This window comes from Sinohyriopsis cumingii, unplaced genomic scaffold (genome assembly GCF_028554795.1).
Source record: "Sinohyriopsis cumingii isolate HCF-2022 unplaced genomic scaffold, ASM2855479v2 utg000127l, whole genome shotgun sequence".
In the NCBI taxonomy this organism is placed as follows: domain Eukaryota; kingdom Metazoa; phylum Mollusca; class Bivalvia; order Unionida; family Unionidae; genus Sinohyriopsis; species Sinohyriopsis cumingii.
The window spans coordinates 3,346,742-3,418,830 of record NW_028315871.1 but is presented as its reverse complement, the minus strand read 5'-3'; the positions used below and the strand labels follow the sequence as shown (position 1 = coordinate 3,418,830).

At 39.6% G+C, this 72,089-nt stretch overlaps 1 protein-coding gene and 1 long non-coding RNA gene across 2 annotated transcripts; both read right to left on the bottom strand.

Moving 5' to 3' along the window:
* Positions 1-13,828: 13,828 nt before the first annotated feature.
* LOC149774852 (uncharacterized) lies at positions 13,829-60,769 on the bottom strand. Its single transcript, XR_016416701.1, has 3 exons — positions 60,610-60,769; positions 55,619-55,698; positions 13,829-21,006 (listed from the first exon to the last, which is right to left on the bottom strand). It is a non-coding gene; the product is annotated as an uncharacterized LOC149774852 (long non-coding RNA).
* Positions 60,770-62,847: 2,078 nt separating this feature from the next.
* LOC149774851 (uncharacterized) lies at positions 62,848-64,532 on the bottom strand. Its single transcript, XM_089944662.1, has 2 exons — positions 64,088-64,532; positions 62,848-62,903 (listed from the first exon to the last, which is right to left on the bottom strand). Exons 1-2 carry the CDS (start codon positions 64,530-64,532, stop codon positions 62,848-62,850), a joined length of 501 nt encoding a protein of 166 aa, XP_089800788.1.
* Between the last annotated feature and the right edge of the window lie 7,557 nt (positions 64,533-72,089).

The following is a 72,089-nucleotide window of genomic DNA, read 5'->3' as shown; positions in this document are numbered from 1 at the left end:
TTAAACATTTTCCTAAAAGGACCTAGTCAACCATCAAATTTTCTTAAAACCTCTGACGCCATCTGAGTTTGTTCCTGCGCTGAAAATCCTCCTTTACTTTTTTTGAAGTTTATCCATATTAATTAGATATTTTATAAATTCAGGATCATTATCTCAAGCCTGGCTATTACTTTTTAAGCTCGATATACCCATTTTTCCCACTTTTTTTTATCAATATTTTCATACCCAAGTTTTAAGTATTTTTTCTGTAATTATAAGAATTTAATCAAAATTTAGCTAAATCAATGTCGTTAAGCTTTTTATTTTATCAATGTTTCCTGGATTTAATTTTTTAATTTTTTAAAATCGTTTTTTGGTTTAGGTTCTGGTTCTTCACCAACAGCACCTTCAAGTGTTTCTTCATCTTTAAGTTCTGGTTGTGGTTGAGGGATAGGTTGTGGTTGAGCAGCACTATTTCAGCTGGAAGAGCTCCTAAAATCTTTTTTGTTTGTTTAGTTCTTTTTGCTATCTTTGCAGTTTGCTCAGCAGTTTGTTTCACTGCTGGAAGAATGCCTTCAGAATCTTCTGCAACTCTTTCAGTGACCTTTGTAATAGGTTTAAATACATTTTCTGTACTTTCTGTATTTTCAGCTTGTAATTCATGACGTTCTGGAAGTTTTTGTCTAAGAGAATCACGAACAGGCAAACACTTTTTGATTGCTTCTGATCTTTCTCTAGCTAAACTAGCTGTATAAGATTCCGTACCTGGTGTCATTATTGATATATAGCAATGATTTAATTATAGCAGTAGAGATTGTGCGACCTCAATGAAACGTCCGGTGAGTAAACGAAAACGCGCATGCAAATTTAGAAAAACAACAACGGCAAAAATAAAGTAACGAAAAAAATAAATAACCCAATTAGAGAAACTCTCGGTAAAGTTAGAGGCTTCAGTTTAGCGTTATTACGCTTATATATTTCATTTTCGTGGAAAGCTTTTATTTTTCAAAAATGACGTTCTAGCAAAAGGTCTGTTCACCCTCTCTGCTGCTAAATGTAATTAAAATTATTGTTTAATGAATGCCGTCATGAAACTGATAAACCCAGTGCATGCGATGTAATGCATTCCTGAATGGGAATACTGACATACAAACATGACAAATATTTGGAATTCACTGTATTTGTACATACTGCAAACATCTAGCTTTTCCAATATCACACCATGATTTATAACAGGAAACCAGTTCTGCATTAATCTAATTTACAACACAAAACGTTGCCCTATAAACGACTATATGCCGTACTATAGGTAGCACTCGTCTTATGAAATCAAATTTTTTTACGGTACACTGAATTTTATATTACATGTTTTCCTTTTATTTCCAGACACCCTAACATCTGTGCTTAGCACATTTTACATGTATCCCATTCCCTTAGCGTATGTATGCGTCACATTACAGACACGTTTTAAAACGTTGAATGTTTTTCTTTGGTATCACTTTCTTCAGCATATATGCCACATGCTAATAGATAAGATGCATTCCTATAGAGGTCTTAGACAATGCATGGATTTTTGTCAGTATTGTTGAGTGTTTCATAAGCATCGTGTGAAGGAAGTAAATAATGTTTCCATGTATAATACAATGTCTTTTCGTGAAAATCCTACAACGATATGACACTATATTGTATGCTAGACCGGTGCGATGATGCATGTCCGATTAAGAATTTCGAAATGTCTATTAGCATGGCCGTTGTATGTGAACGTTTGCAAAGATTATTCGCACTGATGCCATGTAATGACATTAGAAGAAAGATTATCCGCACGGCGACTTGTCAAGGCATTAGGGACAAGTGAGAAAAAAAATCCCCATAAAACACCCAAACAAACAAAGAATTTTTTCCACTAAAACTGGTTTTGGCGACTGATTTATCGACATACAAGCACCATAAGAAAGGAAATTGTTCCATAGCATATTTTTCTTATCGCAGCCATATACTAAATTTTGTACGTCTGCCGTTCGCTAAAAATATTCGCTCAACGACCTCTGTCAGTTTGGATCAAACTAATTTTATGGTGTGAAAACAATTACAGGCCGTCAGGCGAATCTCGCTTTTTCCAAAGAAAGATACTTTGGACAATTAAACCTTACATCAATAGTCCTACATTTTATTATCAATAGACAGACATAGCAAAAATAAAGAAATGTTATCACCCAATGAAGTAATGGCTGTGGTCAAGTGGAGATATGTCGAATTATCATGTAAAAAAATCTAAGGTCGAACCCCGTCGCTGCATTATTTTTATTTTTATTGTATGCTTTGTTATCTTGAATTATGAAAGAATTACGATACTCACATTGACAGTGTGAACGTAAATTTTAAATGTAATGTTATTTTATCTTTACTTCAGAGAGAAAAAGGTTATTCATATTAAATTTGCGAATGTACATTAAACAGAACAATAATAAAGGGTAACCTGCTGACATCCAAGAAATACGCTGATTTCAATCTCTTAATACACTTTAGTTAACCAACTGGTCTGGGCTAAAAATAAAAATAAAATGTGTGTGTTTATATGTAAATAAAGTAACAAGTTCATCGATCGGCTAACGATACTGAAATTTTCACCCACGAGAATCACTGAATAGTTATTTGAAGATTTATATTTCCACCGCAGCTGAAGGAGTATATCGCTGTACACGTTTTAATTACAGTGACTTGCAAATATTCATACAGTTGCAAGATCGGGTACTTGGCAGCCATTTTAAAGCTTTACGTAAATTACACCCACTGCAAACTGTGGTTATTATGTTTCAAGACGAAAGACATAGCGGCCGTGCAAATAGCCTTTAGCAGGCAAGGTGCACTGCGACCGTGCGAATAGCCTAGGCCTATGGATTTATAAGCAATGGATATTGTTTGTACACAACAAGCTGTAAATTGATTATTGTTACAAGTAGACGAGTTTAAAGCCAAATACAGCATTGTTTTGTAACTTTTATTAGTAATTAATGTATCAGGTGTGGTCCACAGCTGCTTTTTAAATTTGATTAAAACTTGACAGACCTTTGGCGGAGGTGGGATGAAAAGGAGAAACTAGACAAAATGATTGCAGCTGAGCCATTCGAATAAGCATCTTGATTTTTTACAGGAATGTTGAAGAGCAGCCCTAATCTGTTTTTCGTCATGCCATGTCCAAATACCGAAATGTGTACTATGTCACACTACTACGAAATACCGAATAAGAACTATTACAAGTTCTGCAGTGCTTGGAAATTTGAGTTTAAGTGTGTGCAGATGAGTATCAAAGGCCGCCCTGAGACTGTGTTGTGTGCTTTATGCAAACTAGATCTTGACAGTTTGTGCAGAAATAAATGACATATGTAGCAATATGCAGAGAGTCTCATTTGGGAGCAATTCTTTCTCCGAAAAACACACAAGTTGTGAAAGTCATGGTTCAAACTAGAAAAGTGGATAAAGTGGTGCATACATAGACCCTTTTTAAAAGTTTTATGGCAGAGCATAATTTATTTATTCCTCATTGCAGAAAATTTCACTAATGTTAATGATTTCAGACCCTGAGATGACGTATGGGTAAGGGTTCAAACAAACTATATATAATCCAAGAAACATTCTATTCATTACTATATATATATATATATATATATATATATATATATATATATATATATATATATATATATATATATATATATATATCCTAACCATAACACCATACAAACATTGTTACTGCACTGAGTGAGGGTAGAGGGGATGGTACTCTATTATGAGACAAGTGTTGAGAGAGAGAGAGAATGGCAACAGACAGAAACGTAACACATTTTTGGTTCTGTTATTTTTGGCGTTATTATAGGACAAGGAAAAAGGAACATGAGCTTACCTTGAGTTTCTGAAAACAGCACATTCTATGCGTAATGATGCAAATTTCTGTTAATCTATGAAAAGCACATTACTTTGGGCAAGAGAAGAATTAATTAGATTAATGGGGACAGGTGCTTGTTAAATCGCGATACTGCAAGGATTTCTAATGTCCGTGTCGGGAGAAGAAGTAATTATTAAGTTTATTTAACCGTCGGACAGACTGTTAGGAAAAGGTTAGCTTCGATTTTATATCGGAACTGTCAGATGTTGAGTTTTTTCAAGATCATTTGTTTGGAAATGTAGAAGTCAGGCTGACCACACTTTTGGCTACTAGTTATAAAAGACGGTAAATATATTTAATCCTGATTGGTTACACTAAATAAGGGAGTTTCCTACACGAAATTTCCTAGTTTTAATATTGCCCTCATCGAAAAATTTAATCAGTCTGCATGTTTGCTGCAAGAGTGAAAATATAAGGGACTCCGAGGACGAATTTAGAACTCCCTCACTAACCTATATCTGGTCCTCGCCACTCCCATGTGGCTTGCAAGTAGACACTCGTGTGCCAGCATAAGCACTTCTACTCGCTTCGCTATGGGCATGATAACTTGTTTAAACGTATCGGTCCCTTTCCTGGCGTACCGGTACAAAATACTGCATTTCGTCGCGTACTTCACCTCGCCGTCTGGTAATTTCCGTATGGACCCATCTTTTGCGTACCTGAGTACCTTGTCGAGAGACAAATCTTCCTCTTGAAGTTGCCTCAACTCGCTAGGTACCAAACTGTCTATGGGCATAGTCGTGGGTCTTAGCGGTTTTGACTCTGACCTTCGCTTCCTTGCCCTCGTCTCAACGGACCCCACGTGTACAGGTGTACACGTCATATGGTTAGGCTGTGGCAACACATGCCTACACCCTAATATTACACCATAAGACATCCCCGACAAAGACGCTGCTTGAAATCGTCCCTTTGCGTACGGCGAATCAAGATCAATGTAACAACGGGGAGCGAATCTTTCGTCCGGTTTGCTAACTGGACTTCAACCGTCTCGCATGTGTAATCTCCAGGCTTGACATATCTACTATCTACCGAGGCCGGATAACTACAGTCGGTATCATACAGACGGCTGCCATCTCACCATCAACCGTAGTTACCGCTGTGTTAGTCAACTGCGCTGTTTTCTGTTCCTTAACAGTATTCGGAGTTACCGAATTAATCGTTGTCGGACGATACTACCTACAATCCTTAACGACATGGCCTCGTCTGTTGCACCCGTAACACACCAGCTCACCTTTCCTCCCCGTGGTATCCTTCTCTGCCCCTGAGTCTTCCCCGACCCACGAACAATTTGTCGGCTGCGATTTCTGGCCCCTGACCTCCCACCATTCTGACCATTCCGTCTTTGGGTTGCCAACTCAGTGGTCATTCAATGATCGTCGATGCCAGGTCGGTCCCTGCCACCCCAGGTGGTTGGACGCGAGTGCACGCTCTCATAGCGCTCGGCCATCACGCTTATATCATCCAAGGCTGAGAATTCACCCTCCGCTAAGAACACGCTTAAGTCCTTTCTGTATGCACTTACGACGTGCTCTTTCAAACTTTCCTCGCGTATGCCTTCATAAGTTAGCGCAGTAGCAGTCAGTTTCATCCATTTATTGAAAATTACGCGTATGCGGCTATGGAATTGCGCGTGAGTTTCGATAGCTCTCTTCGACGATTCTCTGAAGAGTTTCCGAAACGTTTCCGTCGACAGTTCATAGTGCCGTAGCAGCGCTTCTTCAGAACGTCGCAGTCGTCTACCTCGTTTGGTGTCATATTATGGTAGACGTCTTTCGCGGCCCCTGTAAGAATTTTGAGACATTGATAGCCCACTGGTCTTTGGGTAGCTGATGAACCAGTGCCAACCTTTCGAACTGCGTCGAAAAGTTGTCAGTGATTTCGTACTTGTTGTTGAACATGGACATATTGATATGTATTGGTCGTCTGTCTTCAGATCGCCTACTTGTGGGTCCTGAACGTTCATTCAGGTCTTCACCCCTTCTGGACTCTGCTTCGATCCTCAGCCTCTTCATGGCTAACATATGTTCACGTTCTCTAGATTTTTCTTCGGCCTGCAATCTGGCTAGTTCGAGGTCTCTTTCGAGCTTAGCTGCTTGTCTGTCTTTCTCTCGTTTAGCGGCTAGTTGCTCCTTGTATTCTCTAACACTCCGCTCAACAAATCCAGCTAACTGAAATGACCTAGACGAACAATCACAGTGAAGTTAGAGTGAACCGGAATAAACAGGTTATGATGTTGTACAAGGCAATGACTTCGATTGTTCACTCGATTCTATGATAGACCAATTCTATCATTTAAAACAGATCGGCTATTTATATAAATATATTTGTGTTTGAAATTTGGCGAAAGATTTATTAAAAAAGTACCGTATCTTCCAAATGTAATGTGTTATCACAGTTGTTTATGTAATTGATTAAATTGGTTTGGTTTTTTCATGTACATGAGCTCGTGTCATTCTTTTCTATATATCTGCTCAGATCTCTATTTATTCCACCTATAAGTTACACACTTTAAATTAATATTTACTCTATCCGGGCAATAACACCGAGGGCGATCATCTCCTAGATAACGAGAACCGAATAAAGCGGACACCTTGTAAGAAGGTACAATCCGCCAATCAACCCACCCCCACAAGGTGGTCTACACTCTGTGAAAAATGTTCAGATGCAACTGTTTTCATTCTATTGTAACATTTTCTGGATAACTAAACTTTTTAGAGATGTCATGTGTTTGCAGTACACGCCTTGAGGTTACAATGTTTGCAAAGTTTCCATAAAACCAAGGATGGGGAAAACAGTGCTAAAACATATCTTGATCTATCGACATTATAAACTAATAGAAAATAGATCAAACTTTGTTACATGTGTTTCTTCTGACTGCATGTTTCGTTGTAGAATTAGAGTTTATAATATGCCGGGTCATACAGTAAAGTGACACGCGTCATTGTTGAAAAGTTGAAGACGTAGTCGACTAAAATCCTTCTATTTTTTTTTTATAAAAATGACATAATTCCTTTTATATTTCTTAAGAACGTCGATGTCAACTTCTCAAAAAGTAGTAAGTCCAAACATTCGGTGATATATTTTGCAATAAGACTGGCACTATTGTCATGGTCACCAATGGTACGGATGTTGTTGATTTAGTTTTATGTTCTTGTAAAGTGCCTCATGTTGAGGCACAGAAAAAAACACGACCGTTCTTGTCATTATGTAAAGAGCTATTGAAGTCAATTCGAAGCGAGCGCGGGAAGACAATGGGTCTAGTAATGCAATCATTTATACCGAGCAACGCATTATTTTTGTTCTTAGGTGGTGTGGCGAAATAGTGTTCATGCGCTAGCCTTAGCCCGACAGACTATCTAGAGTGTCAATCTGCAATCCCCGTGTTGTGTACTACAATGTTTTTCTTATCACACTAAATACTGAACGGTCACAGTATTTGTTTGCATTTTGAAACGAATTTTTTCTCACTTAGACATTTTAACATACACACTCACATAGGGAGAGAGAGAGAGAGAGAGAGAGAGAGAGAGAGAAAGAGAGAGAGACAGAGAGACAAAGGCTTCAACAGCTTGTTCCAAGCTAGTGAATTTGAGCGTTTATATGAAGTAAAGATTTGTGGTCAAGTTGCAAGTGGATAGGAAAATGCAAATGGTCGGAACGGATCCTGTGACAAATGTCAAGTGGAGAGTCTGTGCAAGTTTAAAAACTAAAGACACATAGCTTTCTATTGTCGCGTAGAGATTTCGACTTTGGAGAATGTTAAGTACAAAAGTCATGGTAAAGTGTTTTTAAGTTTGAGTTGGAAATGTGACATACACATACACGAAACCTACAAATCTCACGTTTTGAAAAGGAAACGGTTTTTTCGAAGACAAACACATACACACACCAAATCTACAAAACACATACAAACACATTCGTTTAAATGGAAAGGAAATTTTTGTTGGGGAAATGACATAAACGAACAAAGACATGCAGGCACATAATATCGCACAAGAAACGTTAGTTAGGGTTTATATACACAGTACAAAACCCTCTCATACCAACACACACGCACACACATACACCCACATAAACGCACACATACTTACACACACACACACACACATTCACACACACACACACACACACACACACACACACTCCAAACCCACACTTACTATCAAACGAAACGGATAGATTTTAAAAGAAGATGAAATCTCACAAACATACCATACACCACACAAACTATGCCATCAAACACACCATATCCCTACACCATATACGAATCCAAAAGATGATAAAAAAAGGTTTTTAAGAAGTTGAAAACATAAACATGCACATACACAGACACAAACACACAACACAAAGACAACAATTTTGGCAATTGTGAAAGAGTGTCTTTGTGAGGCACACGATTGGCCCTGACAAAGGCCGTGCCGGTTTAATTTATTTCTTGCCTGCTTTTTATTTCTTCCACCATCTCCTCAATTTTTCTAGCAAATTCATTATCTTCGTTTCTCTCTCAGGGATCCAGTCACAATGGCCCATGGCTCTAAACTTTTCCTGGACCTTGATCCATTTGGTATTCAATCTTTTGAAGGCTTCCTGTTTCTTCTTATTTGCCGTTTATTTTCTTTCCTACGCCAAGGTAGCCATTATCTTCACTACTCTTTCCTTCATGACTTTCCTCACACGGTTCTGAGTTATGTTAAAGGCAGTTGATCCCATCTCACACTGCTTATGAATGGGTAACACCAGACGATACAGATCTCTATCTATTGTAACAAAATACATCACCTCTGCCATACAATCCACTGCCTCTTTCAATGTACACACTTTGCAGTGTCCAAATACCAAGAAGCCTTTCATTTCCATCTTTTCGTTCTCCGTTACTTCTTTTGTGAGATCTCTGATTTGTTTGGTCTACCACTTGCCTTTTCACAAAGTGTAAGGTGGCTGGATAGCTCTAATAGACCAGTATCTTTTCTAGAAGGTGGTCTACTTCCACCATCGAATCCAAAGCGTCTTTCAGATCAGTCAGTGAGGTCATTATAGTATGTGTTGACGAGTTAACAAGGATAAACCGAATGATGAATGCATCATTTTATATGCTTGAAGCACGAACGTGAAGCAATACATCCCATCACACAAAATACATATCACATACAAAACATTAAGATGCAAAAGAGATGGTATAGCTCAGACTAAAACGAAACTGCCTCAATTATTTTCTCCATACAAACAGACTATTACATACAAATTCACAATTACAGAAAAGCTATAATCAAATAACACATATTTGGAGAAGAATAACTTTTTTAAACAAAAAAAGGCAAACGCATCCATACATCAAAACATAGAAGCACACACTAGCACTCAATCATGATAGCAAGTCTTATGGACATGCCACTAAACCCTCACATACAAAATAATATGAGTAGAGATATGGATTTTTGGTGTTGCGAGACAACGGCATACACAAACAACCACATACAAAAATAAACTCTTTTGGCAAATACATCAGTATCTAATTTCGAGAGATATGATGGATTTGAAAAGGGCCTTTTTATTTCTTATGGGGAACCTAGCGTCCGCAACTCGCAGGATGAGAACCTCACTCACAGCAACGACTCCAATAATTATCTCAGGAAATGGTGAAGATGGGGACTGCATAGGGCAGTTTGGTGACTTCAGTCTGTTTCAGGATCTCTGCAGTTCGCTGTGGCCTTCGCGTGCTGTAATTGGGGATGTTGCTGCGCTGGTTGTGGCTACTGCCTCATCTACAGTTCTCATGCCCTGATCTACAATATAGTGAAGGGCTTTTGTTTTGTGTCCTCACCACAGTCTTTGAGAGACAAACGAGATGCATCAGAAAGATTAAGTCCTTCTTCTTTTCCTCCTCCTCTTCCTCCTCCTCCGCTCCGTCCTCCTCCTCTTCTAAGGCAGCTTTTCTGCCAACGCTTTCTTAGCCATTTTTTCCTGGAGGTGATGAATACGCTGTAGAAACACCTCAGTTTCTAACATCATCTGTGCTTTGTTCATTTTCGGGTTGTTGATCCGTCAACGATGAATAGCCAGACTGGCGAACACGCCACTTTAATACTGGAAGTATGGATGTGATGGAAAACATCCCTTTCACAAATACACATCACGTACAAGACCAAAACATCCAAAAGAAATAGTATCAGGCGGACATAAAAGAAAGGCGCTGTCCCCTGTTGTACATACAATCAACCGTTTACAATCAAAACACACCACACTCCATACCAACACACTATTACAAAATATCACACTATATCTATACAAACACACGTTCCAGGAGGGAAATCTTTCAATGAACAACAACAAACACACACATACATACACCCAACATACATATCATAGACACACCTCTAAATCCTTATATATAACTCGGTCTAGCAATTTACAAGGGATGACGAAGATATCGTTTAGAGGAGGAGGTAGAGGAAAGTGTAGCCATAGAATGGTGTTCAGAATTCTGATATTACTATTAACCACACAAGTGGTTTTATGCTTTTTATGCTTTCAGGGCATGTTTATTTGGTGCTCAAAGTTTGATAATCCTCCAAGTTCAGAATAGAGTTATTGACTTCCTTCAACAAAATAGTGTTGCAACGACACTGATAAATGTCTTGACATGGTAAACTTTTTTGTCGATCTCATTATCCTTCTTGGTGACTGTCGTCTTGGGACATTTTTATACTGGAGCTCAGCGTATCTGTGTGGTAGAGTGTTGTGGTCTGGAAGCCGCATCCGTTTATAGTGTACTACTTTTGGTACTACGAATGTTGTCCATCAATAATACTTTCCATTGCACGCTACCTTTTGGGAAGAGAAACGTGGGTCCTGTGAAGTGTAGGATTCCCTTCGGTCATGATAAGCTCATCATTGAATTGCTGAATATGTTGAGTTTTGTCCACGACATTGAAGGGTGTCAATTCTGCCGGGGTGCTGTACTCGATCCAGACGGGTGGCTTCAAACTGTCGTGATGAATACGTTGTGGCATTATCTTTGTGATTTAGAAAAGAGAATGAACCAAAAGAACCGTATAAGTGTCTCATTGTCTTGATTTTTATAATATTGATAAACTCACACACGCACTCACACGTGCCTAACATTGCATCATAGTAAAAGTGTTTAAGTGTAACTTGATTTGGCAATCCATGAGTAGTATATATCTTTTCTAGATAACTGGGTGGCCCTGGAAATGACCGTTTGGTGTTCTTTGTTGTATGTGATTGTTTAGTGGTATGTCTATAATCTCTAACCAACCTTGATTTTGCGTTAGTGTGTGTATGTCTTTGGTTGTTTGTTTGTTGCTTTGTTCGTTTGTTTATGTCATTTCCCCAACAAAAAAATATTTACCTCAGAAAAATGTGTTCGTATGCGTTTTTTAGATGTGGTATATTATGTTTCTGTCTTTACTAAAACTATTGTTTTCCTTCTGAAAAGTGTGCTTGTTTGTGTATATCTATGCTTTTAACTCAAACTTAAGACACTTTACCATCACTTGTACTTAACGTTTTCGACAGTCGAAATGTCTACATAACAATAGAAAGCTATGTGACTTTAGGTTTTAATTTTACATAGACTCTCCACTTTTCATGTGTTACAAGAAAAATGTCTATCAGATATTTGCAATTTTACAATACACCCATAAACTTGACCAGAGATGCTCACATCATACAAATCCCCACATTGAAACAAACTAGTATAGCCCATGTCTCTCTCCCTCTACCCATGTGAGTGTATGTATGTTCAAATGTCTAAGTGAGTATTTTTTTGTCCGTTTCAAAACGCGAACCAATTCTATGACGTCCAGTATTTAGTGTGGCAAGAAAAATAGTACAGTACACAACAGAGGGAATGCAGATTGACACTCCAGATAATATGTCTAGTCTACAAAAAACAGACCATTTTGAACTATGTTTGCTACACTTCCTTAGAACAAAACTGTGCGTCACTCGTTATAAGCTATTTCATTGGTTTGATCAATTTTCTACCGCGTTCACTTCGAATTGACTTTAGTATCTCGTCTGTGTCTCACCATTATGCGCTTTACATCGAAATAAAAACTACGCACAAACTATCTTACCATTGGTAAACATGAACGCTGTACCAGTGTTATTGCAAAATACATCATGGAATGTTTGGATTTACTATTTATTGAGAATTTTACATGAACGTTTCATAAAAAAAATATTTTAGTAGACTGTGTCTCAAGTTCTCACTTGTGATATTCATTATGGATGTAATTTTCTAAGTGGAATGTTCTTCTTTGAAAATTTCTTATGGAAAATATGCAATAAAAGACGTAAGTGTCGTGATATTTTTAAATGTGGGAATAACATATTCTCTCTCACTCTCTCTGCGTCGTAATGACAATTACATGTTTAACACACACACACACACACACACACACACACACACACACACACAGAGTTTCTTATGTATTGCTTTCGATTGAAATCCTGATGGTCTTTATTCCATCTAAAAAAAAAAACATGGTAGAACGATCTTTCGTTTCATAGGTAAACATAAATCTTGAGTTGAATCGTGTTTGTACATGTCAGCTTTGTCTTGTATTGGCATTGGAATGTGTCACAGAAAAAGATTCTGAACGTTGATAAACTGTTTTCAAAAAGAAAAAAAAATAAACAAATAAAAAAGAACACACAGCTTTTCAACAATGACATGAGTGTCTCTGCTATGTATGACCGGCCTATTGTAAACTCTAATTCTAAAACCAAAAGCATGCATTCAGAAACATAAAACAATCTTTGAGCTGTTTTCTCTCAGCTTAGGCTGTGGATAGACCAAGACGTGCCTTGGTACAGTTTTAGTTTCCTCTGTTCTTGTTTTGTTGCAATTTGGTAAACATTGTAACCTGGAGGCTTCTACTACAACAACACGATATCTCTTAAATTTGGTATAGTTGGTGTGGTTGATCGTATGTTTGTGAGATTTCATTTCCTTCTTTTAAACACTACCGTCACTCAGCGCAGCAACATTTGTATATGTGTGGTTTTGGATGGTATAGAAGAGTACCGCATATAATGTTCTGTTGGAGTATGTATCGTTTGTTTGAATCCTACCCCGTTTAATAGGATAGTTTGTGTCTGGATTCTTAAAAAGGTGTTTTGTCTCTGTGTTTTTGTGTGCATGTGCATGTCTACGTTTTCTACTCCAACTTAACACTCTTTACACATTCCCCTTCGCACGTATGTGTGCCTATGTTTTCATCTCAACTTAAAAACCTTATACATTCCTCTTTAATCCAATCAACCCTTTTAAACTTCATCCACCCTTCAGCCTCAGGAACCCAATCCTATGTTAAATTCTTCTTCATGCTCATGCGCCTTTCCCCTATCAAATTTCCCTTGACGCTATAATAACTATCGCATGTTAATGTTTCCCTTGACGCTCAAGTGTCATTCAAATGTGGAATTCCCCTTGTCCCCCAAGAGCCATTCGTATGTTAAATTTCCCTTGTCACTCAAATGTCTGTCCCATGTTATACTTAAATTCTCCCACAAGTTTCCCCCTTGTCCCACGAGCGTCATTTTTACATTCAAGTGCCTGCTCAGCCATCAGCCTTCTTTCACGCGCATGAGCTGCATGTTACACCTGCCAATCAACTGATACTATTTTGAGACCCACCAATCTGATGATTTGGTTCAGTTACATATGAGAAAGTATCAATAAATTTGGCACAGAAACACAGACATTATACAATGAAGTGTGATCGTTTGGAAGTCAGATAATTAAAATTTAATATGTAGCAAGAATGAAATACGCTTAAATGTCGATAATTATTAGAAAGAATTACAAAACTATTATGTAATTTCACGCAGTAGACAGATCTTTGTTTTGCTCATTCTTTATTTTGAGGGTGTACATTATTAACTTTGCATTATCACTTCTTGATCCGACTTCAATATAAGTAATGAAAAGTTAAAAATATGTGTTTTCAATTAAAACTTCAGAACCACTTGAAAAGGAAATTATTAATAATTCAATATTTTTTCTTCGTCTTCTTGTTTTTCTTGTTTTTGTTCTCTTCAGTCATGCATCTCTTCGTCGCGTTTTTCATTCAATAATGTGTACACCTTATCTCTAAATACACTTCTATGTTTAGAATAATTTGTGTTAATTTGATAACGTTTGATTTGCATGAAAGAAAATAAAGAATTAGCAGTACCTTCAATTCCTCTTTATGATACTTCTTGGTTGCACAGGTTGCATGAAATGATTCATATTAGATTGCCTTTCTTCTTGTATAAATTGGAAAAAAAGAAAGGATTTATCTTCTGTGTGTGATCAAAACTTATTATGAGATGTACATGCGCAACATCAAAAGCCCCAGCCCACCTTCACCAATTTCTTTTCATTCAAAACGATTGTTCATCAATACACACCAACATTTAATGGCAAGTTGGAATGATATTGTACATAGCATCAAAATTAGCCTAGGTAAAGGGAGGTAATGCAGTTAATAAGCTTAGACTCTCTAGCTTTTCATTGAAAATAACAGTCACTTTGTGGGAAAATATGGGAGTAAATCTTACTGGGAAAGTGGACTGTTGTTTGCAAAAATTGTTCTTACAATAAATAGAACAATTACCTTTTTAAGTTGTTCTCCAATAATGACGTTAAAACAGAAACTAATGCGGATTACCATCAAATTTAAAGTGATGAGCACAATCTGCACAATATTTCATTCCACACATTTAGATAGTTGATTGTACACAAGACTTTGGATTTCTTACCGTCTAAAGAATGATATTAAACTAATATAAAAGTCATTGGATTCCCTAAAATGAAACGCATATACTACAAAATGAGCCATCTAAATATATAATTAGAGACATAGCTAATTCTATTTCACATTTTGCAAAATCAAATAAAGATGGTGAAAATTAAATGCGCTATTTATAATTGGAGTGTCAATAAAATCAAAAAAAAATAATAATAAGCAAAATGTAAAAACAAAATATTGGATATATACAATTTACATAATAATGATAGGAAATTTTAAACAAATCTACATAATTGGACCTATGCAAATAATATCAGACATCTATATTCACAGTTGATCATAAAATATATACAGTCTTACTATTTACCAGTCTCAATTTATTATTCTACAATTTGATCATTAGCTTCGTGTGCCTTTAAACATATTTTTTTTTCAACATCCTTTTGCTAACTTCGAAGGAATTTCAGATGTACTTCCAGTTCAAAGTTCATGAGGTTCTCGCAAAATAAATTTGCCTATCTTTCTCACATATTTCAGATATGCCATTGTTATGCGTATCATTATTGCGGGTTTTCATTAATTATTGGAGACTGATGTTAAGTTAATGGTCATTTTTGTAAGCAAATTTTTATAGAGCTAAATATCTCAATGGTTGTGCATTGTATTTCAAGAGAATGTCAGTTTGGAAACATGTTGGCATGGTCGTTTGACCTGGAAAGTTATCTTGTTGCGTCTTAGGTTTTATATAAGATTGTTCTCAACAAAATTATTGTGATACATCAAAAGACTGTTAGCGCGTAGCCACAATCCAGGCCATTGTTTCATTAGTACATTCGAGACTACATGCATATCAACTCATGCAATATCGCAGTTTAGTTGGAATATCACTGGAATTCAACTGGAGCTTCATATATTTGTATTTGTGATAGAGTGTTTAGGTCTATACGGGATTTCATTCACAATATTGTAGGTTCGTTTTAAATTTTCACGTTGTATTATACGGAAATAAATTAATTGTTGAAGTTACAAACCTTGCTGGTTTGTGCTCTTTTTTGTTACTTAGTTTATGACCATAGAGTCGTACACTAGTGTATATTTGTGTATGTATATGCAGATATGCCTCTAGGTGTGTAACTCTAATATGAATGTATCTAATCCTAAATGACCTGTATTCTATTGTCTGTGACTAGGCATTTATAAACATTTAATACGAAGATGTCGACAGGAAGATAACACAGTGTCTAACATATGAGTGATTTTTGATGACACACTATTTCTACAGCAGAGAGAGGAACAACATGAGTATATCTGGGTGTAAAACCCAGGAATTTAGTAATGTTAAAAGTCGTGTTCAGTTCAGTGCAGACATTGACGTAAATAATAAGTCGATAAGTGATTAAATATATGATCTAAGCACTGTTGACATCATCCCTGCTGCTGTTATTCCCACATGAATGATCTCTTTCCCTTACTAGGTAATGGTAATCTGACAGATAAAAGAAGCACACTCATACATGCCAAAAGATATGAAGCAGAGAGAGAGAGAGAGAGAGAGAGAGAGAGAGAGAAAGCAAAGGTACTTTTAGGGGGATAATGTTGAAATTAAAGTGGTCGATTTTGATTGAAATTTTAACGAACATATACATAAAACTATGACATCTGACTATATGTCATTAGTGCATTCATGTTTGATTGTTTGGTGTATGTGGTTTGGCAATCTGCGGCACATTACTACATGAAGACAATTTATTGATAAGATAACTGGAGTAAACTGCTTTGCCAAAAGACACATTAAAGTGACTGGCTGAGACTAATCAGATTGTAAGATTCAAGCCTGCATCTCTTCGGTCGTAAGTTCAACGTACTAACCACAGAGCATATCGTGGCACCGTTTTTGTATAATGTTTTATACATAATTAGATTTTCAAATGAAAATAAAAGGCAGATACGTTATATAACTTAGTGCATCAGCTGTCTTTGCATTTTTAACATTCAGGTAAGGCTTATTAGGTTGCATGTAGGATTCAAAAATATAGACGAATCACTGATATTAAGGCTGGAGTGGTGAAAATTGTTGGTAGTAAATTTTAATTGATTTATTTTCTTACAGTGGACACTTAGGCAAAATGTTATATGAATTTCAAAGAATCCAAGACCCTTTCTTCTGTTGGCTCCTGAATATTGTAATCATCAATTATATTCTTGAGAAACTTCAATATACTAAACTTGGTGTCAGAACTATGTTTGGCTTAACATGTTCAGAATATACTGTACGTACAGTACAACATTCTTTGACCTTGAACCTGATATGAAGGACAGAAGATCAATGTCAATGTATTTGTCAAGACCTTAACTTCAAAGCCAGAGTTTTGATGATCAGCGTCTTCAATGAAACGCAACTAAATGCAAAGCCTGGTTAAAATTCAATTTTATGCGTACAACATGTTCATCAGCATAGTGAAGCTCAAAAATGCAAGCCATGACCTCTGACTTGGTCATAAAGTAAATCCGATATGGTAGTCCAAATTCGTTTACAATAGAACCACTATTCTGGCGATCCAATATGTATACACTTTTTCATTGAAAACGAATAAGATATAACTATATGCATTGTAATGAAAACCTAATGTCAATTCCACCATTCTTACAAAAGGAATGATAACTCTATGAGATGGTTATGGTGCTGTGTTGTTGGTCAGATGAGCAATATCTACATTACAATTTGCTAAACATTGATATGATAGTATGTTATTGTAATCCACATTGCAAGACTTTCTCGATAGCCACAATGTAAGTTGTGTCCCGATCATTATAATCTAGGAAAACTACATAATGCAAGAAAGTGTTTACTCCTCCACTCCCAACTATAAACGAGCAAATGTCAGTAAGGCCATTTGGTATATAGAAGCAGCTTTTATACGTTTAAAGAGTTTTGGAAGTGGAGAAACCATCTTATTTATTTAGGAGCACGTGTGCATATAATGAAAAGTGTCTAACTGAAAACCACAAATTGACTATTTATTCAATATATTTATAAGATTGTTATGATTACCACCCACCATCATACCATATGAAGTAATTTAGTGAAAACTTCATGTTTATATAACTATCCATTCAGAACTAGTGGCGATAACAAGATTTTCAGGATGTTCTGAAGAACATGAAAACAAATATGGCTTCGAGAAAGGAAATACGCTCAGCGAATCGGATGGAATATCACCTCATTTATATGACGGAACCTGCTTACCTTCGAATTAGTCTAAGATCTTCATGATATAAGCCTGTACTCCAGATTTAAGCCAATGGATTCCAAATTATGGCATCTAAAAGGGTAACAATTTATATAAAATATAAGTAAGATCACCCCATGAATCTAAAAGAATCTTGCCCATTATCAAAATTGTATGATCATATAAACAAATATTCCAAGTTTAATGAAAATTTGATCATACTTATGACCTCCACTGGCCTTATGCCAATCAGATGCAAGATTATCTTACTAATGTGCATCGATTTTTCTCATTATCAAACCCATATAACATCACTGGGATATTAGCCAACAACATAATGAAACTCAGAGAAACTCAAGGAAACTATGAAGCTTCGAGAGGGTATCAAACACAGACAGAGACAATAAGGTGCAAGATCATCTGCACTTCTGATACAAGTACGCATGACACCTTGATCAAAATCAGACCAAGAACGGTAAGAAGGATAACTATTCAGATTCATGATCACGTCATGTATATATGCATCGTGTTTGCTCAACGAACGTGCTTTGCATATTGGTCACAATAAAAACCGCTTGAAATCGCATTAGATATATGGACTCCAGAGTGGTACCAAACGTCTTGAGAGTAACCTATATTGGGTGTATGTCTTACTGGGCTCATGTCTATCTTGAAAAGAAACTGCCTTGTGTCATTAGCTTTGCACAATCAAATGATTCTGTCAAAACCAAGTAGCACAACGTAAAGTTAAATATATGTGTGGTGCATTTTCTAGTGTTAGAATTTCATCTTTAAATTCTGGAAATACATTCCATGTGTCTAGAGCTGTATCTTTGCGTTTCCTTTTCAAAGAACGAAGTCGCATGAGAACCTTTGAATGAGCCTGAAAGTTACTGCAATTTAATCTGCTGCAATATCACCGTCGTTTTTGCCCAAAGGATATCCACATAATAGTCATTGTAGTTTTGTGCAAGCTGGATACAGTTATGAAAACCACATTTTTCTGATGTCGTAATCATAATCGTTTGATGTCCATTTTATGTTGTGTCTGAAAATACAACATCATACGTGTGTCAGATTCCTTGGGTGTGTATGGTTCAATAAAAGTTTTGTCCTCCATGCCATGTGGATATAGTATTCGCTCCACAATGGTCCTTATACCCCTCTTGTTGCGGTCTATCTCACTTGAAGTACCTTCTTCCTTCAACCGATGGAAAAACCCAGTTTTGTATTGATTGACATGGAAGACTCTTAGCTACTTACTGGCCTCACGTAATGTCGGAGCAACCCTACTTCATCAAACTGTTACTTCTTTTACCTCTGCTTCGTGATTAAGGATATCTGGAATGTAGGTATCCCGCATTATGTCCAGACTGTGCACATGTTCTAGGTGTTGCAGAGATACCCACAGGAACACCGTGCTGATATAGTGTTGGATTGTTTGAAAAGTTGCGGGCGAAATCATTTGTACAATTGTGGCACCATCTAGTACCTTAGCAATTATTTGTAAGTTTGCATCTGGATGTTGTGCTTGTGACTCGGGATATAAAATAAGCTATCGCTTGTTTGTTACCATATCTCACATGTCCTTTATTGGAAAAGAAATGGGACCATGGTTGATGCTGATGCTTTAAAAACTCTTCGAGACTGTATTCTCGGGCAAGCTCTGTACAATCTGGATCATAAAGCGCAGTCATCCTTCAATATTGCAACATAGGTCTTCACTTTTGAATGAGCTTTATTTCTGGATAACAATGACAACTTGCTCTTCTGTGGATATTTTTCCTGACCCAATATGCCCCCACCGTCAACGTTCTTCCCTACATCAGAGACTAATATGTTTTTTGGTATCAAAAGTTACGACATCACCACTGTCTTTTTTTAAAAGAAGATGTGTCAGTCTGCTTTGAGGAGCTTGTATCAACAAGCCTGTATTGTGAAATGTCTACAAATAATGTTTGCCTCAAAACCTACACATAAACAATATCGTCATTACAATGCACTTTCCATGACATTTGGTAACCTTGTAACCGACAAACGAAATCAAGAACATGATGGATCACATATACGTTTATCAAGCTTGTTTCGAGTAGAATAAGAACCAGCCTTTAAGACACGGGTATACATTTGTTACTGTCTTGACCACCAGAGTTACTGAGTTTCATTAAAAAATGTTTATAATGGGTCAGTTGAAAGTGTGCCAAGTTTCATGTTTTTAACGTAATTCGCACGATTTTGGGCTTAATCCTCCCAATCAAAGAAGATTGATTGGCTAAGTCTTTTACACGTAATATTCCACAATTGGCTTAAATTTAATATTTATTATATTGTCTATGATCAAGGTTATGAAAACACGAGTCATCTAGAGATGCATATTTCTTACCCACCCATGCCAATGGCCATCTTTGCTGGTATCAAATGGTGCAGAACTTTCAATTTATACATTACTTGTGATACATTTTGTTTCCTTGATAACATTACAATACAGATACAGAAAATTCTAAATATCCAAATACACCTCTCTGTAAGTTGTTTGAAATGTGTAACAAGTTTCATTGAACATTGAAATACCCTGAATAAATGAAGACTATCCTTCTAAAATAAAATTGTTTAAGACAGAAAATTAGCATAGATAGACAGACATAGAGATAGCCATATTCTCTCCCCCACGCACACCATATATATGATGGATGGGATAAAAGTAGAAGGAACCAAACAATGATCCTGACACTCCTAAATGTCATGTGGTTAGCCTACGGCAAATCTAACTACTAACGAGACTGTCTAACTGTACTTGTAAATATGAATATATCGATGGAATTATCGTGGTGACACTTCCATCCAAAATTATCACTGACGGCATCAAATGCTGCAATTTGGGCAGCAATTGTTGAGGCAGTTGCACTGAATTTGTATCTTCCAGAATTTATAATTGAACAGCTATCTGCAGGTAGACAAGAACATAAGATACCAGTGCTGGAATTGTTGATCCAAGATGCAGGTAAACTAAAGTTTGCAATACTGCAAGTGAGCATGACGTTCTCTCCATTTTCTGGGTATACCTTATCAGCAGTAACCGATACCTGGGCATCTAAAATATAAAATATCAAAGAATTGCATCGTTTTTAATGCCAGCCATGTTAAATCACAAAAACGTGGCAATTATGAACATTAACTTGAACTGAACCTATGAAGCGTAGCTAAATGATGTATTGGGCAGCCATTGACCGAGCCTCTAATACCTATTGTACTGGAAGTATAAGAGTCTCCAATCTTAAACTGCTCAAGGATTATGAAACAAAAGATGCGGAAACATGACAAGAGACAATGACTTTAGATCACAAAGGATATCCAGTAGTTGTGATATAAAATTACCTCATATGTAGTATCATTACACGATAACCTAGAACACAAGAAACAATGCATTAACCGCATGGAAACCGAGTGTTTCAACACATATAAAGTACATGTACCATATGTGTACTCAAAACATTTTTTTACATTTCTGGCCTATAAAGGATGCATATAATAATGCTGTATTATGTGTCAATATATTAGAATCGAACACAACCAGCATAGTAAATATCATGGTGATCCAGTCACTCATTTTATAGAAGACCTATCACTGCCATTTAGTTATCATATAATCAAATACATTAATCACGATATATTGAAACGAACGTAAACAATCTCCTTTATGTGTAATGCCCTGCGTCATTTTGATTTTTGTTTTGTAAAACACGTAGGCTCTCACAGCGGGCATGATATGTAAGTAATAAAAGTTCAGTACAGTAGAAAGATATAAAACGTTGCTATAGTGGCAGGAACTTCAGTCAGGTAATCTATTTTTACATTAATAAATACATTCATAACACATTTAATTTGTCTGCTTCAAGTAGTTATAGCTTAATTAAGTTAACAAGTTTATAGTCAAAAGAGTCCTAAATTTTCGAAAATGTGTAAAAAAAAATTAAAAACTCCCATAATGATATGGGGCTCTAAATGGTTGATAGCAGATATACAAAACTGCTCCTCAAATATAAATTGCCTACTAGAAGTGTTCTTTCTTAATTTGTGTAGAAGGCTGCCGTCAGAAACGTATAAAGCCCAAACTACAACTTGCACAATATTGAAAATCGCTCAATGGCGCGACAATATAATATGGACAATTCCAAAATATTAAAACTATGCATAATTTGATTTGTTTAATTATAATATGTTTTAAAATTCTTTCTAATTATATTTGCCTTTTGTTTTTAAGAAACGTACCTTACAATAATAATATATTCTCGCTTACAATCGATAAAAGCATTAATCACCGGAAACCTATAAGTAGTAAAGGGGGCCACTATAGCCTCAATGGAAATTAGCATTACAAGACCCCCCTGGGCCACTATAGCCTCAATGGAAATTTAACATGGAGAAAAACCCTGGGCCACTATAGCCTCAAGGGAAATTTAACATGGAGAAAAGTCTTGGGCCACTCTAGCCTCAAGGGGATTGAACATGGGGAAAAAAGCATGGGCAACTCTAGCGACAAGGGAAATTGAACATGGGGAATTGTAACAGGGTCCAGACCTGATGGGTCTATGGAAAGGGAACAGGGGGAGAGGGACATAACACACACACACACACACACACACACACACACACACACACACACACACACACATAAAATAATAATTCGGGGGTAGGCAATTGAAAGTCATTCTCTTTTCGAGAAATAGGAGTGGCCCTGAAAAGGGCCTTTGTGTTTCTTCTTCTTCTTCTATTTCCTCCACTTCTTCCACCAAGATCTCACTTTTTCCATTATTCCTTTCTTCGTCTTCTTCTTCTTCTTCTTCTTCTCCTCCTCTGTTATCCAGTCAGGATGACCCATGGCTCTGAACTTTCCCTGGACTGTGATCCAATTGTTGTTTAGCCGCTCAAACTCTGCCTCTTTCTTTTTGTTTTCCTGATCTTTTCTTTCTTTATTCCATCTCTCTTTAATCTTCTTGACCTCTACCTCCATCACTTTTCTCATCAACTCCTCTCCTTTCTTCAGTCTGTCCAGACCTCTCTCCACAAAAGAGCACTCTGTCCCATGTGACATATTTTCAAGAAAGCACCTGACTTTGCTTGCATTGTCAAGTGCTTCCTTTAGGCTTCCCACTCTGACATAGGTGGGATTTATCATACCTCTCAATCTCTTTTCCTCCTCTTCTATCATTCCTGCTATCACTTCTTTTGCTACGTTTAGGCATTTAGCGTAGTACAGGTACTCTGCTATCTTCCATTCTTTTTCTAGTCTCTTTACTACATAGATACCATCCATTATCCAATAGTATATATGTACCAAGTTGTTAAACAACTGACTTGCAACCACCATCTTCGTTTGTATTATTCCGTAGAATGGTTCGAACATCAAACTCTGTGGGTTCTTATACTGAAAGCGCGGACGTGATGGAAAACATCCCCTAAGACTTAAAATTGATATTACCTAGATCATCACTTAAAACGCGCGGCCGTGAAGGAAAACATCCCCCTACTTTTCACATTTCATATAATATACTATCCACATAAGTTAAATCAGCAATAAACTAACCCCAAATCTACTATCCACACACACACACACACACACACACACACACACACACACACGCAAAGCAATAAAATTAAACCCAAATTTACTATCCCCACAAACGTACTTGAGCGCTTACAAACAAACACACACACACACACACACACAAAGCGTCAGTGTTTATATACACACTACTCTACCTACACACATTGGCAAATCGATGGTTATTTCTTTTCTAGAGTATTGTGTAGCCCTGAAAAGGGCTGTTTGTTTTAGCACTTCAGATGCACCTATCTAATGCTGGCACCTTCCTGGTCTGGCACCACACACACATCTTCGACTCCAGTCTCCTTTTACTTTTTGTCTTGAGAGTGCAGAGGCGGGATGATTCGCTTCAGCACCGAAATGCTCTGTCTCTGGTATCTTGTAAGTCATCCTCTCTCCTATTTTCTTTTCCTGCTCTTCCTCTCTCTTCTCTCCTCCTCTTCCTTCTTTATTCTTGCTTCTTCTACGATAGCCTCCGCGGACAGTTCATTTACTATGCGCCTGGCATATTCCAGGTGCATCTGGAGTTCCAGCAGTTTCACAATCCTTGTATTCATTGTCTTGCTGTTAACAGGTCGACGATGGGTAGCCCGACTGACGATTAGTTTTTAAGTTATACTAAAAGCGCGGACGTGAAGGAAAACATCACCTAAGACACAAAATTGATATTGCCTAGATCATAACCCAACAACACGCGGACCTAAAAGAAACACTCACTTTTTTATACTACCCACCACTATTCTAAAAATGTTCATTAATCACTTCAATATACTATCCACATACTCAAAGCAATCTAACCCTAAATCTACTCTCCCCACACGTCAAGCAGCAAAAAAAAAAAAACAACAAAAAAAAAACAAAACTTGATCTTAATATACTATTCACACCAACGTACTTGAGCACTTACAAGCACACAATCATATACACAAACACAAACACTCACACTATAAAAGAGTCAGTGTTTATATACACACTATTCTACCTACACATATTGGCAATTGGATTGTTATTTCTTTTCTAGAGTATTGGGTAGCCCTGAAAAGGGCTGTTTTTTTTTTGTTTGCTATGGCAATCTTTCAGTTTCTAAGAATGCTACGTCCTCTCAGGATGGACTTTCTGGCGATAGGTCTGCTTCTTCGGAAAGAGAAGAAGAACTCTTTGGTGTCGATATGACAATCGACAAAGCCTTTGTCAGGTTCAGGTTGCTGCTGCTGCTGTTGCTGCTGTCTCTGAAGTCTGTACTTCTCTGTCCATTCTTCTTTCTCCCTGTTCACTTCTTCTCTGAAGAGCTCTTCGATCAGGTCTTCAGTGACTTTTAGCATTCTCAAGTTCTCTATTTCTTCTGGCTTCTGACTGACCCTATGCAAATTCACGTAGGCTTCGTTTAGCTTAGCTAGTTTGGAGCACATCTTCGTAGGAGGATGAGTCAACAATGGATGGTTAGACTGGAGGCTACCCCGGTTCTTAAAGTCAAAGCGCGGACGTGAAGGAAAACATCCCTCCACGGTTTTCGATCCGCAACGTTTAATGAGTGTCATGAGAAAGATAGAGAGAAGTCAAAGTGCATGAATCAACATTCTTATAGTCAAACAAAAGACAAAGGCATTTTTTTCAAAACACAACATTTTTTTATTCAAAATCACTTAACACTAACCAACAACTCTAACATTTTTTAACAATAATCCAACAATATAACATCCAACATTATTTCAAATACCAAACATGTTTTCAATTTACACTCTACTTTAAACAGGGTTGGCAACGTTGTGAATGAAATTGTGATTTCCACTGTTGCAAGTCACTGAGTCATGGATGGACACTACGTTTCCTAGCTGAAGACAACAAAATAAGCATGCTAGTCACAAAATCAACGATTTACTTTCTCATCGTTTCTAGAAAAACCATGATCAAAATAAGTCACTAAATGTTCTTTTGCTGATAATAAGTGATCAATTTCGATCTCGACTTTCTCTTTGAATTTGTCAAAGAGGGCTTTGATGTAATGGATTCCTTGAGTCGTTAATGGAGGACAGAAATGTTCACGCAAGTCTTTATACCACCAACGTAACACGTCTTTTTTAAACAGACTCCAAGCTTCGTCCAGATATTCTTTGAATTTTTTCTTCTTGACTGATGTTTTGATATTCATAGTAATCATGCTTCATCCATATCGTAACTGTGTCTGCCATATATGTTTACACAGTAGGAGACCAATTGCTGTTCTTGTTCTGGACATCTCGACTTGATCATGATGTCCTTTTCGTCTTTGTCTTGGGATTCTCCTTCCACGGTCTCCTCAGATTTCATGTCTAAAGTTTCTCCACTAGGCAAAGAGGGATAACAGTCTTCCATGGCTTCTAATAGTCTAGAATGACTTCTCTCAAACTGTTGATTTCTATGGTATTGTCGAATTCTGCATACAGGAGGACGTTCACTGTGTGATCTGGAGGTGGATTTGCAAACTGAAGTTCCACACGAATCTGGCCCGATTTTATAGGGTGGAAATGTCCCTCGTCGCTGCCTTGGTCTGGAGTGAAATCAAAACCCCACAAAGCATAGCCTCCTGCATAATCGTCGTACGAAATACCGTGACTGGTGTTGGTTCCTAACTGTCCCGTGGCTTCGTACAGGGACAAGTACGATCTCAAATAATTCTTTGCGACACCAAAGTTGGGCTCAAAGGGTCGGGTACACAAGGTCTTGCCGTCGCGACTGACTTCGATCTTGGACACATTGTAATGTTGAAACTCAAAAGGATTTTGATCGTGGGTTCCGTTGAAGGCTGAATTCCTGACGATACCAACAATCAAACGCTTGGGTAACTGTCCTTGGAACAGACGATCTTCGATCATAGATCGCTGTCCAGCGGGAATGGTGAACGTTTTCACTTCTACGCGTCGTATCGGATACTTGGCGGTCGTTCTGCTCAACGTCTGACTGACGTCGTTTCCCACATTAGGTAACACTTCCACACGACGCACGTAAAGTCGGGCTTCTTGAATGATAGTTTTGTATTCGTTGGCATGGGCCATCAAATGGAAAGCGGCACTGCTACGATTCAGTCTCAGACGGATATCCACCCCGTTCAGCAAATACTTTTCTTGTAACCACATGTCCAAATGCAAACGATCCATCAGTTCTAAACTTCGCCCTTGCAGAATTTTCTTACGACGGTCGTTAAACCCCACATTGTGAGGATTGTCATCTTCTGTCAGGACTGTCGCTAAACGTGCCTACACCTGCCGTGTCAGGTTTCCATACCACGCAAGCATCCAGATGAGTATTCTTGGCTTCTTTTCCGTACGTCAAGAGATTTTCCAAGTAGGCACGATATGGGTAAGTATCCATGCTGCTGCTGACCAGTTTGTTATTCAAGTACAAGTCCACTTCGCTGAACAAGGAATGCATGAAATTGTTGACAGGAGCTACTCTAGCATCGCCTCCTGGATTGGTGTTGTCCGTTTTGATCACTTTCACTTTCAAATACAGGTAACTGCTATTCAGATCGATGTAATCTTCGGGTTGTCCTTTGATTTCAAACTCGATGGGAGCGGAATCCGTCAAAGAGGAGACGGGATGAAATTCCACCCATTGGGATTCTTGCATCGTCATCATGGTAGGGGGCATGGCAAAGAAATCCAGTTCCGACTTGGAACAAGCGCAAGACTCTCGGTGCATCATTTTTTTTTGTGTCTGTTTCTCAATAATCGAAAACGTCTAAGTCTCGAACGGTTCTTCTTTTCTTGGCCTTTCTAGCTTGAAGTCTGGTGAAAGGGTGTTTTCTTCTTCGTCTCTTTCTGCCTTGTCCTTGCTGAATGCCTGACTCGGTAGCGTGCAGGGCATTTATAGGTGTGTCTCGTCGGTCCAAAAGGTCTTTGCCCGTTTGCAGCAAGACATTTTTGCCTGCCCTCAAGAAAGCTTCTTTAGGGGTTTGTTTGTCGATGATGACATTTTGGAGAAATTCTTTGCCTTGTGTCAGTGCCGCATCTTTCAAGGCGTGCAATCCGCGTGTCACCATCGGTTTCAACACCGGGGCCACCGAACGAAAGGCTGATTTCAACATATCTCCTAAACCGTGTCCTCGCTGTCGAGCAACCCCTCGGTACACTGGATACATGACTTACGAGTCGTGAGAGAACCGTTTTCGAAAATGGAGTTTCACCGTGACTTTTCCTTTGGTGAATGGAATATTTTGTCCCAAATCTCTTTTTATAGCAATGTTGATAGTGTCCAAATAAGACTTGCTGACAGGCAAATAGTGAGGATGTACAAATTCGCGGTGGACGTGGTAAGTATTTCCACCTTCTTCGTCAGTGGCCGTGGCAGAATCCACTTTGAAAGGAATGACACGTAGTAACGGTGCGGAGGCGTGTCCCACCACGTTGTACTCCACCACATCGGAGTACACAAACATCAAATTCAGTCCTTGGTTCAGTTCTACCAGGGCACGAAATAACTTGCTAAAAGACTCGTTGTCGTAAACGATTGGTAATTCGTTTTTCTTGAGCATGGCCATTCTCATGTCCACGTCTCCGCCCAACATGTCAAACAATTCAGGACAAAATAAAATGGACAGGATTTTACTCCCGTCCAATTTCATCAAGAAGCGACGAGCTGCTTTGTGGTATTCCATGGTGACACTTTTTTTGACACTCTCCAAAGCTTTCAGAAACACGACATTAAATCTGGAGGTTATGGTGCTCACCAAATGTTGACCACTAAAATAATAGCCTGGAGGAATGAACAAGTGATAGGTGGTGTACTTTTGATTTTTTGTGCCAGAGGTTTTCTTGTCATATTTGCCATAGGTATCCAAGTACTGTTGCAATTGTTCGTCATGAACTTCTACATCAAAAAAAAATTGATTGGGAAGGACATTGAGGACTTGGGTCGGGTGAATGATTTCTACTAAAGCCACTTCCCAATGGGCTTCGTGATCTAAGGGGATGGTCTGAGGTAATTTGGCCGTGTAACAGCACAATGTGTTCTTGGGAAACACCTACGTGGAACTGTCACTGGGTAAGGTTAAGTAAAATTGGTTTTGGTGATTCATAATTCCAGAGTTCTTTGGCTGTCCGAGGGATTGCTGGACGTCAGAGGCGTGTCTACGCTCAAAATGGGGTTGTTGTTGGAGTAGTGGCTGGCACTGGCACTAGACGCAAGGTTTCCGTGGTTCCCGTTCGAGGTGAATTTCAGGGAGGGATTAGGAAGCAGGTAACCGATGCAACTGCTCAATAAAATGGTCCACAATTGTTTGTCTCCTTGTTGCAAACTCAAATTGGCAATGGCTGCCCCGATGACACAATACACCACGAAGATTTGGCAGAAAAAGACGATTTGCGTTTTAGGCACTCGTTCTCCGCACCACACCCACAAGGGTTGTTTTTGTAAATCTTGCAGAGAAGAACTGGGTGAAGGAGTGGTCGACGTAGCTGCGTCTGTGTGAAAGGGCATGATGGTCACTTCTTTTTACAGTCGATGACTTGCGAAGCGTCGATCCAAGAATCGAAACTGGGTGGATATCCTTTCCAACGTACTTTGACTTCTTTGACACGTCGTTTGCCTACTTTACGGGTGCTGCGTTCGAGAATGCGTTCGATGTCGTACACGTCGTCTTCTTTTTTGGTGACACGTTGTAACTCGGGCAAATAAAACGTTAATTTGAGCACTTCTCCGTTCATGTCTTCCAATTTATAGACGGCAGGATGACGGCCATGCACTCGTCCAGTGACACGAAACAATTCGGTCGTCCAGTTAGGTAAGTAACCTTTGTCGAAAGTGCGTTTGGTTTTGCCAATGCGCACCCAATCTCCTACGGTCAACTCTCCACTTTTCTTGGGAACAGCCCTCGTCGGGGACGTACCAAACAGGCGCTCAAACACCAACACTTCGTTGTCGGGAATCGCTTCTTGCGGGGCACGTCCGATGCTTCGATGGTAAGATTGGTTGTACGCTTGCACCAGGTGCGGTAAGATGTCGATGTACTTCAGAGTGTGGTGATGCGTAAAATATTTCCACATGCGTTCTTTCAAAGTGCGTTGAAAACGTTCCACGATGCTGGCTTTGGTTTCGGGATTGTCGGTGGTAAAAAAAATGAATGTCACGTTTCTTTAATTCTTTTTGGAAAGCTTGGTTCAGAAATTCGGTGCCTTTGTCCGTTTGCCATCGAAGAGGGTGACGACCGCTTTGTTTCAACACCCGTTGCAGGGCTCGCACTAACTCGCTGCTCGATTTGGAAGTCAAGGGCACGACCCAGGCAAATTTGGGAAAGACGTCGATGACACAAAACAAATATTTGTAGCCACGATTGTAGCTGGCCAAATGAGAGACATCGGCTAAATCGGCTTGCCATTGATGATCGATGCCTTCCACTCGGGTGCGACTTCTGGTAAACTTGCGTCGAATGGGTTTGTGTAAAGTGTAGGTAGCTTGTTCTTGTAACCATCGTTGCACTTGAGGTAAACGGAGACTTTTCAATCGAGTTTTGGAAGCACGATACAATTTTTGAACTCATGCGTAACCTGCAGGATGAGAGGGATCGTAGTAAATGCTGGCTAAGACTTTTTCCATTTTTTTGTGTTTGTGTGTTAATAAGACACCCACTCTTGGAGGATGCTACTCTTTTTCTCTTGGGGTACTTTCTTGGATTGCAATGCTTTGCGTGTGCGACCGGCAATAGGTGTTGAAGAGGAGGATGTCTGAGCGGGGGATATCGGTTCTTGTTTCACTTCTGTCTTCACTTCTGTCTTCACTTTCTTTTTCTCTTGTGATGAAGAAGGGGTGGCCATCATCTTTTTAATCCATCCAATTCTGGAGGTAGGTGGTGTTGTTAACTTGCGTACTTTTTCTGGTGGAGTTTGAAACCCTTCTTCTTCTTCTTCTCCTTTTTCTGTCTTGGTCACTGGTAGTGGTGGTACTGGTACTGGTACTGGTGATGGTGCTGGACTTTTCATCAAGGTCTTAAAATCTTTCAGAGTGGGTAGAGCTGTTTCGTCTAATTCTTTCTGGTGAAAGAGTTGCAGTCGTTGCAAGAGTTGACCGTACTTTTGCGATTTTTCTGTTTCGGACAAATCTTGGCGATCCATCAAGGACTGCAATTCGTGTTGCATCTGGGACATCTCGCTCAAATGGGGATTGGGAGGTAAATGCGGAGTGCGTTGTTCTTGCCAACGATGATATTCCATCCATCGTTTGTAAGGCACTAAAGCTAGTTTTCGTCCTTCCATGGGGTTGTCAGGGGTCAATTCTGAGATCTTGGGACTTCCGAGGGCCTTTTTATTTTGCTCCCACCAGTCCTCCCAACATGGTTCCCAAGACTCCTTTCAGTAAGGGACCTAACAAGAGGGGTAAAATGCCTCCACGTTGGACCAACATCTTCTTCTTTTGACGAATGGGAATTTTCTTTTGAACCATTTGGCGAAGAACGTGACGATGTTTACCTAAGCATTGTTTCTGGTGTTTGGACAAAGGGATCGTGCCTTTCAAGACGTTCAAACAACATTCGCACACGGTATCGATGACCTCTTTGGAGGCTGTTTGAATGAGTTTTTTTCGTAGGGGTGGAGAAGCTTTGGACAGGACAGATAACATGTCCCCATGTTTGACTAAACGTGGAGGCAGTCCTTTCCTTTTCTTTCCTTGGGGATTTAGAAGAGGGATGCTTTCTGGAGGGTGACATCTTTGAGTCTTCAGCACCAAAAACACTGATACCCCTACTTAGTCACAGACCTTTTTTATACTGGAACGCGTCGCCACTGATTGTCTTGACGTCGTATCAACTTGAGGACAGGCATGACACGTCGTGGAGGGGTACGCAACGGACTAAATCGAGCCAGTTCTTGCTTGGATAAATCCAGTAAACTTTGTAACATGCCCGATCTTTCTTGGACTTTGACTTTGGGAGCAGGTACTTTGTGAGCCGCAGCCACTGTTGCGAAACTGGAGGGTCCTGCCACTGGGGAAGTTCTTGGGGTCATCAACGGAGAAGTTCTTGGTGTGATCAACGTCTCCAAGTACTGTTCGGTTCTTGGTGACATCAACGGAGAAGTGATGGAACCTGAGGCTACCGGAGACGCAGTCACTGCCGTGGCAGGTCGTGGTTTGCGAGTGTAAGGTTGCGTCCTGGCCGAAGTGCCTCTCTTGCGACTAGCTTTCTTCTGTGGGCTTTTCTTTTTCTGGGGACTTTTTCTATGTTTCTTTTTGTGAGGGCTTCTTTTCTTTTTCCGGGGTGGTGTCTGGTAAGAGGAGGGTCCCGCCACTGGAGAAGTTCTTGCAGACACGGGTCTTTTTGGGGACCTGGTCTTTTTCTTTTTCTTCTTGGAGCTTCGTTTGACTGCTTTTTTTGTCTTGGGGAAAACTTTGGGAGCATTAGGATCCCATCTTAAGAGAGAGCGAATGATGACACCTCCTAGAGTACCGCTCCCTCCAGGTTTCAAAATGATTGGTTTTTTGGTTTGAGTGTCAATGCGGGGATCGGCCAGTTGGGTTAAAGCGACTTTGTTTCGATCGAAAAAGCGTTTGGTTTGATGAGGAATCTGAATGAACCCTTGGAGTAATTGACGTGCCGTCACCGTGAACCATCGTAAGACTTCTTTGAGACTAGCTTCTAAGACACGAGCTCGTATTTGTGGATTTTTTTCTCGACTGATGCCGTAGAAGGCACGAATCAATTTGACGGGAAGATGCGACTGAAGGGACGTCATGTTCACACTGTGTGTGAGACAGACGAAAAGGGTCTGAGGTTTTTATAGATTTTTTGTGGAATGAAGTTAAGTCGAGGACGGAGACGTGTACAGGACAGGCTCTCCATCTTGGAACCAGTGGTGAAACAAGTGGGTACGAAATCGCAAATCCTCGGGGGTCGTAGGTTTCAAATCGACGAGTAAATAGGCGTGTGGAGTTTGAGTGGCATCGTCGTACGCCTGAGTCAGCCAAGGCGTTCCTAACTGTTTGGCTAAGACTTGCACTTGCGATTTATCTCGAGGGCTTTTAAACAAGACCACGTAATGCGCATTGAGACTGATGGTGCGATGGGTTTTACTTTGTTGAAACAAATTTTGAGTGATGTAAACGACACTGGCATTACGGTGATGAATTTTTGCGCGTGAACCACAGTTTAATTTCTTCTTCGTCTTCTCCTAACATGTCGTCAAAAATGACCAAATGGGTTTGACGGGAGTCAGAGACGATGCCATCGTCTTCTTTAGGAATGCCTTCCACAAACACGATGGAATCGCCTTGACTTTCTCGCAAGAGGCTGTACGCCGATTGCCACTATTTGTAACACCACAAGATGCGTTGAGGTGGTCGATCGATCAAATGATGTTTATGTTCGATCAAACGTTTGACAAATTCGGTTTTGCCTGAACCGCTAGGTCCAGCAATGAGCATGTTAAAGGGATGACGAAGATACAAAGCCTCCCAACTGGTACGATCTAAGTGTTCGTCGATGACTTTGACAGTGGATGAAGAGGGAGCAGAGACAGTAGAAGTAGCCATAGTGTTAGGAATGTCACTTGTGACACAAAAAAACAAGACGAGAGTTTATATACTTTTTTCAGGACACGTTTATTGAATGTTTCAAATATGAACAACACTGTCACGGAATGGTGTAAATGTTGTTAATTAAATACATGAACTCGGGTTTCGTTTCTTTTCTCTGTACAACGATACCCGAGGGTGATTATAATATGGTCTATGTATTTCGAAATCGTGAGTACGATTCGTCCTATGCCACACGTGCAAGGTGCCTTTGATAAAGAATAACGAAAATTCTAAAGGTATAAATACGTTACTACATGTAAAGGACCTTGACAATACTAATGGTTTTGTCAGCAAGCGGCCTGCTTAAAGGATTCGCACAACTCCAGCTGTAGGGCTGTGTGTTTTGATGGTAGGAATATCCGGGGTGTCCGGTGTTGTCAGAGTGTAGAAACGTCCGTGTGTCCGGAGCGTTTAAGGTGCCGGAGCGTCTAATGTCTAGCGTCCGGAATGTCAAGAGTGACTAAGGTGACCCAGCTGTAGAGCCGTCAAAGGACAGGGGGTCCGGGGGGTCTAATATTTCAAGTGTCCGGAGGGTCTAATGTTTCAAATGATCATAGTATTCCGAGGGTCCGGAGTCTATATTGGTTGTGAAATTGATTCGGAGGAGCTGTGGAGCGGATATGGTGCACGGGTGACGGAGTGCATCTCCACACATGTATTTTTAGCTCTATGCTAATTTTGGGTTAGTAAGACCCAGTGTATTATTCAGGACTGGAAGGATAGATTGTATATCCGTTCTTGTTTAGTGACATAATTTCGCTACCTGAGCGAATACATTTTTTACTATGTGTAAAGACTTACATCGTTTACTATTTGAGTGAAATATATTCATCTTTCCATTATTGAATCATTTGTGAAATCATTTATCCTGTGTTTTAGGGTTTCTGAACTAATTTATTTGTATATTTTTCCATCTTTGAAACTGTGCGTTTTTTTTTATTAAATAGATCCAATATTTGGATTATAAATACGCACACATCTTCATAATCCACTACTCATATAAATCGCCACATTAAACCATATATCTGTGTCGTCAAAACGTGTTCTGTTGTTAATCCGAAATATCTCACCCGGTTATCTTGTTACAAATGGTGTCAGAAGTGGGATCATTTCGGATATAACAGAGCACTGAAATTGTTTTATTATATTTGTATGCTTTTTGTGTGTTTCAGATGCGTTTGACAAAGCACCAAGGTTAGGTAGATACCTAATATTACTTTATTTTTTGTATTTAATATTTTTGTTGCTATTCGTGAAAGAAAATACGGTTTGTGGTAATTGCGTGTTTTGTATAAAACTGCACTTTAAGGTTGGTCACCACCAAACTTTTGAAATGTCTTCTATGAAAGAACTGGTAGAACTGGGGAAGCAGTTTGGTTATGAGGGGGAGTCCCTTAGAAATTTCGTTCGTGAAGAACAAGCCCGGGAGAGGGACCAAAGATTAAAGGAGAGGGAATTAGAAAGGGAAAAATTTGAAAGGGAACAACAAATAGAAAAGGAAAAAAGGGAAACCCAGAAGGAAATGATAGAATTAGAGAAGTGTAAGATCGAACTAGAGAAACAGGCTGAGAGGGAATTAGAAAGGGAAAAATTTGAAAGGGAACAACAAATAGAAAGGGAAAAAAGGGAAACCCAGAAGGAAATGATAGAATTAGAGAAGGGTAAGATAGAACTAGAGAAACAGGCTGAGAGGGAAAGGATAGAATGGGAAAGGGAAGCAGAGAGGGAGAAGTTAGAAAGGGAAAAACAGGTAAGGTTAGAAACTTTAGAGATGGAAGATAGAAATCGGCAGAGGGAACATCTAAGAAATTCTGAGCTATTGCAAGCTAAAAAAGAGGGGGAACATGATGTTAAACTGAGAGGTCCAAAATTGCCCCCGTTTGAAGACGATAAAGATAATATGGATAGTTATCTAAATAGGTTTGAGAGGTATGCTACGGTACAAAAATGGAAGAAAGACGATTGGCCGCTCCATCTTAGCGCGTTATTGAAAGGTAAAGCGTTAGACGTGTATTCGCGTTTATCCACGGCCGATTCGCTCAATTACCCCGTGTTGAAAGAGGCACTTCTCAAGAAATATGAACTAACCGAGCAAGGGTTTCGCAAGAAGTTTAAGTATAGTAAACCAGATAGAGGCGAAACATTCACACAGTTCGTCAGTAGGACTTGCAATTATTTGCAGCGATGGGTGGAATGTGGTAAAGTCGTCAAGACATTTGAGGGTCTTGTCGATTTCTTGCTTCGTGACCAATTGTTAACAACTTGTGGCAAGGAGTTATATTTATTCTTGAAGGAAAGATCCTTCACAAATGTACATGAAATGGCCACACAGGCGGATTTGTTCGCCGAAGCTCGGGGAGGTTCGCAGAATGTCATCACGCGAGATGTCAAAGGTGGGAATCAGGTCAACGACAGAAAACCCAGGGAACCTGAAAAATCTGGTAGGAGTAACCAGGGGAAGCGGAGTGACATGCAATGTTTCATTTGCAAGGAAGTGGGTCATATCTCCCACTATTGTCCTAAGCGGAAGGGACCAGTCCAGAAAGTAGCGGTAGCCATTAGAGGCAGAAGATCGGTAAATGGAAAACTTAATGTTTCCCAGCAAGTGAAGCGGAAAGCGGTGCGTGAACCGGTGGTGCGTTCAGAGATCAGTCGCGATGTGATCCAATCAATCGGCACGTGTATTTTTCCAGAGGCACGGGTGCCGACCGCAAACGGCACTGTTAACGGACAAGAAGTCACCGTTCTACGAGACACGGGATGCACTACTGTAGTCGTGAAACGGAGCTTAGTCCGCGATGATCAATTGCTTGGGTTTAAATCACCTTGCATGTTGCTTGACCAGACAATCGACCACGTTCCAGTTGCAAGGATAATGATAGATACACCTTTTTTGACCGGGACTGTGGAAGCTTTATGCGTAGCCAACCCGATCTATGAACTGACGATTGGCAACGTACCGGGTTCTAGACTTCCAACCATAGCAGATTTCCGATTCCCTATCATCCAGGCAGTGCAAACTAGGGCTCAGATAAGGAGGAAAATAAACCTTTGCGTAAGTTAAAAGTACCGGAAGCCATTACTGATATATCCCGCGAAGAATTCCAAAATGAGCAAAAACGTGACGCGTCTTTACGTGCAACCTCTGAGAAGGCATTAACGGGTACCGTGAGAAAGTGTAAGAACGGGGGTTCCTCTAAATTCCTTGTTCGAAAGGGTTTAATGTACAGGGAATACTCTACATCGGATAGGAAGTTCTTGCAATTAGTGGTTCCCCAGAAATTTAGGGCACATGTACTAAAGGTCGCGCACGAGTCGAGTATGGCAGGTCATTTAGGCGTAAAGAAAACAACGGATAGGGTATTAAGAGAATTTTATTGGCCTGGCGTCAATAGCGACATAGCGCGGTTCTGTCGCTCGTGCGACGTTTGCCAGAAGACGATCTCTAAAGGCAGGGTAACTAGAGTACCGTTAGGTCAGATGCCCTTGATAGATACTCCGTTCAAACGAGTAGCCATCGACATTGTAGGACCAATATTTCCACATACAGATCGGAAAAACCGATACATCTTGACACTGGTAGATTACGCTACCAGATATCCAGAAGCCATAGCTTTGCCATCAATTGAAACCGAACGTGTAGCCGAAGCGCTCGTAGACATGTTCAGCAGGGTCGGAGTGCCCGAAGAGGTTCTTACGGATTGTGGAGCGCAATTCACCTCAGATCTTATGGCAGAAATTAGGTGGTTGTTGTCCCTTAAACAGTTACGCACAACACCTTACCATCCTATGTGCAATGGATTGGTCGAGAAATTCAACGGCACATTGAAGCAAATGTTGCGGAGAATGTGTGCGGAAAGACCGAAGGATTGGGATAGATATATGAACGCCCTTCTGTTCGCATATCGTGAGATTCCTCAGGAAAGCTTGGGTTTCTCCCCGTTTGAACTATTGTACGGTAGGACAGTTCGTGGTCCTATGCGCATACTTCGTGAACTGTGGACAGACGAGGTCGCGGACGAAGAAGTTAAGACCACATACCATTACGTAGTTGATTTGCGCGAAAGATTAGAAAGTACTTGTCAAATGGCGCAAGACGAACTCGCGAAATCTAGTCGTAGGTACGCCAAGTACTACAACCGAGGAACTCGGAGTAAAAAATTTGACGTAGGCGATCAAGTGTTGGTGCTTCTCCCAACGAATAACAACAAGCTGCTAGTCCAATGGAAAGGGCCATATGAAGTCAGACAGGTGAAAGGCGAAATGGATTATATCATTGATATGGAGGGGAAGTCCAAGACATTTCATGCCAATATGCTTAAACTCTACGTAGCGAGACCTGGACAAACGATTGATAAAGGGATTTTGAATGTAGTATGCGTTGCGGTGATAGAGGATAGGTCTGGTGACGAAGCGGAATTCGTCTCCAGCACAGAAATACCCCTTGAATACCCCATGGACGTTGGTAAAGAAAGTATTGACCAGATAAATGTATGCCCTGAGTTATCGGAGGGTCAACGTACACAGATTATGGAGGTTTTGTCCAAATATCCAGATGTGTTCACGGACAGACCAGACTGTACGGGTCTAATTCGACACGAGATCAAATTGAATACCACTGAGCCTATCAGGATTAAAGGATATCCGATACCCTTTAATGCACGGGAGACAATCAGCGAAGAAGTGATGAAAATGTTAGACCAGGGAGTGATCGAACCTTCAAACTCTCCATACTCGTCCCCCGTGGTGTTAGTCAGAAAGAAAGACGGGACCAACCGGTTTTGCATCGACTTTCGGCAATTAAACAAGATCACCGTATTTGATGCAGAACCAATGCCAGATATGGAAAGTGTATTTTCAAAATTGGCAGGTCATAAATACATTTCCAAATTAGATCTAAGCAAGGGATATTGGCAGATACCCATCGCCGATAATGTCCGCGAGTTAACGGCATTCGCGACTCCCAAAGGACTGTTTCAATTTAAAGTTATGCCTTTCGGTTTAGTCAACGCCGGTGCGTCGTGCGTTCGTCTCATGCGCAAATTATTAAACGGAACGGAAAACGTCGACAGCTTCGTAGACGACATCTTTGTTTATACGCATACATGGGATGAACATGTTAAGGTATTACGGGATCTGTTCGATAGACTTCACATTGCAAACCTTTCAGTTAGGCCTACTAAGTGTAGCATAGGGTATTCCAGTCTGGAATGTTTGGGACATCTGGTAAGTGGACTAGGCCAGTTGCAACCTCATCCAGATAAAATAGGAGCAATCAGGGATGCCCCTAGACCAGAGACGAAAAAACAAGTAAGGTCTTTCCTAGGTCTAATCGGGTTCTACAGGAAATTCGTCCCCAACTTTTCGGCTATTGCCAGCCCATTAACGGATTTGACTAGGAAGGGGCAACCGAATAAAGTTTCATGGGGTGTATGCCAGGAAAAAGCGTTTAACACTCTAAAACACAAACTGGTAAGTGCACCAATTTTAAAGTTGCCGGAAATAGATAAACCTTTTGTACTGAGGACTGATGCGTCCGATACGGGTCTTGGGGCTGTTTTGCTACAGGAGCAAGGGGGGATGAAATTGCCCATTGCTTATGCAAGTAGGAAATTGCTCCCTAGAGAGGAAAAGTACTCCGTGATTGAAAAGGAGTGCCTAGGTTTAGTATGGGGAATAGGAAAATTCCATACATATCTTTTTGGGAGGGAGTTTACCTTGCAAACGGACCATCAGCCGCTTTTATATTTGAATAAAGCAAAGGTCACCAATGCAAAATTGATGCGTTGGGCGTTGTCTTTGCAACCATACAGTTTTCGAATCGAGGCAATTCGAGGGTCAGAAAATGTGGGAGCTGATTTTTTAAGTAGGGTGTAATTAGCAAATCATTTCGTTCGGTCTGAAAATTGGAAGTTTTAATAATGATTCATTGTTCACATTCCGTGATTGTTCTAAAAGTGATACCACTTTTTTTTAGGGGGGAGGTATTGTCACGGAATGGTGTAAATGTTGTTAATTAAATACATGAACTCGGGTTTCGTTTCTTTTCTCTGTACAACGATACCCGAGGGTGATTATAATATGGTCTATGTATTTCGAAATCGTGAGTACGATTCGTCCTATGCCACACGTGCAAGGTGCCTTTGATAAAGAATAACGAAAATTCTAAAGGTATAAATACGTTACTACATGTAAAGGACCTTGACAATACTAATGGTTTTGTCAGCAAGCGGCCTGCTTAAAGGATTCGCACAACTCCAGCTGTAGGGCTGTGTGTTTTGATGGTAGGAATATCCGGGGTGTCCGGTGTTGTCAGAGTGTAGAAACGTCCGTGTGTCCGGAGCGTTTAAGGTGCCGGAGCGTCTAATGTCTAGCGTCCGGAATGTCAAGAGTGACTAAGGTGACCCAGCTGTAGAGCCGTCAAAGGACAGGGGGTCCGGGGGGTCTAATATTTCAAGTGTCCGGAGGGTCTAATGTTTCAAATGATCATAGTATTCCGAGGGTCCGGAGTCTATATTGGTTGTGAAATTGATTCGGAGGAGCTGTGGAGCGGATATGGTGCACGGGTGACGGAGTGCATCTCCACACATGTATTTTTAGCTCTATGCTAATTTTGGGTTAGTAAGACCCAGTGTATTATTCAGGACTGGAAGGATAGATTGTATATCCGTTCTTGTTTAGTGACATAATTTCGCTACCTGAGCGAATACATTTTTTACTATGTGTAAAGACTTACATCGTTTACTATTTGAGTGAAATATATTCATCTTTCCATTATTGAATCATTTGTGAAATCATTTATCCTGTGTTTTAGGGTTTCTGAACTAATTTATTTGTATATTTTTCCATCTTTGAAACTGTGCGTTTTTTTTTTGTTAAATAGATCCAATATTTGGATTATAAATACGCACACATCTTCATAATCCACTACTCATATAAATCGCCACATTAAACCATATATCTGTGTCGTCAAAACGTGTTCTGTTGTTAATCCGAAATATCTCACCCGGTTATCTTGTTACAAATGGTGTCAGAAGTGGGATCATTTCGGATATAACAGAGCACTGAAATTGTTTTATTATATTTGTATGCTTTTTGTGTGTTTCAGATGCGTTTGACAAAGCACCAAGGTTAGGTAGATACCTAATATTACTTTATTTTTTGTATTTAATATTTTTGTTGCTATTCGTGAAAGAAAATACGGTTTGTGGTAATTGCGTGTTTTGTATAAAACTGCACTTTAAGGTTGGTCACCCCCAAACTTTTGAAATGTCTTCTATGAAAGAACTGGTAGAACTGGGGAAGCAGTTTGGTTATGAGGGGGAGTCCCTTAGAAATTTCGTTCGTGAAGAACAAGCCCGGGAGAGGGACCAAAGATTAAAGGAGAGGGAATTAGAAAGGGAAAAATTTGAAAGGGAACAACAAATAGAAAAGGAAAAAAGGGAAACCCAGAAGGAAATGATAGAATTAGAGAAGTGTAAGATCGAACTAGAGAAACAGGCTGAGAGGGAATTAGAAAGAGAAAAATTTGAAAGGGAACAACAAATAGAAAGGGAAAAAAGGGAAACCCAGAAGGAAATGATAGAATTAGAGAAGGGTAAGATAGAACTAGAGAAACAGGCTGAGAGGGAAAGGATAGAATGGGAAAGGGAAGCAGAGAGGGAGAAGTTAGAAAGGGAAAAACAGGTAAGGTTAGAAACTTTAGAGATGGAAGATAGAAATCGGCAGAGGGAACATCTAAGAAATTCTGAGCTATTGCAAGCTAAAAAAGAGGGGGAACATGATGTTAAACTGAGAGGTCCAAAATTGCCCCCGTTTGAAGACGATAAAGATAATATGGATAGTTATCTAAATAGGTTTGAGAGGTATGCTACGGTACAAAAATAGAAGAAAGACGATTGGCCGCTCCATCTTAGCGCGTTATTGAAAGGTAAAGCGTTAGACGTGTATTCGCGTTTATCCACGGCCGATTCGCTCAATTACCCCGTGTTGAAAGAGGCACTTCTCAAGAAATATGAACTAACCGAGCAAGGGTTTCGCAAGAAGTTTAAGTATAGTAAACCAGATAGAGGCGAAACATTCACACAGTTCGTCAGTAGGACTTGCAATTATTTGCAGCGATGGGTGGAATGTGGTAAAGTCGTCAAGACATTTGAGGGTCTTGTCGATTTCTTGCTTCGTGACCAATTGTTAACAACTTGTGGCAAGGAGTTATATTTATTCTTGAAGGAAAGATCCTTCACAAATGTACATGAAATGGCCACACAGGCGGATTTGTTCGCCGAAGCTCGGGGAGGTTCGCAGAATGTCATCACGCGAGATGTCAAAGGTGGGAATCAGGTCAACGACAGAAAACCCAGGGAACCTGAAAAATCTGGTAGGAGTTACCAGGGGAAGCGGAGTGACATGCAATGTTTCATTTGCAAGGAAGTGGGTCATATCTCCCACTATTGTCCTAAGCGGAAGGGACCAGTCCAGAAAGTAGCGGTAGCCATTAGAGGCAGAAGATCGGTAAATGGAAAACTTAATGTTTCCCAGCAAGTGAAGCGGAAAGCGGTGCGTGAACCGGTGGTGCGTTCAGAGATCAGTCGCGATGTGATCCAATCAATCGGCACGTGTATTTTTCCAGAGGCACGGGTGCCGACCGCAAACGGCACTGTTAACGGACAAGAAGTCACCGTTCTACGAGACACGGGATGCACTACTGTAGTCGTGAAACGGAGCTTAGTCCGCGATGATCAATTGCTTGGGTTTAAATCACCTTGCATGTTGCTTGACCAGACAATCGACCACGTTCCAGTTGCAAGGATAATGATAGATACACCTTTTTTGACCGGGACTGTGGAAGCTTTATGCGTAGCCAACCCGATCTATGAACTGACGATTGGCAACGTACCGGGTTCTAGACTTCCAACCATAGCAGATTTCCGATTCCCTATCATCCAGGCAGTGCAAACTAGGGCTCAGATAAGGAGGAAAATAAACCTTTGCGTAAGTTAAAAGTACCGGAAGCCATTACTGATATATCCCGCGAAGAATTCCAAAATGAGCAAAAACGTGACGCGTCTTTACGTGCAACCTCTGAGAAGGCATTAACGGGTACCGTGAGAAAGTGTAAGAACGGGGGTTCCTCTAAATTCCTTGTTCGAAAGGGTTTAATGTACAGGGAATACTCTACATCGGATAGGAAGTTCTTGCAATTAGTGGTTCCCCAGAAATTTAGGGCACATGTACTAAAGGTCGCGCACGAGTCGAGTATGGCAGGTCATTTAGGCGTAAAGAAAACAACGGATAGGGTATTAAGAGAATTTTATTGGCCTGGCGTCAATAGCGACATAGCGCGGTTCTGTCGCTCGTGCGACGTTTGCCAGAAGACGATCTCTAAAGGCAGGGTAACTAGAGTACCGTTAGGTCAGATGCCCTTGATAGATACTCCGTTCAAACGAGTAGCCATCGACATTGTAGGACCAATATTTCCGCATACAGATCGGAAAAACCGATACATCTTGACACTGGTAGATTACACTACCAGATATCCAGAAGCCATAGCTTTGCCATCAATTGAAACCGAACGTGTAGCCGAAGCGCTCGTAGACATGTTCAGCAGGGTCGGAGTGCCCGAAGAGGTTCTTACGGATTGTGGAGCGCAATTCACCTCAGATCTTATGGCAGAAATTAGGTGGTTGTTGTCCCTTAAACAGTTACGCACAACACCTTACCATCCTATGTGCAATGGATTGGTCGAGAAATTCAACGGCACATTGAAGCAAATGTTGCGGAGAATGTGTGCGGAAAGACCGAAGGATTGGGATAGATATATGAACGCCCTTCTGTTCGCATATCGTGAGGTTCCTCAGGAAAGCTTGGGTTTCTCCCCGTTTGAACTATTGTACGGTAGGACAGTTCGTGGTCCTATGCGCATACTTCGTGAACTGTGGACAGACGAGGTCGCGGACGAAGAAGTTAAGACCACATACCATTACGTAGTTGATTTGCGCGAAAGATTAGAAAGTACTTGTCAAATGGCGCAAGACGAACTCGCGAAATCTAGTCGTAGGTACGCCAAGTACTACAACCGAGGAACTCGGAGTAAAAAATTTGACGTAGGCGATCAAGTGTTGGTGCTTCTCCCAACGAATAACAACAAGCTGCTAGTCCAATGGAAAGGGCCATATGAAGTCAGACAGGTGAAAGGCGAAATGGATTATATCATTGATATGGAGGGGAAGTCCAAGACATTTCATGCCAATATGCTTAAACTCTACGTAGCGAGACCTGGACAAACGATTGATAAAGGGATTTTGAATGTAGTATGCGTTGCGGTGATAGAGGATAGGTCTGGTGACGAAGCGGAATTCGTCTCCAGCACAGAAATACCCCTTGAATACCCCATGGACGTTGGTAAAGAAAGTGTTGACCAGATAAATGTATGCCCTGAGTTATCGGAGGGTCAACGTACACAGATTATGGAGGTTTTGTCCAAATATCCAGATGTGTTCACGGACAGACCAGGCTGTACGGGTCTAATTCGACACGAGATCAAATTGAATACCACTGAGCCTATCAGGATTAAAGGATATCCGATACCCTTTAATGCACGGGAGACAATCAGCGAAGAAGTGATGAAAATGTTAGACCAGGGAGTGATCGAACCTTCAAACTCTCCATACTCGTCCCCCGTGGTGTTAGTCAGAAAGAAAGACGGGACCAACCGGTTTTGCATCGACTTTCGGCAATTAAACAAGATCACCGTATTTGATGCAGAACCAATGCCAGATATGGAAAGTGTATTTTCAAAATTGGCAGGTCATAAATACATTTCCAAATTAGATCTAAGCAAGGGATATTGGCAGATACCCATCGCCGATAATGTCCGCGAGTTAACGGCATTCGCGACTCCCAAAGGACTGTTTCAATTTAAAGTTATGCCTTTCGGTTTAGTCAACGCCGGTGCGTCGTGCGTTCGTCTCATGCGCAAATTATTAAACGGAACGGAAAACGTCGACAGCTTCGTAGACGACATCTTTGTTTATACGCATACATGGGATGAACATGTTAAGGTATTACGGGATCTGTTCGATAGACTTCACATTGCAAACCTTTCAGTTAGGCCTACTAAGTGTAGCATAGGGTATTCCAGTCTGGAATGTTTGGGACATCTGGTAAGTGGACTAGGCCAGTTGCAACCTCATCCAGATAAAATAGGAGCAATCAGGGATGCCCCTAGACCAGAGACGAAAAAACAAGTAAGGTCTTTCCTAGGTCTAATCGGGTTCTACAGGAAATTCGTCCCCAACTTTTCGGCTATTGCCAGCCCATTAACGGATTTGACTAGGAAGGGGCAACCGAATAAAGTTTCATGGGGTGTATGCCAGGAAAAAGCGTTTAACACTCTAAAACACAAACTGGTAAGTGCACCAATTTTAAAGTTGCCGGAAATAGATAAACCTTTTGTACTGAGGACTGATGCGTCCGATACGGGTCTTGGGGCTGTTTTGCTACAGGAGCAAGGGGGGATGAAATTGCCCATTGCTTATGCAAGTAGGAAATTGCTCCCTAGAGAGGAAAAGTACTCCGTGATTGAAAAGGAGTGCCTAGGTTTAGTATGGGGAATAGGAAAATTCCATACATATCTTTTTGGGAGGGAGTTTACCTTGCAAACGGACCATCAGCCGCTTTTATATTTGAATAAAGCAAAGGTCACCAATGCAAGATTGATGCGTTGGGCGTTGTCTTTGCAACCATACAGTTTTCGAATCGAGGCAATTCGAGGGTCAGAAAATGTGGGAGCTGATTTTTTAAGTAGGGTGTAATTAGCAAATCATTTCGTTCGGTCTGAAAATTGGAAGTTTTAATAATGATTCATTGTTCACATTCCGTGATTGTTCTAAAAGTGATACCACTTTTTTTTAGGGGGGAGGTATTGTCACGGAATGGTGTAAATGTTGTTAATTAAATACATGAACTCGGGTTTCGTTTCTTTTCTCTGTACAACGATACCCGAGGGTGATTATAATATGGTCTATGTATTTCGAAATCGTGAGTACGATTCGTCCTATGCCACACGTGCAAGGTGCCTTTGATAAAGAATAACGAAAATTCTAAAGGTATAAATACGTTACTACATGTAAAGGACCTTGACAATACTAATGGTTTTGTCAGCAAGCGGCCTGCTTAAAGGATTCGCACAACTCCAGCTGTAGGGCTGTGTGTTTTGATGGTAGGAATATCCGGGGTGTCCGGTGTTGTCAGAGTGTAGAAACGTCCGTGTGTCCGGAGCGTTTAAGGTGCCGGAGCGTCTGATGTCTAGCGTCCGGAATGTCAAGAGTGACTAAGGTGACCCAGCTGTAGAGCCGTCAAAGGACAGGGGGTCCGGAGGGTCTAATATTTCAAGTGTCCGGAGGGTCTAATGTTTCAAGTGATCATAGTATTCCGAGGGTCCGGAGTCTATATTGGTTGTGAAATTGATTCGGAGGAGCTGTGGAGCGGATATGGTGCACGGGTGACGGAGTGCATCTCCACACATGTATTTTTAGCTCTATGCTAATTTTGGGTTAGTAAGACCCAGTGTATTATTCAGGACTGGAAGGATAGATTGTATATCCGTTCTTGTTTAGTGACATAATTTCGCTACCTGAGCGAATACATTTTTTACTATGTGTAAAGACTTACATCGTTTACTATTTGAGTGAACTATATTCATCTTTCCATTATTGAATCATTTGTGAAATCATTTATCCTGTGTTTTAGGGTTTCTGAACTAATTTATTTGTATATTTTTCCATCTTTGAAACTGTGCGTTTTTTTTTTGTTAAATAGATCCAATATTTGGATTATAAATACGCACACATCTTCATAATCCACTACTCATATAAATCGCCACATTAAACCATATATCTGTGTCGTCAAAACGTGTTCTGTTGTTAATCCGAAATATCCCACCCGGTTATCTTGTTACAAACACGAAAGACAAAAATACATAAAAGCCAAATAGTGATGTACAGGAATAATAAACACATCAAAACGATCAAAGTGGAATATAAACAAGTCTCTTTGCAACATGTTCTGGGTAAGCAAGATGTCCTAGGGACAGTGTGTAATGTTCTTACAGTCTCTACATGAGGTACGGTCACACAAGTGTCCTCCCGGAATGACCTTTCAGGAATGTCCACGACAGTCCTGTCCTGGGTGACGGGTTCTTCTGGTACTGTCACTAACACAGGTTGAAAAGTTGCAAGGCTCACAAGAGCATTCCACTTCAGAAACCCCACACTTGAATTGTGCCTTTCTAAACTTGTTTTGTGTTTCTCTGAAAGTATTCATCTTGTTCAATTGGTCCTGGTAGTCACAATGAACTATCGATCTTGCCTAGGGTTCCGTTTTATATACAGACCAATACCGACGTGTCCATACGGTAAGGTGAAATGATTGGGAAGTCGCACTCGCTTCTGGTACACGATTTGATAGACTTTTTGCAAGGGTCGACTGACGATGTGGTGAGTGGGTAAACGTACAATCTTGTTGGGTTGATAGGTGGTCACTTTAAAGTGTTCGTCCTCTCCAGACTGCAAGGCTTCTTTCAATACCCCAAAGTTCACCACTCGACTTGTACGATAATTCAGAGTCAATTCTTTCACTTTGCACTGCGTGTGCACTTCTCCTTGTTTGTCCCGATATTCGTAACCGTAATTTTTAGGACCACCACTGGCGAAACTTAGAATCTTGTCGTCGGGATGCTCGTCTGTCCAGGCTCCTAAACGGTCTCCTTCGATGTCAGGGTGCTGTTGACTCGGGTGATGGATGTAAATGCAACTGTCCGTGTCAAAGTACAGTACGCGTTCCCCTAACAGTTCTAAAGCTTCGTACAGTTTTAAGCGAGCATGAGCTGTCACGTAAGCCGCAATGATGACATTTCCAAAAGGGTCGTCTTGTACAAAGTCCAGATCTTCTTCGTAATTGACCAATATCAAATCCTCGCGAACGACGTCCACGTGTTCAATGTATTTGGTTTTGTCGTGAATCATCTGAAAGTAGCGGGAAGGTTCAGTCAAATACTCCGTCTTGGGTAAACACGGACGTTGTGCCATTTTGCCCCACAAACAATTTAACATCACTTTGGCAAACGATCGACTGCCTTCGTTTTTCTCGATGTGGTCTAAAGAGATGCCTTCTTGTGCATAGTATTTCTCTTTGAATGTCTTTTGGTCTTCGGGAGTGTGACACCAGGACGGATAGCCACTGGCTTCTTGTTTCAGTTTCAAAAAAGCATCCACGTAGTCTGCGAAAATCCCTTTCTGCGTGGGGTCACCCTTGTGGTATTGTTGTGTCTTGGGAAAGTGACAAATTTCGTACACTTCTAACAGTTGGTATCCCATGTCCAGAGCTTTGAACAATTCTACGCTTACCCAGGTCCCCGTCAAGGCCCGTTCTTCCTGGGTGTGCTGACAAGGCTGGTCTTGGTTGCACGTTTCGGCACAAGTTCGGCACAAAGGAAACATCAGTTTGCCTTGACAATGGTGAGGTAAGACGGGATGGTACAAGTCCGTGGGAGGCAAAACTTTGCACTTGATCAAGCCTTCGTATTGTCGAATGTTTTTCAGGTCGATGTGTTCCGTGAACAATTGTGGGTGCCCTGCAGGAAAGCGACAATATTTGCACACGTAGGGATACAACAAACACACGTCCAAGTATTTCATTTCTTCTCCTTTCTCTTCGTCGGCTTGGTACATCAAACAGGTGGCATTGGTCCTTCCTCCGTACAAACTATCTCTCGGGTTCAGGGGGTCCACCAGCTTGTAACTTTCCACGAGACATTTAAACTCGGGATCGGTTTTCAAACGGTGATCGTACTCGTGTTCCCACATTTCCACCACTTGGTATCCTTCCTGTTCTAACTTTAGGTGTCGCTGACAAGTGGCCTGGTACAAGTCTTCCATGGTTCGTTGCAGAAATTGATTTTTAGTTTTACGGTCAGGGTAACAGACGGGACATCCGTGAAATAAGCAGCCGTTAAACTCGTACAGATCTTGGGGTTTTCTAGGTCTCAGCCATCTACCGAATGCGTTCCAATGGTCTTTTCGCCCCCTTCGTTGCGGGCATGCTGAATCCATTTGTCTTCCTTGTCGCACAAATAATGTAACCAACGTAGGGCTTTGACCCAGTATTGACGTTTGACATAGTTGGTCGTTTGAGGACTGATGACCGCCACGGTGTTTTCAGGCATGAATCTTTGTCTGTACACTAAGGAACACGCTTTGGCAATGGTGCAAGCTTCTTTCAAAGGATCGACCCCTCCGTGTTCCATGAACAGTTCTCGAAATTTTCCACAACAACGCCGTAAAATGTCCACGTCGGAACGAAAATACTTTAGCATTTCTTCCTGAAAGTCGAAAGGGTCCGAGGCGTGAGCCTGGTACCAAGCGTAGAAAGCTTCTCGTTGTTCGGTACCCATGTTGTCGGGGTCGTAATCTTTAGCCTCAGGCAAAAGGGGTAGAACGGCGTGTTGATTGGCTTCCGTATTGAAAAAGTGTGGAAAATACCCTTTAGCCATTTCTGTCATTCCAAACGTTTTGGGCATTCGACTCAAAGGCATGGCCAAGTAACTCATGGAATCTTTAAACTGTACTTGTCCCACTTGCATGGAAATGATTTTGGCTCCGTTCAAAGTCACTTTAGGTCGTTCGGTGCCTTGTTCCGTATAATACCTCAAGAGAAACTGTCCATCGTATCCGGAGAAATTGTGAGCCATCACCGTGGCATGTCGATGACAATCTCCGTAACGTTCGATGTCCTCTTGGCTCCACGTCTTGTCGATGGGGTCTAAGACCCATTGGGCAAAATCGGCTAGCGTGTTCGGTCCCCGAAAGATTTTTTCACGCCCTCCAGGAATCTTGCTGCAGTGAGGGCAATGACTGAAAATAGGTTCTTGAATGCACTTCTCGCACGCTCGATGAGCCACACAGAAATTAGGAATGTGAATGCCGGTCTCTTGCATGCATTCGAAATCGAAACAGATGAAATTGCCTTTTTCATTTTTGTGACCATCCTCTTTCTCTTGTTGGTATTTTTGCACGTAGCATTGATGTTCCAAGTCCACGATGTGGTGACAAATGTGACATTTTTTCTTTCCTGAACATACGTGTGCCTTGGCATTATTGGTACGTATGCCTTGTCCACACGTAGGGCACAATCTCAGCAGTTGACAAGCACATTTCTGCTGTGAACCTTGCGTCTTCAAATGTTGTTGGTAACAGGTAGGGCTGACAAACGTGCGCAGACAAGTTGAACAAGGCACTGGTCCTTCGCTCAGACAGGGTGGAGAGGCCAAACATCCTGAGCATTTCCATCCGCAATGTTTGTGTTGCTCTCGATTATTATAACCACGGTCACATTTCTCACAGTAATATCTGTATCCCAGGAATCCAGTGATATTGGTAATGGTATCGAAATGGTCATCGTGATGATAAAGGTGAATGTATTTTCCATCCTTAAAATCTTGGCCTCGAAACAACAGAGGTCCGCGCACTTATTTAGGGTGCACTTTCAAGGTGTAGCGTGGAGCTAGGACATCTTGCAATGTTTGCATTTCAGGAATGCCACAGGGTGTGTCTTTGGACAGGCCCGCTTGTTGTAACAGGAGTTCTGCTTCGTTTCGTTGTTTGGCTCGGTCCGATTGTCGAATAGTTTTCCAGGCTCTTTTCCATTCTGCCGTGTCGTTATTGTTGGCATAGGTTCGCCCCACCACGATAGCCCGGGCTAAACACAGCTGGTCATGAGGGTTGTAAATTTGGACGAGGCTACGCTCAATGCTGCGAAGATCGTTCACCAATAACATCTTTTTGCGTCCAGTCCCTTGAGGAAGAGAGACGTGAGCCATTTTCAGTGTGGCTTTTCCATCGGTGATGTCAAACTGGTCATTGGATTGTTGCACCTGTTGTATCTTGTCCATGACTTTGGAAGGGGTCAGTTCTGTGGGTCTGCTAAACTCGATCCAAACAGGGGACTTCAAACCATCGTGTTGTATGGATAGTGTCAAGCGATCGTCTTCTTTGGGTTGACATTGTCGCTTGAGTGCGGTGAGTAAAGAATCCCACATCTCGGTGATGAACCCTTCTGCTTTCTCTAAGGGTACTTCGGACTTGAAATCTTTAAACTTCACCGTGTAGGTGTAAGCCGTGGTTCTAAATTTTCTAGAGGAGCGCTTTTCTGTCTCTCGAATGGAATAGTATTTGTCAGGGTTAACTAAGTGCGGTGAACTTGGTTGAGAGGGCTTGGATTCTGGTTCACTCATGTTGTCTTCAAAATCACTGGCATGAATTTGTGCCAAGACTTCAGCTCTGGTACGAGGCGATAGATCACGTTTCTGCCTCTTACTTTCTTCTTCTTCTTTCTTCTCAAATGAATTAGATCGTTTCATCTTGAAAGCAAAAAGTCAAATGACTCAAGTTTAAACACCAGGAGCTACTTTATAGTCCTGGCAGACCAGCGTATATAAAAGTGTACGTGTCTTGTCCTTTCACTATTCATTTCACTCTCTACCTGATCACAACGATGGAAGAGACTAGCCAGATGGAACGTTTCATCAGAGCGTTGCTAGGGGTCATTAGAAAATTCTCTTCAGACCAGCCTTCGGACTACTCTCCTTCCTTTCGAGATAAAAGTGAAGATACTTGCTATATCTGTCAAAAGAAAGGGCATTGGTCTTCGGAGTGTCCAGACCGTCAAAAAAAAACAGGGGTTAAAAGAGACAAAAGTCAAGAAACCTGTTATTATTGTAAAGAAAAAGGACATTGGTCTCCAGATTGCCCCAAAAAGAAACAAGAGGAGTCAGAAGAAGAGAGGGATTCTTCAGAGAAAGAAGAGGAAGAAGAAGAGGAAGAAAGCAGACAGGTGAAGAAAAAGAAACAGGAGAAGAAAAGAAGAAGGGAAGAAAGTGAGGAGGAAGAAGAGGAAAAGCCTGTGAAGAAATCTAAAAAACAGAGAGAGTAAATAATGACACAAAAGAAGTGAATGAACTTTTTTAAGAGTGTTTATGTTGTGAATTGAATTGTAACTATGGATAACAGAATACATTAATGATAAAAGGTAAGTGACTTTGGGTTATGATTTTAAAATAAGAACCTACACTCACGCACTCATACACAGACACGTACTATAGGGGTAAAATGGGTTGTTATTTTGAGTTATTGGCAATTGAAATGGTATCTCTTTTCGAGAGAAGTGGGTGGCCCTGAAAAGGGCCGTTATTTTCTTGGTGTAGGGGTGAGTTTAAGCAATCAACTTTAACTGTCTTAAGCCTTTGCCACGTCCGATGCCTACTTTTGATGATGATGATTGGGTTGAAATCACTAAGGGTGGTAAGGTAGGCTTAGTCTCAGGGTTGGCGTGTTTAGCTCGGGAAGGTCGTATTCTCTTCGGTCGTGATAAAGAAGTCTGATACATTTGTTTCAGACTTCTTAACTCCGCTAAAATGTCCAACAGTACCGTGACCGTTTGACTTTCCCCCTCTTGTTTCTTTGCTGCTTCTTCTTCTTCTTGCTGTTTTTTTCTTCTTACTTCTTCTTCTTGCTGCTGTTGCTGTAGCAGAAAAGCTTGTTCTGCTTCCGTTTGTCTCTGCATAAATTTCTCCAATTCTTCTTTCTGTCTCTGTCGAAAATTCTCCACGTGCGGTAAAGATGGTAACGAAGGTTCTGGAACAAATTCTTGCGAGGTCAGAAAATCCACAAAATCCCAGTTTACGGCTTCTGAAAGTAAGTCCGGGTTCCCTTGGGTAGTATCCACCGTCGGTGCACCCCCATGGATCGTTTTCTGAGTTTCCGTCATGTTGAATCACTGTCGCATAGATTGACAGCGCACAGGCGCTAGCGAATGTATATAGGCCACGTAACGTCACAGACTGCTCTCTTCCGATTGGATGCGGACTGACTGAATTTCGTCACGCGTGTTTGGATTGGTCAACGAACTCAATCCGTTTCAATCCTTCCTCTCCCTATAAATAAGCGCAGTTCAGTGCAATCACTCACTCACCTATTCTCGTAGCCGCAAGATGTGGACTGACGTTGAATCTTCCACCCTCGTGTCTTCAATGATGTTCAGGACGGACATGCTCATGTATGTCCGATCCAAGTGGATCGTTGTCCACAGGACCACCAGCAGTCTGTGGATACGAAGAGTCTACATAGAGAGACAAGGTTGCCTCAAGAGGACTCTGGTGTATGGCCCTGCTGTAAGACGCAGCTTGAGGACAAGAAGATGCCACAGATGCCCCTTATGTTAAGGGCATATTAACATAAATCCAAAGGCCCTTTTCAGGGGCACTCCTATTTCTCGAAAAGAGATTGACTTTCAATTGCCTAACCCCGAATTATTATTTTATATGTGTGTGTGTGTGTGTGTGTGTGTGTGTGTGTGTGTGTGTGTCTTCGCGCGTACGTTGTGTGTGTGTGTGTGTGTGTGTGTGTGTGTGTTATGTCCCTCTCCCCCTGTTCCCTTTCCATAGACCCATCAGGTCTGGACCCTGTTACAATTCCCCATGTTCAATTTCCCTTGTCGCTAGAGTTGCCCATGCTTTTTTCCCCATGTTCAATCCCCTTGAGGCTAGAGTGGCCCAAGACTTTTCTCCATGTTAAATTTCCCTTGAGGCTATAGTGGCCCAGGGTTTATCTCCATGTTAAATTTCCATTGAGGCTATAGTGGCCCCCTTTACTACTCCTATATATCACAAGAAAGTTACTTATAACTTGCATACGTAATGTGACTTCAAATGTCAGTGCATGTAAGTTTAAGTACAATATAAATGAAAATGATATTAATCGATTATTTAATTACATTTCACTTATAACTGACATGTAAGTTGTTTAGAGATGGCCAAAGCCAATTCTTCAAAGGAAAGCTTCGAGAAATATACATTCAGGCAATATTTGTTTGAATCTTATTTAGTTAAATATAAATGAGCTGCAATTTTAGGACAATTGTTATTTTCTGTTTATCATCTCAATGCAAACCTGTCTTATATCCGGTCCTCACTATGAAAGGTGTTACTGTTTGTTTTTTAAAACGTTGTAACTTTCTACCGGATTTTTCACTATCAATGAGATTCAAATCAAAATAAAGAAAATTTCAGAATGTTTTATTTCAAATCCTTTAAGGTTAAGCAGAGGTTGAAATAAAACTTCCAACTTCATTGGCCCAAGATGTAAAAAATATATAAAGTAAATTGTGCAAATGTGAATGCATGCTGTACAATTGATACATGTGTAAGAATAAAACTGGGGGACATCTTTAAATGGAATCATCCATGATATCAGTTAGAGGCACGTTGAAATGGGATGTTCTGATGCACCTAACTATAAATATTATTTCTTGTCCTTTTCATATGCCACAGTTTGTTAGTATTTTGACAAACCTTTTAACACTATATTGATCACTTAGAAATCTAGTTTCTAAATATATACATATTGCTACCAAATTAAGCTGTTCAGGTGTTAGCAAATTTATATATATAAACACCAGAATGGATACTCTTGTTAATGAGATAAGTTATAGACTGCGATATCACAGGTACAGCAATTTTAAGGCTTTTGGGTCTGCTTCATTAAGCCTAACGGGTTGAATTTCTTTAACACTTATCATGACACAGCTACAGAGTAAATAAAATTTACTGAAATGAACAATTGAAAACTCAGAAGAAGGCATGAAGGCATGAAGAAGACATGATTACAATTTTAGACTTTAGCAATTACATAATTGAGAAACCGTATCTGATCAATGGTCTCGGACTTTTCTGACAATTGTTGTTACGTGCGTATTGTTATCGTTGAATACATCTGCAATTGCATTGCTGCTGAGTCTCAATTGCAGTTTAATTTGGCAGGCATATTTGTTCCTGGAAGGAATAACATTCTTTTACATAATGCCATAACCTTTTGGTATTGGTAGCAATCACAGTAGATTGATTATACTAGTTTTCTTCACTTTATTTAGTACACTACTAATTTTGTTTCAAATTACTATTTGTATGGCCTTCCCAATCCTTGCTACTATAAAATTTATCTCATTTGTATCTTTCTTCTCTTATCTACCTTTATTACCATATGCCTATTTCAGTTTGCACACTTTATATTTAGAATGCACATACAAGGGATGATACTGGATACCAAATTTGGGAACTAATGGGAATACTTTATAAATTAAACCATCTAACCATCCTGTTGCGGTCTTATACAAATTACAGCTTGTCATCAGTTTATCACCCGTACGCCACTTATGAGATAATATGTACACATGCAATAACTTTTTAATTACATTTTGTATTATTAGTATTATTATTATTATTATTAAAGTTCCTGATAAACAATTCTCTTGATAAATATCCTTTAGAACTTCCATTCGCCTAATAAGTGGAGACATGTTAAAACTGAATACCTATTTGAAAGAAGTGATAAGATTTTAAAGATTGTTGCCATGGCAGCAGTTTTGCAATATTAAATCAGTACCATTTTTATTTTAGAAAAATATATCTCAGTAAAAAAGCCAGGTCATTACGACAAGAGGAGGTATAATAACACGAATTTCGAAAATGGCTGCCTCGTGGACATTTTGTGAGGTCCGATTGGCATTATTTTAAAATCGGTTCATTACTGTAGCAAGGAATGTTTGAGTGACAAACAACATGTCTATATGTTCAGTGAGGTGCCTCATGAAAAGAGTAACTGCCAATAATATTTCTCTATCAGAAATATTCGCCTAATGTGTGGTTCTCTTCCAATTTTAATATTGTTCTTGCAAAGTTGGTGATTGGTAAACGGATACATGACTGAGCTTGGTTCGTCGTTGGTTTAATGCCTTCAGTAGAAACTTTAACATATCATTAGCTATATATTGTTAGGTATATAATAGCCAGAAAATGGAATATAACTGCCCATCGCAAGGACTGATATAAGCCAAAATCGAACCCGCTAAAAATGGAATGAGTCCGATGTTTCTCCAAATTAAATTCCAACTTGATCGAGGACCATCTAATTACAATCTGTTATATAAAGTATTTTAGTGAAAAACCTTTGTTACTATGGGCTATTTTTTAAACTGGATATCATTTTCAGTGTTTCGGTTAGAAAACCATGCTGATATCAATATCTGTTCAAGACAAATGGCAATTGAAAATATGTTCAAGGTGACCATCCATTCAGCCAGTTAAGACCGACTATTTTTCGTCTTGTAGTAATGAAATTGCATCTCTATGACCATTACTTTGGCAGGTGTAACAATATTTTGTTGATGGCCACTTTTACTAATGGTTGACTAGCTTACACTAGTTTCATTTAGTACCAAATACAGCCGATGATGAAATAGTGTACCAAGTTTAATAACAAGATTTTCATGAATAACCATAAAAGATCCACATGTTTTCAAATGTGTGATTTGCACAGTCACTGAGACAGAAAGACACACACACATACAAATATATATATATATATATATTCAACGAAAAGATACAGGCATTATAGATACGATGTAGAAATATTGATGCATTGTCTTATCTGCATGCTGTACTTACTAACTGCTTTAAGTACGATGCAGGACAAGATAACAAATGGTAGAAAACGTTTCATCGTTGAAGAGTTTCTATCAGTGTTTCTGAAATAGAAAGAAACAATGATATTATTATGATTATATTGCCAAATTGTTTGATCTTGATCGTAGCCTCTAAGAAGATTAGTACTGACAAAAAGAATCTGTTGCAAGCAAATACATTCAGTAATATTCTGGCAAGGAATTTCCTAGAAATTATTCATCACCAAACAAACTCACTTCAAGCATACACTGAATTATTGATATATCTGACAGTAAACTGGTCTAATCGTATTATGAAAATTCAAAGTAGCAGATCATCGTAATGTCAACAGAAAAACAGTGTGATCTGAAATATATTTTATTCAAGTGTTTCTTATTGCATTTTCAGCTTATTCCCAGTATGTTTCCAGTCTTCCTTACCATCACTTCCCTCACCACTATATGAATTTACACACAGTATGTAATGGATTATTTTTTTCTTGAGAGAGACACCAGTTAACATTTGATTCGTTGATTTCACTCATCAGATCACCAATCTAAACTAGATATCATGCGACGTTTTTGGTTATAACCATATGTCTATATTACCATCCATTTGGGAAGAGTAGCGATAAAAAATGGATCCATGGTGGCCATCTTATATTTGTATCAGAATTATGTTCCTTAGGGATGAACGAGACATTATAAGAGGTCTTCTTTTGAAAACACAGTATCGGTTTGACTTTTCTTTAAGAGAAGTTGCAAAAATTATTTTCGAAATGGTCGCCGTGGTGATCATATTGCATGTCAAATTAACACCATGTTCACTTAGGACCAACTTGATGATATCATCAAAAGTATTTAGTTGAAAACCACATGCCAATATCTTGATCCATCCAGGATGTGTAGCGATCGATAAGCAGCAGCATTTTTATTTAGAACTAAATAGACTTGGAATGTGTTCTGGCGAAAACTTTATGCTATTATCAACATTCGTTTCATGTGAAGTTGAAATAACAAGAGCATCGCAGTTTAAACACAAAATAATGAATGTCCACCTTAGACTTTTTATGTTTACCCGGTTCGACAACAACGACACCCCCTATGAAAAATTATAGTCAAATCCTCTATGGTGGCAGACCTGGTCAGATCCACATCATGGTCCGTAGAGTATGTCGGTTGAGAGTCCACTGAACATAAATGTCAATGGCATTTCATATATCACTGAGTGTAGATCATAAGTGACAAGGCAAGACCAGTAAACGTTTGTGTGGCTGGTATACGTTGTAGTATGTGCAGTGCGTCAACAACAAATAACTGCATGTGAAGCCGGCCTGAAATTGCAACGACATCGTTTAATAAGATAGCGATTGCCATCCAGCGCGCCGATTCAATAATCAACAACTTCAAGTGCCCATGCAAGCCGAATGAGCAAAAGTATAAAACATGTTAGAGCGTTACCACAGAAGCAACCCAATAATTTGCAGGCCCTCTTGTCAAATTGAGGTTGATGATGCCAGCTTCCCTTGTTCGGACAAGTGTTGACACAATTTCATTTACCATAAAGATAAAGATATCCTCCGAAATGTTTGACGGAATTTGTCATCGCAATTCAATCAAAATTAACGCATGACCAAAGACGGGAAGCATTTGGTTCCTAAACCTGAATACTAGAAGACTTTTTCCTTTTTATGTGATCTTAAACTGTCTTGACCTCAAACCGTATTGCACGACTCTATCACCTTTTCCCATACAACTTGGTCGAAAACCCCATTTATTGCAGTCACGGTCTTTTAGCCAAACACAATCCTATCACGGGAATAGAAAGGTTACCAAAACATTTATGTTGCAAAAGAAAACGACTATAAATGCTTATTTATGTTAGCCAAGTAATGATTGTTATTCAAGAGTATATATATATATCTGTGTTTATTTTCTCAAGACTCCACAGTTTGGAAAGTAATATAGATTGGTCGTCAAGGTTCTGCTTTGTGAAAACTGGAGATAAGATTGGACTTATGACTAGTTATAAATGAAACGTGACGTAAGGTATTTATTTTTCAGTACAACACACCAAACAATAAATTATAAAATCATTATTTTTCATTCACCCATGAGAGAGAGGGTATGAAATCATTTCCAGCTCAAAACTGCACTCCTACCTACGGAATAATTCTTGTCATACGTCAAGACTTGAACGCCAACTAATTACCAAGCCAAACAAGCAATGTTTAACATTTGCATGCAGCTGACTTGAGGTTTCATTTCACATATTCTAAAGGACGTCAAGGCATGGATCATTGTCTACTGAAGTGCTTTTTAATGGGCTAATACCACAAATAATTTTTCTCTAATCAAAATATTAACCATACATTCATGAGATTATAATATTAAACTTTCAAAGTTTTTCGTACTTCTCATTTGTATGATTTATCATTACGCTTTATCTAAGAAGGAGATCAGTAATTCATGCTGTGTACTACACAACATTTTGCAAACATATATTATACATAATTATGAAGTTACTATAAAGTTATGCACGAGAATATTCCAATAATTTATTTTTTTAAGTAATTTAGGAGGGCTATTGTACAATACTTATCCATGCTACTATGAAGTCCATTATATGCAGGCAGTATGAATCACAGCTGCGACTAATTACTCAGTTTAAGAAATAGACTTGCAAACACCCCATACTAAAAAATCATCCTAAATTCTAACAAAGAGAACGAAATACAAATAACACAACCCCTAAGTTTGTTGAAATAATATAGCCGTTCTCTCCCTTTAATTAATTTTAGAGACACAATAATCATTCCTCTCTTCTCAAATGTGAGCATGTTTGCAGATCAGAGAAGTAAGAATAAATCTATCTTCCCATTCAACATATATGTACACGGCGTATTCCTGCGAATTTTGAAATTGTAACTTTGTTGAGACAAAGAGTAACAATCATGCTGTGAGAATGGAAGTGAATAAAATACAAAACTTGATCTGCATTATTTTGCGAACCAGTGAGTGAATTACAATTCAGTAGAGAACTAACATCTTGTACCGTAATTGTTTATCAATGCGAAGTTATGGCGGACAGTCTCGAGTTGAAAATGAACTCACCCCAATCTGTAAACATTTACCGCAATAACATTATGTGCTGCATAATAACAAGTTAAATTAAACTATATTTATCGATGTGACATTTTATAATGGGTCACTACATTAATTGTAACACAATCAAGACCAAATTTACATCTTACACTGGGGACCCCTAGTGGCCGGTTGGTCTAAAGCGCTCACCGTTCCGGATCACTGCCATCTCACCTCTGTCTGCGTGGGTTCGAGTCCAAGGCTCGGCTAGCGTGGGTGGAAAGCCTGCCAGTAGCTTCTCGTGGGTCGGTGGTTCTTCCCTGGGTTTTCCAGGGTTCTTCCTCTATCAGTTATATTGGCCGCCATGTATAGCCTATCCTGTGCTGAAAAATGGCGTTAAACCCTAGAACAACAACAACAACAACAACAACATCTTACACTGTAATTCTTTGCAAACTTGGACATTATGTAGCGGACAGTCACGACTAAATTTAGCTAGCAGGTGTGTAAGCATATATCAATAAAGCGTTATGTACGAGGTCACTCAGTGTATTGCAGCACAGTCAGTAATGAACTTGCATATAGTATTGTAAGGATTTAGATAGTAACGTCTCTGTCTATCCACGTTGATAAACGTTTGATAATGAGCTACAGTGACATCTGTAATGTTAAATTCCCATCTGTGAGACTTGAACAATATTCAGCTACCTACTTGTCATGATGGGCAAGGGACCTAGGACTTTTTCACTAGCTTACATCCATTCCACTCATCTTACACTTTACACGACACTCGATCTGCTTAAAATGTCATTTGTCCAACTGAAAACGTGACTTGCAGTTCCAATACTCAGTTGTTAAAACGGTTGACATTATCGAGCCTGGATCGGGATCGAGAGTTATCAAAGCGTAGTGTTAAATTACCATGGGGTGAAATAGTGACTCCTATAACACTAAAGTCCCACAGGGAAAAACAAATCTCAAATATTAAATTCCAACATGGGGCTATAAACTGGAAATATTGTTAAATTCCCAAAGAAGAATATAAATCCGAGTACGAGTGCTCATAACCACACTTTAACTACTTACATAGTAGCTATACAAATTAGCACTTTCATGTGCTGTGTAACACGATTGATAAGATATACGATGGGTTAAATATATCATTCTGCTAGCCCCCGTTCTAAATCGACTACCGTGGCCGAGTGGTCTAAAGCGCTCTTCGTTACGGATCACTGCCATCTCACCTCTGTCTGCGGCGGTTCGAGTCTAAGATTCAGCCAATGTGGGCATGTGAGAAAGCTTGCCAGTAGCTTGTCGTGGGTCGGTGGTTCTTTCCGGGGTTTTCCGGGTTCTTCCTCCACCATTAATATTGGCCGCCATGTATAGCCTATCGTGCTGAAAAATGGCGTTAAACCCCACAACAACAAGAAAAATCGACTACCATATTCTGCTAATGATAAATTATGCGGTTTTGATTTGGTATATACTCTGACCCGACACACCAATAAAACTCGAATGTCTGAAATATTGTATAAGGATCAGTGGGAATTTGCACCAGGATTTTTATAAGTCTTTTGATATGGAGCCTGAAGCCGATGAAAGTAGGAAATTTGAAACAATCGGATTGAATTAGAAAACTGTCCAATACAAGAACAAATATATTGCTTACTTCTGCAATATTTCTTGGTGTTTGCAAGGCGATCTTTTGCATGTTTTGATCTTTAAAATTACAATTATTTCGCTAGGAATGGAAAATATTCATCTGATTGAGAATGAGACAAATATATTGTCCCAAAACTTACAATGACTATAGATGTACACAGTATAAAATTACTTACCGCGAAGCCGCCATGTCTTTCTTAAAGCGTGTTATGACGAGATTGTACCACGACTGAATTATACAGTTCTTACCTTTCTTAGCGAAACCAAACGTCTACAACTTAGCTGTAGGTCAGATATTGAACAGCAGCAGAATCGGTGTTATTGATCACTTTTCATGATTAAATAACTTGAAAGAGGTAAAATTGGCTGACGGTAGATAATAAGGACTGGTGGTATGTCTGTGTGGACATGTAACTAATGACTAAATGAATAGTCATGTGGTGCACTGATCAATGCAGACTGGTTACTTGATCTTATTTCTAACATTGCTCCAAATTGTAAAACCGCTTTAATCTTTTTTACCATTGTGAGCAACCTAAACCATATTCTCCATACAAATATGTGTCAGTCGAGAAATGTTACGCCACATAAATAAGCATTATTTATGTTTCTGCTTATAATCGTTTTAACGCATGTTTTGGCAATATCTTTCTTTGTTTTTGTAATAAGAAAGTATACTCTAAGTCACAGAATTTGCTATAGACAGCTTTTATTTCATTTTTTTCCCTAAGTCCAGTTTGACGGTACGTATTTTCAAACGTTGCTGATTAAATACAATGCTTTTAACAGTATCACCGGATGTTTCTATCCCTTAACCATTCAACATGGCACATTCTGCATAATAAATTCTTATAGTGTACTGGATTATTAAGCCTTGATCGATAATCACCATGTGCAATACACGTTGTTATCTGATGAAAATATTGGTAGCTTGTTATGTGGACCAGTAACAAAAGTATCGATTACATTGATACTTGCTCTTATGATTTAGCTTTTATGTCTTTAAAAAAAGATCGGCGAATATCATAAAGACTGATAAAGTTTCATAATATCAACATCGATTATACATTTTAACTGTAATATGGTATTTCTCAAATTAAGAAAACTAGTAGATTTATACTTACCACTTTATAACCGATTTCTCGAATGACTTAAAATAACTTCTTTCAGAATTGTATTTTTTTCTTCTTCTTTTATAATTCCCCAAGAATAAAACACTTCACAAAGGACTGAGTTGGCATTAAAAAGAAATGAAAGAAAATGTTGTATAAGAGTAATTAAAGCTATGCCTTCAATCAGTGCAGGTAGAGGATAATGATCTAAGGTAGGCTGGTTTAGAATAGTCCTAACGCTTCTATATGATCCAAAGCATGTACAGGAACCAATGAAAGGTTTTAGTAGAAAGTGGTGATTATTAGATGAGTAGAGATAGAGGACAAGGACCTAAGGTAGGCTCTTACAAAAAATGTCTAACGGTGATTTCATACGTTTCGTATATATATATATATATATATATATATATATATATATATATATATATATATACAATCCAAAAAAAAACAGTATGTAAAACGAGATACTCAATTTCGGCCTTCAGACCCTTTGATTCTCTTAATTGGGCACGGAGAAAGCAGCGGACAATGGCAAAAAGTAGGCTGCTATATAATAGTCCCCTCATTCTGTATTTTGCAGAGACATGGATAGGAATTAAAAGAACTCTTGCTTACTGTATGCATCTAAGGATGGACAAGGACCAAAGGCAGGGTAACTGTAAAAAAGACTAACCTTTGTGTGTCAGTTCGAAACAATGACAGCATTTATGACAGACTGGTATGCAAATTCTTTGCGATTGAAACAGTGTGTTAATAAGACGATGAATTGAGGGACTCTGCTATAGAATAGACGTAAAGTTTGTGTATGAATCAAAGTACTGTACAAGAACCTGCTATCAGAATTAATGAATATCAATCTTACCCCAGGTCATATTATAGTAATTAGAACATTTTGCTTGCTAGGTGAGTCCAGAGAGTAGACATGGGTCTGCTATATCATCGCATTAAGGTTTGAGTAAGATTTCAAAGTATATACAATGTCCTCTTATTGATGAAATGGAAGTCATACTTATTGGATGAGTATAGGTAGAAGATATGGACCCAAAATATGGTACTACAGAGTCTTCCTTTTTACGGTCCCCTTGAAAAAAAGTTTTCCAAAATAATTTGTATGAAGCAGCAGCGAACCAATACGAAAATAGTTATCTACCTTTGTACAGATTCAGTTCTGTAACTATAGTATACTGGCAGAATTACTAACATAATATTGATAATTTTGACAACAAACGGTAGCTGCAAGACTTCAAGCATTTTACTGTTATGTCGGCAATTTTGCGTAAACTGAAATAAATATTATATATTTGCATAAGTACATACACACGTACGTGTCTGTGTTGATACCTCTATTTTGTAAGGATCTCCTGCACACAAAAAGCTAACTACCGACATAAAATTCAAATATATCTGATGTCTTTGTTTTTAATTGGTAGCCTGGAAAAGAACAAAAATCTGTGTAAATATATAATTAAGGGAAAGAATGATTAAAATCTTACTTGTGCGATAGTATGGACAGTAAACAGTTTTTAAGTATTCTGAAATATGTTGATGGGCCATAGAATATGGCTATGTTCATAAAATGCATCCTGCTCAATTCACGTTATGACCAGGGATTCTTACATACAAAGAACCGAGTTCGGCACCACACACATTGAAAAAATCCATTTTCTGGACAATGACATGCACACATTATCATCATCATCAGCCTCCTAGTCAAGTAGACCGTTGGGGCACCGCACAAGACCGAACAACCAACTTCCTCCATTTCTCTCGATTTTCCGTCTTTCTTAGTGAGTCGCTCAGTGTCAAGCCAATCCACTCTCGAATGTTATATTCCCACCTCTTCCTTTGCCTGCCTCTCTTTTATCTTTTGGGATTGTCTTGGCAAGTCTTGATGATCGCGAGACATGCCTATACCACTGCAGTTTACGTTATTCCACTGTCATGAGGAGGTCATCGTAAGGTCCAATGTCTTGTTTTATCCTTTGCTGTATTTTTTTTATTGGTGACATGGTCTTTGTATGTGACGTCGAGGATCTTTCGGAAACATCTCATCTCTGTGACCAGTATCCTTTTCTCTAAGTCAGATGTCATGGTCCATGACAATTGGAGCTCAACAATGAGTAATTAGTCTGGTCTGAGTGCTATGCTTTTGTGGTTCCAGATGGGCTTCATTTTTGTCAGCGCGCTGCTGTTGTCTGTGCAATCCTGGAGAGTACTCCAGGCTTTGATCTTAATATGTTACCGTTGCCCCCAAATACTTGAAGCTGTGGACTGTTTCTAACTTCGTACCTTGGACCCTGATGTCAGTGATGATGCCTTTGGTGTTGTTGGTCATCATGTTGGTCTTCTCTGCACTGATTCCCATGCCGTAAGCTGCAGAGGTTTTGTCGAGGCTCTATACGAAGTCAGCTAATTCTGGCTCATTTCCTGCTAGTCCATCAATGTCGTCGGCAAAGCGTCAGTTGGAATTGGTCTACTATTGATGCTGACCGTCCCTTCATGCTTTTCAAGCGCGTCTGCCATGATTCACCCCAAAACTATGTTGAATAGTGTGGGAGAGAGCAAACAGCCTTTTCTCATAACGACTGTCGTTTTGAACCAGTCCCCTATGCTACCGTTGAAGTATACTGCACTGGTGGCCTTGTCATGGAGGTGCTCTAGTACTGAGATGAGGTTGGCATTGATGTTATACAGTCGCATGGTCGCCCACAAGGCTGCATGCCCTACTCTGTCATATGCCTTCTTGAAAGAAACGAAGACGTGGTACAGATCGTGTTGGTGTTGGAGGTACTTATCATCCAATATCCAGAGGTTGAAGATCTGCTCTGAATCTTGCCTGATCCTCGGCAATGATCTTTCAGCCTGTGGCTTTAGCCTGTTCAGCACTATCCTTAACATGACTTTACTTGGATCTCTTATAAGACTGAGTGTACGGTGGTTCTGACACTGTTGCAAGTTGCATTTCTTGGGAAGGGTGATGATCAGTGATTGGGTCCACGCTGATGGCCATACTCCTGTTTGCCAGATCTTGTTGCAGATGTTTGTGAGGGCGCAAATCATTGCTTCTCCCCCAGCTTCGATCAGTTCTGCTGGGACGTTGTCCACTCCTGCTGACTTCCTCTTTTTCAGCGATCTCACTGCGGCTTCTTCTTATTCACGTAGGATAGGGTGTTTTGTCATTGCTAGTTGCTGGATGGACGTTCAGTACCTCTGGATCTATTGTGGATCGTGGTTGTAAAGCTCTGAGCAGTGCTTTGTCCATCTTTCCAGAATATCGTTTTCTTCTGTGAGGCATTATCCGACTTTGTCCTATAAGGAGGTAATCCGCCGTTGGTTTGTGCTCGTTAGAACTTGGACCAGTTGGTATGCTTTCCTGCTGTTGTTCCTTTACAAGTTTCCCTCAATGTCCTTCTACTGTTCTTCTATCCAGTTCTTGTTTGCTTTTTCATGTTTTTCTTGACTTCCCGTCTCACTGCCTTGTACTGCTCTGACCCTTCTATCTCGTTCTTTTTCTTCTTCAGTTACCTTCTCTTGTCACAAAGGTTCAGGACCTCAGCTGTGACCAAGGCCTTCTTGACTTGACGATGTCATCTTCAGTTTCTCAAGATCAAATTGTGTTCTTGTATGGCTCTCTTGACCTTCTTTACATGTAGCCTGAAGGTTATCATCCCCACATCATCATTTTCATTTCATATGTCTGATCCGATAAAGCTTCTAGTGTTGGCGATGGTTACACTTGACTGTACGCGCCTATTTATCATGATGTAGTGGGACTAAGTGTGATGGTCTCCGCTTAGGCTGTGACATGTCGATCGTCTGGATACCTTTGGTAGACCGAAGGTGTTTGCCAGCATAAAGTCGTGTAGCTAGCGAATTCCAGGAGCCTCAGTACTCTCTTGTTTATCTGTTCATTGCAGCAACGCCCACATGTTCCTTTACAGTTCATGCAAGCGTCCTCGCCTATTTTGGCATTCCAATCGCCTTTTACAACCACAATGTCTTTCTTTGGTGTTTTATCCACATCTCCTTGTTGCTGGTCGTAGAAGTCTTCCACATCCGCGTCATCATAGTCTGATGTTTGGGGCGTATGCCTGTATTATGGTGATGTTGAATGGAGTTGCCCTGAGGCGGACGGTGATGAGACGGCTCGAGACTGGCCGACATCCTATGACAGCATTCACGCTGTCCTTGTGTACAAGGAGCCCAAATCCCTGATCATGTTTGTCTTCTCTGCCACTGAAGTACAGATTGTGGCCTTCCAGAGTAGTTGTTTCTCCAATCTTCTTGGATGTTCTATTGGTATCTGTTCATTTCATATGTAAGCTCCTCAAGCGTTCCTGTTGCTCTCAGTGTTCTCAAAATCCAGGTGTCAATGGTGATGTTGTTCCTGACACGAATCTTGCTGCTCTAAGCACCAGTCATATACTTTCCACCTCCGCCCTAGTGCACGACGGAAGCGCGCCCCTTGTTGGACCAGGAGATGATTGAGCAGGTATGAGATAGGTACTGGTTGTCTTTTATTGTTTGGCATGTCTAGGGCAGCTGCCGCCTGGCAGAACCCAACCCTCTTCATGCCTGACCACAGCCGATTTCCTGTACCCTGCTTTGCTCGCGTTGGTCACGAAAACGTAGTTCTTCCGCCCAGTGATACCGTGTTAACATTACACTAGTAATCCATATCTGGAAGACTCGTGGAGGGCGAAAGCATCTACCTTCCCGTGCAAGACTGGATGACTTGTCCATATATACCACAAGTTCAATTAAGTCCACGAGAATTATATTTAACTTAAAATAGAAAAAATAATATTAGGTTCAACTATTAATGACGATATATACGAAAGTAAGATGGAAGGAAAAGCTTCATGACGTTGTATAGTAATCTTCATTAATAGGACCAACGAACAAGTCTTACTCAGCGTTGATTAGTCTATGTTACTATAAATAAAGAATAGTTTAAGTTTGTTCAGTGTCCTTATTTCAAGCCCTACAAAAGAATACCAAGTTTGTCAATGAATGAATGAAATAAAATTATAGTCGCCAACGCAAAACAAGTGCTTTTGTGACTTGTTAATTCCCGATGTACAGGATATTGAATTAATCTGGGTTGTAGGAATAGAGCCGCTACAATCACGCGTTTATGTGCGATTGTCGCACTGTTTAATTAATGTCTGGAAGTGGCAAAGCAGGAAAGGTATCCAGGAAAAGGCGCACAAACCTAAACAATACTTTCAATCCACCAACTAATAAAAGCGTTTGTAAGTTCAGTTAATATTCTATAGTTAACACTGGATATCATACAGTTAAGAAAGTCAAACAAAGGGTTCAACTACCAATCAGATTCGGGTTTACAAACCAGGTTCTCCCGCGTAAAGTGCTAGCCAAGATTTTCCAATTTTCAATCGGTTTAGTTTTCAGTAAACTAGTAAATCAGCCAAAAGATTCAACTACCAATCAGACTTGGGTTTACAAACCTGGTTCTTTCGCATAAAAGTATAAGCCCAGTTTTTCAATGTTTGATCCGATTTAGTTTCCAGCAAGTTAGAAAATCAACCAAATCATTCAACTGCCAATCAGATTAGGGTTACAAACCTGGTGCTCCCGCTTAAAGTACAAGCCAAGTTTTTCAATTTTCAATCCGTTTTAGTTGTCAGCAAGTAAAAATCACACAACGATTCAGCATGTTATTGCACGTAAATGTATTAAGCCAAATTTTCCGATTTCAATCCGATTTAGTTTTGTAGCTCCATACACCAAGCACAGCACACTAGCAGCACCAAAAGGCCATGATGTATTATCATTTCAAATCAAATCCAGTTTTACTATTGTACAATAAAAAAAATCCCAATACTGTATAAGCCACCAATGCAATTGTTCAAATCCAAAGAGTTGTAGAAGTTTCCTATTTTTAGTAGATCTAATATTTCTAGTACATAGTGTACCTATATAATGCCCTATGAATTTCTGTATTGTAAACGTCTAAGCGACAATAATACAATTCTGGTCTCTATTAGGTGTTGAATGTTTGGTATGTTTTACATTTAAAGCGGTGGGTAAAAGGATCAAACTAGTGTGTTGGTTTTATCGAGTTGAGTTTGCTAGCCAAAATGCAATCCCTTAAATTAAAAAGGGCAATATGAGCCCTTAGAAGGGCTGTTTTTATGGCTGGAAGGTGCCCGTGTGATCTTCTGCAGTCTAGTGTTTCAGTGCGCTGCGCTGATCTCTCCCGGTGATATTTGGGAATGAATATCCATGGACTTCAGCTAAATATTCCGCAGCTTGGACAAGTTGCCAGATTGGATAGTGACTGTAAGCGTTCTCGTAGAATGTGGAAAGTACTATTATTCCATAATGCCACTGTGCTGGTCTAGGTTTATAAACCTCTAGATTTTGCCAGGCAAGGTATTTAACCGCGGTAATAAAGTGGCCTGCTTTCTTAACGCTTTACATTGCCTATTTCAGACCCTTTTCTTTATTGCATTCGATGTTTTGGTGTTCTTCTTCTTCTTCCTTAACTCCTTCTATTTCTTCTTGGCTTTCCTCGTCTTCCGATTTGTTTGTTTCTTGTCCTTGTTCTTCTCCTTGACAGTCAATGGAAGATGTTGCTATTTCCAAGTCACCTGCAACTGTATATGTTATCCTTCTGCCTTGCTGAAGTTGCTTTATCCTGCTATTGTGCATACGTTTACTGTATTGTAGTTTTGGGTTGCACAGCAACATGTTGTTGTATTGACTCAGTCGTTAGCTGGTTGTTGATTTGTTGAGTCGAAACCGGTGGGCTGCTTACTACTTGCAAGGATTGCTCGCATTTGTCGTATTGTTCCCCCCTCTACGACGACTCGTGGGCCATTTTCCTTTTTCTTCTCTTTTTTTCTTTCTCCCAAATTAAGAGCAGATTGGTTCGATTTTGTTGCGCTCTTATGCTCCAGCCTGATGCAGTTAAAAAACCTAAGTCTTTTGTTGTGTTCAGTGATTGTGCTTGGGAATAATTGTTCCATCGCTAGCTTCATTGATGTGTTCTCGTTGCTATCTTCGTTGCGAATGAATCAGAATGATAATGACCAAGTTTGTCTTGAAAGAGGATTGGAATTCTGAATTACGCGGACGTGAAGGAAAAGATCCCGTTACTGCAGTTAGCTGTTATTGTTTTCATTTCAATCATGCTTGCCGTATATCTTTGTGTTATAGCGGTCGTATTTTTTCTTAAGTTAATACGTGCATCAATAGACAGACAGAATAGATGTTTATCCTTGAGGTTCATTGAACTTTAGCGTCTTTACTCCATATAAACCCCAGATTCACAAGTTTGAAAAAGAACAAATAACCATGCCACTCAACACTGTAACACTTCCGAGGCTACTGATGTGAATGTGAGTGTGAGTGTTTATGTTAAAATGTTTAAGTGAGATAAAAAGAAAATGTTAATTTCAAAACGCGAACCAGTACTGTGACCGTTCAGAAGTTGATGTAAAAAGAAATGGTACAATACACAATAGAGGGGTTTAAGTTCACACTACAGTCTGTCTGGTCTCTGCGTCTAAGCCGACCAGTGACATCAATGGCTGATGGCAAAACAAACAGTTTATCACCCCGCGACAAGGTTCTTTTTTTAAGCAACCGCGAATTTGACCGTAACGCAATGGCTAATTCATCGACAGGTAGTTTCGTTGTTTCCGAATTGGTTTAAAGTCGTAATATTATATAACACGTATTGACATTACCCGAAGTATTTGGAATTACAAATTCTATCAGAAGACATTTTTAAACATGAGGCAGGAATTGTTAGCAAATTTTCTCACAGAACGTGACAGGCATATACTTAAATAAATAAGGCTGCATGAATGTAAATAGCCTTCAAGCCATCATGTCTAATGCATATTGTATCACGAGGTATTCATTTTGTAGACTTTGACCTATTAACTTATATCAGGCTGTGTTGATTTCACCTGGGTGTAAAAAGCAGGAATATAGGAAATATGTGACTTATTTATATCTGCATTAGTTAAACTGATTGTACAAATAACAACATTCTAAACTTATTTGTGGTCAGTGCTACAAGAAAGAAAAGTAAGACAAACCATCAAAGCAATTATCCAGTATTTTTGTGCGTCACACCTGTTTTAGCATAGGCAAGAGATAGATATCATTCATTTGATGGACATGTTCATAGTCGTAAATCTTAAAGGTGCCCTAAGTCCTAAGACCTGAAAGGGATGGCTATTATAATTGGACTTTACAATCAGGAAATTGTACCCTGCTGCATCCATGCTTCCTGACCGATTCCTACAGAAACGTTCAATGCAGCTGGTTAAGTTTTCACCCAAAAGTTTTGTTTCAGTATGGTCAGAGATCTCAAATAAGAAAGGATATATATCATGTCTGTACTTTAAATTTAGGATCCTCTGCGTTGTCATATCAATCATGTTCTCCACTGTATTCCTAGACAACGCTAAGTTCATTTGAAAATTAGGGTTAAGTATTTGGTATTCCTGACATGATTTTGATCAGACTAGGAATTTTGACTTAATTTGGGATCAAGGTCTCCCATAGTTTTATATTTGTACAAATATTAATGAAATGATTTTGCATCTGATAAGATGAGCTTGTTACCACTCAGGAGACCATTTATCTTATCTAAATTTTAATAAAACTTGGAATATTGGCTTACCATCTATGCCTGCCTCTATGTCAATACTTTTTTGTACCAGAAAATCTGGGCTTCGTCTTATATTCTGAATTGACTTAAATCTAGATTATGTAATTAACTTTTCGTATCCAAAACAAAATCTCCAAATGTACAAATAATAATGTGTAGAAACTTATTTCATGTTGAGGAAGAGATAGTGTACGAAAAAATACAGGACCCAACATTAAGAAGGATTTAAAATATGTATATGCTCGTCAGTATTAAATTAACTTGCATCAGATGTCATTGCACTAAAGCAGCATGCACTAGTAATATACATATTTAAAATTTGATTAAATATATGTGCAAAAACTAAAATGGTTAGAAAATGGATAACCATGAGAAAGGCAGATATTTTAGCACATTCTTCTTCTTCCACTTTGTGATAAAATAAAATATACCTTTATATGAGAGACAGAGTCAGAGACACAAAGAGAGGGATAGGGAGGTGGGGTCAGGCAGTTATAATCTATATTGTTTAGTTACCTTAAAATTGTGATCTTACGAGTGTACAGTTGCAACACTATATTCGATTATCAAATAATGCCACTGTAAACAATTCCTTCTAGTTTAGTTAACATTTCCATTCCCGGCTGTAAATTTGCCATGGTATTCCAGGAAAAACCAAAGAAAAGCATGGAAAACTATGGAGTATTTGGACTAATATTCCAGACTTTGTCCATGGTAGGCTTGAAAAGCATGGAATATTGTCATGGAAAATCCTGAATAAATTCCAGCATGCATTGAAAACTATGGCGTATGTGGATTGATATTTCAGGCTCTATCCAGGACAGGATGGAAAACCCTGGAAAAGTCTAAATGGTAAACCGTGGACAATTCTAGCTTGGAAAACTATAGAATATTACATCGAAAATCCTGTAATATTGTCTTCGTAAAATCTGTAATATTTAGCTGGAAAATGATGAACATTTTTCATAAAAACAAAAGTCTAATAGCTCAACGCCCTGGGTGTATGTTGTTCGAGAAACAGTGATCATGCTGATAAAATGTTGAAAATCACTTCATAAGTTTTAGAAACTTCTCTGAGTGTTATTCATGATGATCCTTTAAAGAACTCCTAAATTTTAGCTGTATCATTCATTTTGCAAGGACTACATGTGCTACAATTGGTACGTTAGGCTATATCTGTAAATAAAACGAATCAATGAAAAGTTACTTACTTGATACGTTGAAATATAATGACTTCAATCTTGTTTAAAAAATTATAAAATGTAGATGCAATGATCTATGAAGAATTGCCAAATTTGACATGTGAGAAGAAAATGGAAATGAGATTAACAAGCTTGCATGCAGTTTGCTAGTTGCGTCAATCTGTTGTCTGTAACTGACAACCATGCATCAAGAACTGCATATGGCAGGTGCAGCCATAAATAATAACGATCCGCAAATGTAACATCTCAGTGATTACTTGAAGAAAGATTACAAAACATCATCTTTCGTATTAAATCGTACGTGAAAACTGCTCAGCAGCACACACACACACACACACACACACACACACACATATATATATATATATATATATATATATATATATATATATATATATATATATATATATATATATATATATATATATATATATATATATATATATAGGTCATACAGCTTCCAAACTTAAGTTCCGTAAACCAAGAAAATGTATTGCTGTCTTGATTCTACTCAACAACATGATATCTCTGTAATTGTAAATTATTTCTGAGGTTGTAGGATCAGTTGCTGCACATGTATTGATACTACTGGCAAATTAACGAGCTAAATTGTAGTGGTTAAGGTCTCACTGGACAGTTTATCTGGTGAATTTCCATCCAACAATGACCTATTGCAGAAAAATGAGAATACATATACACGGAAGGTGCAAAAAAAAAATTAAAGATTTATGTAGAACGCATGCATGTGACAGTTTGAGTGTT

What these genes read in the sequence shown, in the direction of transcription:
- LOC149774851 (XM_089944662.1), bottom strand. Translation starts at nt 64,532, where the DNA reads ATGATTTGCGCCCTCACAAACATCTGCAACAAGATCTGGCAAACAGGA. An exon ending in CAGTGCAGTATACTTCAACG is followed by an intron (nt 62,904 to 64,087) that starts GTAGCATAGGGG and finishes GTTCTTTTCCAG; the next exon opens with GCTACCAATTAAAAACAAAG.